Raw genomic sequence first — 72,089 nt, forward strand, 5'->3', positions numbered from 1 at the left:
TTTTGGCCCTTGTATTATGAATCTAGTAGTAGTATAGAGAGTCTTCCTTTTGGGTTTTGTATAATAGTTCAAGTAGTTTAGGTTTTCATTTAAGTCTTGTATTTGAGTCAAGTAGTGTAGGATTTTTCATAGATAACCTAGAGGAGGGGCACATTTTGTAGTTGACTACCAAGCCAGCATGCACCTATAGAGAAGGTTTGCTCTCTAGGTTGAGGGATTCTTGGTTTTTCATTTTTAAGAGAGTATTGACCATGTGTTATGCTCTTAATAAAAAGAATTTTTCTTTAGTAGTGGTCATGTGTCATGTTCCTAATGGAGAGAAATTCTCCTTAGTAATGATTATATGTCATGCTCCTATTGAAAGAATTTTACATTGGTCTTTCCCATGTAAATTCACCTTTAAATTAAGTAAAGTTATGTTACCAATTTTGTGTTATATTACTCAACTTAGGTCACCAAGAATACATCTTCTATCTTTCCTCTAGTAAGAGTTGGTTCAACCACTCTTGAGAGCACTCAAACACCCCATAACATCTCCCTTGTATTTGAGTCATATAGTTTGAAGGAGGAGTCATCATCTCATCATACCAAAACCACTATATATGTACCATATTTTCACTACCATCAAGCTTTTGCAAACCACCATCCATTTAGGAGTCTTCCTTTGGCTTGAGTCTTTATGACACTCCTTTTGGCTTGAGTCTTTATGACGCTCACTTTTTCACTTTAACTCTTTAACAACAACAACTATTATAGTAGGCATAACTTGTACCACTACCCTTCCCATCAAAAGTTAAAGAAACTTCTAAGAAAGTAGAGGATGAGAAAGAACTCATGGATATATTCAAAAGAGTAGAAAGTAGAAATCAACATTACGTTATCAGAGCAATCACTTGAATCACCAAGGTAAAAAACCTCTACTATTTAGTTAATTTTTTGTAGTGGCAGTGTTAGTGGAAAAAATAAGTGTATTAGTCGCACGTAGCAGGTAATATTGTTTTTTTTTTCATAGGGACTTGTGTAACACATGACAACTCGCAATTCACAATTCAAATAGACAACGAATGTCACAAAAACATAGGAACTCTTTTTATATTTTTATCTAACAATTGGTGTGTAATAATAAATTAACATAAATGTATTGTCCCACGTAACAAGTAATAAATATTGTTTCTTTCACATGGACTTGTGTAATACATGACAACTCGCAATTGATAACTTAAATAAACAACGAATGTCACGAAAACATAGGAACTCTTTTATATTTTTATCAAACAATTGGAGTTTAATAGTAAATTAACACAAAGTATTTACAAATGTCAATACTAAATTTCATCAACTTCATTCTCATGCATACAATCATCTCAAACAAATACGTTAGTCCAATTTTGATATAGACAAAGACTTGAGAACTGAAAACATAAACATAAAAACAGAGAAAAGAATTGAAAAATAAAAAAGAAAGAGAAAAGAAAAATGCATAACATAAACAAAGGCATACCAACAAAACAACAAATCTAATATGCAGAATGATTAAAATAGATTTCCTAAATAACCTCACTTAGATCCATCTTAGATCCCTCTTGTTCCAAGATCAATTAGTAAAGGGATGAATATTCCACTCAATTTCCTTTTGTTGTGTATATTTAGGCCTGATACATCTTACCTAATCTATTGGCTTAACCATGCATCAAGACTTGCATAAAGAACTAGAATAATGGGGCCAAACACGCAAACTCATCCCTAGTGACTTGTAGTATTTGGTTTAATTTGGTTAGTTAGGATGTTAAAATCTCATTCTTAGGACCTTTCAACAATTGGATCAAGCTATAAGACATACTTTGAGACAAGTATTAAGCACAAACAAAACAAATGGAAAGTATAAACATCTATAGGCAAACTACATATAAGAAAACCCAAGAAAAGAAAACACATAACCAAGTTTAAAAGTGTCACAAAGTTCAAATCGCCTTGTGTTGGAACACAAATCCCTAGCAACAGCGCCAAAAACTTATTAGTGAACATCGATCACACGCACCATGTAATGATTATCGTTTCTCCACAGGGACTTATGTGACACATAACAACTATCGTAATTCACAACTCAATTAGATAACAAAACTCACAAAAATATATAATTTTTTTATCAAACAGTTGGTGTGCAATAAGAAATTAACATAAAGTATTTACAAATGCGAAGATTAGATTTCATCAACTTCATTTCATGCTCACACAATCATCTCAATTTCAAATTCATGTCAAAATCAACTCACAAGATTATCAAACCTTATTCTTAATGACTTTGACCTTATGATAACTCATCAAGTTTCAATTCCTTAAATCCTAAATAAGTAGCCATGCATTAAGTTCAAAAGTCTTAAGATTACTAAGGAAACATCTTCTAACCCTAGTGATAAGCTCCATTAGGTATTCAATGTCAATTTTAGATTTAAAAGATATTTTCCAACACCTCAAGAACCACAACAAGCTATGGACGATCAAGTCACAACAAACATTAAGCACAAAATTCAAATGCTAACTTGAATTGAAAAATCATGTATATATAATCAACATAAATTATGTAACATCCCAATCGAATATTACTAATTTAAATAAAAAGAAAACAATATTAAAATTTAAACCACACTTATTATAACATCTTTCCAAAAAGCGCGGGAAAATTTAAAACATACATTGATAATATAATAATATTAATAATCATACATTGATAGTATAATAATATTAATAATCGTAGATAAAATCCAAGTTTTCACATTTCCAAAACTGATAAATTAAATTCGATTACAATACGAACAAAATCAACGATAAAATAAAATCCCTAAGCAGCCCCACTTCGACGCTTTGCCTCACCAGCACCACCTGCAACATCCTCTGCTCCCATGTAACGAATTACACAATCATCGCCAAACACAAGCAAATAGGGTGAGCTAATATATAAACATATATACAATTCAAAAATATGAGCATACACTCATCAAAGGAAACTCTATCCTTTGATTCCATACCACATGGCCAACACCATGTTATCCATGTTCTATGACTTTAGATGATGATCATAAGATATCCTTTGTTGCCACAAGCCACAACTCATGGTTCCACCATTTACGAGTCACAACTCGTAGAAACACGTGTGGGAATAACATGTTGGATAACACTAAGAAGGGAAATCTTTCAAAATCCATCTATACGACCCACGATTTCGCACACTCCACTGGACTTCCAAAACCACCAGGATACAACCTCGAGTGGTCACATATTACCTCAATACAAGTTACACTCGTAACTAGGCCCTCAGCAAAGCATCGTATCAAGACCTCCATCCAAAGTCGTGTAGAATCCTCCTCGCAGTCAAATTCAGCACTTGGAACCACTTGGCACCTCGTTCGCATTGCCTGGTGAAAACTGGTTCCAGACTGCTTGGTAGTCACCTTACATCGCTAAGCGCCACACGCCTTTCAATGCCTCTTTGCTTCACAATTTTTCACCTGGTGGGACCATCCCCATCGCTAGGCGCCGCATGATTCTAGTGGCCATTGCCACTATTTTGGGTCTCTATCGCCTGATGGCTCGTCACGCATTGGTAGCCATCTTACTAGTGTTTTTGGCATTTTTGGACAAGTTCTAATGAACATCAAACACTCATCACCCAATTAATAGCACAATTACAATTATCCAGTCATAATCATATGACTGGATCACAATTCAACACATTCATGGTTTCACAATTGAGGTCATGCCTCTATTCAATTATGAAGCAATCCACTATACACTCATTATTTTACGAAACAAACATACCACATTTAACTTAAACCAACATCATAATTTGCACATAATGACAGTCTAAAACATGCACCAAACAATATCATAGTCAAGGCAAAACCTTACTCTTACACGCATCTAATCCCAACCATCACATAATTATTTAATTATCTTACATATTCTACTTTACCAAATAAGCATGCCAATTTGCATTCATATCAATCAACATGATTCAAATCAAATATAAAGAGCAACACTCTAACAACTTAAGCCCATGATTCTATGCACCAATGCAAATTAATATAGCACTTCACACCTCTTATGCAATAATTTAATTTATATTGATACACATGCATTCATCAATAAACAAATTCTCAATATGTGACTATCCCAAAAGAACATTCGAATTCATAGAGACTTACAAAATAACCCAATCATGCTTCCAACTCATGCCACATTAGTAGTTACTTGAAATTATCAAGAGATTATTCATGCTTTTTAAAGACTTTCAAACTAGCAATCATGAGTAACATATATCTCTAGCTACAAACCTCGAATTCAAATCTCCACCGTTCAAAGTAAAGAACATGTTACGGATCACGTGTAAAAATTTCACCTAAATCGGACGATTAATGAATCAGAAAATGCAGTTTTACAAAAACTGCGCAAACTAGACAAACGGTGACGCCTAGCGCCAAAAAATCAGGGACCTAGCGCTTGGCGGTATAAAACCAGCATTCGACGGTTCCTGCTACGCGAAAACATGAAAAACAACGTTTTTTCATGAAAAATCCTTATTCCACACATCCATGCATCGCTTGGCAGCTTCATCACCGCTAGGTGGTTCAAGACAGAAACCTAGAAACTGGGATTGTTTCACATGAGTCGTCTGGCAGCTTTGAAGGCCCGCCAGGCGATTTCTGGAAATTTTTCAAAAATCCAAATATTTGCGATTTTTTCAGCATGAAAGCATATACAATTTATCATATTTCATGCAATTAGACAATTAATCATCAAAATCACGAGATTTAGCTCCCCTAACCTGGAATCCAACTTCAATTGCATGCCTAAATCTCCCTATTACACAAAAATGATTCCCTTTGGCTCCTCCCTCTTAGCATTCACTTTGCCTTCTGATTCTCTCTTAGGTGAAGAGAAATCGTAAGAGGAAGAGAATGCCCCAAAACCTCAAGGAAAACACGAATACCTAATTTTAACATGTCAGCGATGAGACCGCTCAATGCCATATCATTACCGTTTAGCACCATTGAATAACATGTGAAACAATAATTGTTTGTCAAACCACCGCTCAGTGCTAGTTTAACATCGTTCAATACCAATTTTGCAGGATCACTTGGTGTTCAACGCTAAGTTCCTCTACAACATTAGTTGCTCCTTGATTTTGTATCGCTGAACAGTGTCACCCATTGCTCCAATCATGTTCCTTGAGTTTTAGCTTATGTTCCTCCATCACAAATACTTCATATTCACTTAATTAACACACTTAAAAGAGATATCAGAGGTAAAACAAACATAAAATACAAGAAAATACAAAGGTATGTTAAACTTGAGGATAAAACAAAATAAAAGCTATGAAAAGGTTGATTTTATTAATAAAAACAAACACATAAAATAGCTAAAGTATACGTTATCAAACATCTCCAAAAGAAACAAAATGTTAGAGACATCTTAAAACAATGTTAGCTTTGTTTCAGTCCAGGATGTCCTAGAAATGTGAAGATCTAGGCGCTTTAAAATTCCCTAGACTATTAAAGAGATCACCATTGTTAATGCCCTGCTGGAGTTGGGAGCCCCAATCAATGTCATGCCATCAACTATGTACAAACTGTTACACATGTGAGACTTGAAGCTAACCATTGTGGTAATCTAGTTGGCCAACAAAAGCATTGCTCAACCCTTAGGACTGGTTGAGGACATGTTACCGTTTTTCTATTTGTATTGTTTATTTATTGTTGTATCTATACTTTTTATACAATCCTATACTATTATATAAAGAGCATTGATCCTTTTGGTGTTCACATTTTTCTTTTGAATTTTATCCTTTATAATCACTTTTTTAAATTCAAATAATTACTAATAATAAAAAAAAAATTCTAATTTTATCTTTTTAATAACAACTTTTTTAAATTTAAATAATTGTTTATTATAAAAATATTAATATAACAAAAAAAAACTTATACAAATTATTTTAGCAAAAAACTAAGTGCCTTTTATAGAAGGCAGCAAATGATCAGAACCTTTCTTGACTCAAAGTTTATGATTACCTTTAAGCCAAAATCAGTTTCGTCCATTAACTGTGAGAGTTAAAAAAGACAAAAAAATCATAACCTTTCTTGACTCAAAGTTTATGACTACCTTTAGACCAAAATCAACTTCGTCCTTTGATTGTGGGAGTTAACATTTTCTTTATATGTAAAATATTTTATTTTCCAAAAACAGAAGAACATTTAAGTTACAAGGATAATAATCCAAAGATAATAACAGAAGATAAAGATACTTTTTGCTAATGAAATTTAAATTAAATCTAGAATAAATTTAGGTCCAATTTTTGGGTCCATAAATGTTAAGTCAGATTTTGAACATTTGTTATTCATCTTTAAGTATTGAGTCGAGCCCCCAACGATTATTTATTTTATAATTGAATAGAACTTTTTTATAATAAAAATAAAGTGAACTACATACATGCATGTGTTTTCATTAGTATCCATACAATTTAAATTCGTTTAAGTTTGTACTCAAATAAGTCTAACTTCCGCCTAAATCTATATTTAGAAAGGAAAAAATCTCAGATCAAGTTTTGAATGACTTTTTCATCAACTTCGAGCAATACTTGCATGGACTATGGTTTAGATTGATGAAACAAAACAATAATCTTTAGGCGTTGACGATCATTTAGACATAAATCTTGGCCTTTAAGTTTCGTGCATCCCCGACTGCTCATCTTTCACAATGAGATGAATTGTTTTCTTAGTAAATATAGGGTTTCTTATATGACTATCAGATTCTATATTTATATGACCTCTAGTATTCCATAAATTATATGATCCTTATAATATTTCATAAAGGGGATTATGTTTTTGGTGTCTATATAGCACTCCAACTAAAACCTGGTGCTATTAGATATTATTTACTTATCTAATGTATCGTTTACTTGTGTAAGGGAAATTTATTTGTATTCATTTAACAAATACCAAACTAAAAAATACATCACTTAATGTATCGTTTGTTAAACATACATGATATTTAGGCGAATAAAATATTAATATACCCATAAGTGTATGTAATAGAAGTTTGTTTATACTTTTACAACCAACTAAAGGCATTTCTTAATTTGAAATACATGACAAACAAGTTACACTATATCTTGTAGCTTTAACAAAATTCAGAGTTATATGAAAAGTTAAGCTAGACAATCTTATTATTACATGTTAGTTTTCCATTTTGTTCATTTGAAAAAAAAATGTAAGTGTAAGTTTTTTCCTTAACTTTAAAACTTCATCATGACATTTTAAAACATGTTTATTTGAATAAACATGCAATTGGATTCACAAAATTTTAAATCTACATAATATCATCATAATATAACTAACCATGCCAAAAATAATAAAATCAAGTTAATCAATAGGATAATCATTACCGTATGTTTTGAATCTAGGATCTCAAAATCACCATTATCAATCCTTTAATAATCATGTTCACATAATTATGAGTTTCAACTCAGTTGTATATTCATCTTATATTCTTTCTTTATATACTCTAGACTCAAGCATTACCATTAGACTTTTTCAAATCATAATGGTTTTACGCCAATATGGATAGTGTTAGTAGGTTGTACGCTCCCACGAATAGAACATGTGCACTACACTAACCTTTTGGTCTCAATAGTATAGTCAAGAGGACAGTTGAAAGTGGAGTGCGAGACCTATGAATTTTTGAATACCCGGCTAATTACGTATGTCAATCCAGGGTATTTATATCACACTCTCCATTCTACTAGGTCTACATAACCTTTCTTTGGACTCTATACCTAGTGCATCTCTGTAATATGTATACACTCCTTTTTATTCTTTATTTCAGTACTTTAACTTATAATCGTCATTTCACATTATCTTTATATACAATTATTAAGACTTTTACTCACAAAATTTTGACAACATAACAATTGTGTTTCTAATTTTTCATAACTTTGAAAATAGTAAAAAACAACCAAATTACAAAAAGAGTTTAAAATCAACAACCAAACATAAATCATTATTTCAAAATAACTTTACACAAAATTAGTCAAAACAATAATCATAATTAACAATAGTCATAATTAAGACATAATTTTTGTATAATATCTTATAAATAAAATAGCAAACTTACTTTATTTATAACTTGTGTTAAACTTCAAATAAGATGATTCTTGAACCTAATCCTAGGTTATCATACCCAAGATATCCATTTTTTAACTCAAACTTTCAAAATAGTGTATGAAAATTTCAGAATCCATAAGACAAATTGTTTACTTAAAGAAAATGTGCTAAACCTTGCACAAATAGATAAGGATAAACTGATGGTAGATTTCTGAGATTTTTTAGTGTGGGTAAATTTATTTTTACCGTCTAGAAAAGCTTGGTTAAAAACCCAATAGTTCTAGGCAACTTCATAGTAGTTGCAAGGACACTTCTTGACTTTGTATAAGACTTATTCTTACTAAAAATTGTAAAATTCACATGTCTTACCACACACTTCTATTTGTAAATCACTACGGTCCAAATGAATCCTTATGTCTCTAGAACATCTAGAAAAAATATGAGCGAAATCCAACGATTAATGAAACTGGATTCAAATTCTTAATAAAGAAATTCGGAAACAAAATGTAGTGATGCGAATTCAACTTGCAAATATTATTTCTCTTACCTCAGATGTTTAATTGGAAATCCCAATGGTCAAAATAAAGATATATGTTTTATGTGTGCTTTGTTAAAATGTAATTTCGATCCAACAGTTAAGAAAGCATGAATAAAAATTTTACCAAGGAAATCCAGAACCAGAAAGTATATGCAGACCTAACTTTTTACACTAAACTGGGGAATTATTGTTCCTTCCATACACCTCCAATTTAAAATCCAACTGGTCATAGTGAAGAAATTTGTTTTAAGAATGCTATGTAAAAATTGCAGCCTAATCTAATGATTAATGAAGCCTTAATCACAATGTTTCTTAGACAACTCAAAAATAGGAAGTAGTTGACAAAATAAAATCAACTTTTACTTTGTACAAAGCCATTCCTCATAATTTATCGATTTACTTATGAAATCATAAAATTACTTTATACTACATATTTAAATAAGAAAGATAAATATAATTAACATAAAATCGAGGTTGTTACAATGCATTACGGATGACAAATAAACTCGCGCTCGTGGATATTATCCGAACTCGTCTCCGTTTTGACGGGAAATCCCCATAATGATTGGGTATGAGTATGAGAAATATTGGATTTTTTTCAATTGGGTATGGGGATGGGGATGGGGATGTACATATCCACTCCATCCCCATTTAAATTATTAAAATACTAAGTCTATTAAGTAACCTTATATATATATATATGTATATATATATATATATATATATATATATATATATGTATATATATATATATATATATATATATATATATATATATATACACACACACACACACAAGCATAAATACAGGCACTATCGTGCCTGTATGTATGATTTTTTAAATATGTGTGATATTATATTAGTAAGTGATAATATTGAAATATTATTAAGTTGTTATATAAACTAAAATGATATTTATTAAAAATAAAGTGAAATATATCATAACAGATGAAAGAATAACCATTGATAAATAAAGAAGAAAAGAAGAAGCGGAGATAGCCAAATTTATAAAAAGCTTATAAAAATAACGGTCAATTTTTAAAAATTTAATAAATTATTATATTTAAAGGGTAAAATTGGTATTTTAAAATGTGGACACAAAAAGGGGAATCCCCTTTATATATTGTTATTGTTATAGATATACACACACACATACATACTACACACTTTCTATTTTTTACTTCTTTTAATTATTTTGTTTGCCATAAAATTCATTCGCATCTTCAAAGATATATTTTGTCTTAAAATGTATTTTGTCTTTTCATAGTCTTCATGCAATTATGTTCGAATAATATATGTCAATTGCATATTTTAAATGTCTCGCATTTATATATTTGTACTATTTTTCAATCTTTTTATTTATTGTATATTTTTTTTTTCTCATGAGAGTGTTGAACACTGTTACTTTAAATCTTCTTTATCATATTATTATTAATTATGTCTAATTTGAAGAACTTTTTTTGTTCGCTAAAAAAATTTATGTTATCTCTCAATCATCGAATATGTTGATATTTGAAAAGTTTTCTTAGATCTCTAAGGTATTTTTCATTTTATCACACTCTTAATTATACATTTATTTTCCTATGTGTGATGTAATTCAATGGTCTCTCAAATTGTTTCTAAAATATATTTAATAATTTTTTTAATATTTTTATTTGTTGTTTATTTTTATCATGTAGAATACTATTTTGATATTTTTTATATAATTATTTTAATTTTCTATCTCATTATCATACATGTAATTTTATCACTATAGTTATATAAATAAATTTTATTTACTATAATACAATAATTTAATGTAATTATCATGAATCGTTTTATCAACATTCAACATATATTGAAGTTCAAAATATGAAAGGTCTATGTTAAAATTATATTATTATTAGTTTAATATTGTTCTTTGTATGTTTTAATCTGAGTGATATATTATAACTTTTATTATTGTATAAAAAAATATTTTATTAGAATTCAAAAAATTAAAATAAATAGACATTTAAAATATTTTTCACTTTGAATATGTATTTCATTTTTTTATTTTTTTATTTATATTTTATTAACATGTTTCATTAACATTTGCAAATTTAATAAATATTTTGGTTCTCATGAAATTTTATTTGGTATTTTAATTTGAAATGAATATAATTATAATTTATTTCTAAATATTTGATATTGAAGAAACAAAATTTCTTTTAATATTGAATATTTGATAATATTATGTTTTTTGTACTGCAATTTGTATTATTTTATAAAAAATAATTTTTTGATATTGAAATAGTAAGAAAACGGGTACGGGTACGAGTATATACCCGTTACCTAGAGAGAATTAAATAAGACAAAAATTTTATATCTTTTGAATTTGGGTATAAGAATGAAGATGATTTTTTTTTCTTGAGATAGCTACGGGATACGGAAGCCCATCCTGCCCCCACCTTGTTGTTGTCATACCTACAATGCACATTTGCTTTAAATTTTTACCCTTTAAATATATATTTTTTAAATTAAAAGTATAAAGAAATTCTTATTTTGATCTCCACATTTATTTTTTGTATTTTATCTTTTAAATATAATTTTAAAATTAAAATAATTATTTTATCAATATTTAAAAAGTATCAATTTATTTAAATTTGACGGTTTGTTTGATTTAAATTTAACAACTTTTATGATTAAAAATTATCTATAGAATAATAAAATGATGAAGGCTTGATCCCTAATAAGGGAGTTCCTTAATTCATTTTCATTGTTTTATTTCTTTAGTTTGAATTCCATGAGTTGGCTTGATTGACTATTTTAAGTTGACTTGTTGACCTTGACCTTAGGTTGACTAGTTGACCCAAATATTAGCTTAACCTAAAGTCAATATGTTAATCTAACTTTATTTATTTTGTAGGATAATTAAGGAGATGGCCACAAAATGGACAAGTGGTCCATGAAGACAAGTCCATATGGAGAGAAAGATGGTAAAGCTTTCTAAAAACATCTAGAAAGGATAACCACATGCCTTGGCCACCAAGAATTCTAGAAACATCTAGAAGGAACATCCATTTTGCCTTGCCTAAGACGACTTCTAGAATGTGTCCATGTGCTCCTTTGTTGACCTACTTTCTAGACACTACTTTTATTATTTGTTAAGTAACCCTTTTGAGATTATTTGTTTATGCTAAAAGGCCCATAAACACTTCTATTTAAGGGGACCTCTAACACTTGTACAAGAGGTTGAACATTTTGGAGAATTAAACACATTTGTGTATCAACCCTTTATGAGAGTTTCCTCCCTAGGGATTGAATATTTTTAAGTCTTATCTTGCATAACAAGTGGGAACATACATTCACTCATTTTCAAGGTTGCCACGATTTCTAGCCTAGCCTTGTAGTGGCGTGTTTCTCACATTTTTACCATTCCTTTTCTTTCCATTTTATGCTTTCTTCTTCCTTTATTGTTCTCTGTTTTCTATGGTTTATTCGCATTCCATTTCCTTTTTGTTTTGAATCAATCTATTACCTTCTTCTCTTGAACTTTGTGAAAGGAACCTTCATATCTAGACAATATACTGCTATATGTCCAGTGAAGATTTCACTTAACTTTCTTAATCAACTCATACCATATTCGATAATTTTAAAAAGGAATAAGATAATCCTACATCATAAAAACTACTTACAATAAAATTATAAAAATTATTTCTATTTTATTTTAATATTAAAATAATAATTTTTTATAATTTTTTTTATTATCATACAAAATATACACATACACGCGTGAATAAAAAGAGTATAAAAAACATAATTTCTCAAATTAATGAATTTGCCAAAGTTTTACGTTAGACTTATGTTTCAACATATTTTCTCCATTTTTCTTCTCAAATTTTATTGAAAAACATAAATAGAAAACTCCCACTTTTTTATAAGAATTTATTTTTTGTTTCACTGTTTCAAACAACCATTGTTTTACTTTTATTTACACCCCTTGATGCGTAACCTGTAAGCCCTTGTTTCTGCCCAAAAAGGGGTTGGGTCTGGCCTTTCGTAGGCCCAGGGTCAGCCCCTTTGTAGGACCCAATACCCCTTCCAGCTGACTCATTATTCACTTGTCACCTTTTCAGAATCAACTCCTACCCCTCCCTCTCAAATCTCCAGCAAAGTGCTCTGCTAGGGCACAATAACTTTCGTTCATCTCCGAGCTAGCAAAATCCTTCTCACCTTCAAGTAAGTTAAACGTTAAGGTTTTGGGTCTGTTTTCCTCTTCTTTACACCGTTTAAGTGTGTTAGACCGGTTAGGGTTTTGTCTCATACCCTGGTTTGTCTTCATTCCATGTTTCAGCTCACTGCTCTAGCCCTTGGAGCTGACGTACTTCTTAGTTGTGGATCTGTTGCGTTTTAGCATCTAAGCAAGGTAAGGGAAGTTAGTTTAGTTTCGTTTTTTTGGAGTATGTTGCCTGTTTCACCACTGTTTTATGTTTAAAAGGGATTTGGAAATGTTTGTGCTTGTGTGAGATCAAGAATAAAATGTTTGGCCTGTTTGTTCTGGGTTGCATGCACGGAATAATGGGGGAGAACTGGTATTCTCGCCTAGGCGAGCTCGCCAGAAGGTCGCCCAAGATTCTGCCTCGAGCGCTCGCCCAAGCGGTTAGTCACGTTTTGAGCGACACCTTGTCTCGCTCAAGCGAGAAGGGCTCGCCTGAGCGAGAACTCGTGAAATCTCCCAGGGGTCACTGTTGCATGTCTCGCCTAGGCGAGAGCCCACAATTTTGAGCGAGGCAAGCACCTCGCCTGAGCGAGGTCCCTAGCTTGGGCGAGGTCAGTGCAGTGGTGAGTGCGGGCACTATTTTCTTGACTGTTTTGATGATTTGATGCATGTATTGTCTGAATTATTCTTCCTAAATATGATGCTCGTGAATATGCTTGGGTGTTTGGACTTATGAATGAAATTGGCATGCTTGGTATGAGGTTGATCATGGATTTGTGGCTTTGTGATGTCTTAACATGAGAATGGGATGAAGGTAATAAGGGAAGTGGAATTGTATGATAAAAATGATTCTGATTGTGTGATAGGCGTAATTCCATGAGTCTCGTGGGGAGACCCCATGGTGGTGAGTAGTGTATATGTTAGGATAAGGATTTAAGTAAGGACCGCATCCCGAAACTCTAAAGAGTTAGTGAGTCTCAAGTAGAGCAAACTGACCCAAGTGGTGAGAGTAGCGGGAGGCCATAGTCTTTGGCAGGATAATGGCCTTAGACGCTTAAAGGCTAACCTTGTGTGTGGTAGGGTGAAACCCATTGGCAATGGCTCTGCAGAGCAGTAGAGGCCACCACAAGTGCAAGCGTCCAGTGAATCTGATCCTAGTATATGTATCCGGATAATTGAGTCATATAGTCTTGCTTATTTGTTATAATGTGATTCTTATGCCTACTGTGTTGTATGTTTGGACTGTTTCTAAATATTTCGCTGCAATAACATGCATAATTTAAGTCACTCTAGCTTACCTTGCTATTTCTTTTGTGTGTGGGTCCTTGTTCTGATTTCCCTTTTGCGATGATGGTGGGAGCAGATGGAAATACTTCTGGAGGTAGGCCTGATGGTGGTAGCGGTGCAACTTAGTGGGCTCATTGAAGTGGCCCTCGAAGGACGATTCTATGGCCCTAGTGCCTTTGTAATCCCTTGCTCTAGGAGTCTTTATTTTGCATAACTGTGAACTTTGTTGTTTCTCTTTTTGGCTATGGCATGGTTATATGCCTAGAACCCCTTTCAAGTGCATTCGTGGATGACTGTAACAGTTGGGATCCTTATGTATGTTGTTCCAATTCTGACTACTCTTTATTATAACTGTGTGATGTTTTATTTAGTAGATTTTATCTATTCAAATGGGATGTCACATAACCAAACTAAGCAATGTAAAAGCCATAAACTATTTGCATAAAAAATCTAAAATTAATTACAACTTTTAGAAATGATATTTCTATTTATAATCTTAATTGAAGGGTAAAAATAAGTTTGTATTTAAGTTATTCAATGTAAATGATTTATTATTATTTTTATTAATAAATTGTTACATTATAATATTTTTTTGTAATATTTACTTTAAAATGTTAATTATTTAATTGAGTAAAAAATTTGAAAGCAAATATTTATTAAATTGAAAAATAAAATTGGAGCAAAACCGTAAGGAAAATTCAAGGAGAGGCGAAACCGGTTAATTTTTTTTTGAAATGGTTGCTTTTATAACCAAGCTCAACTTGACGATAAAGGAGTTAAGAAACAAAAGACACCTCTATTATAAAGTCTCCTTGTGTCTGTAATTCTTCTTTTTTCTTTTCCCTCTCGCTAATTTTAAACCGCCTCAAAAGAAAAAGTTAAATCAATTGGAATAAACAGTAGTGTTACAATTTCTGAAAATCCAGACATAAAGGTAGCCCAGAAACGGAGGAAGAGGGAAGAAAAAAGTGTATACCCCGAGAAAGGGAGAAAGATGCTCAAGCTTTTCAACAGAGGCAGGGATAGCCCCGCCGACGCGTCCCCGCCCTCCTCCGCCGTCACCGCGCCGTCTTCCTCGTCGGCATCTCCAGTCACCGGCCCCGCCAGGCCCATACGCCTCGTCTATTGCGATGAGAAGGGGAAGTTCCGCATGGATCCGGAAGCCGTCGCTACGCTCCAACTTGTCAAGGAGCCCATCGGCGTCGTCTCCGTCTGCGGTCGCGCACGGCAGGGCAAGAGTTTCATCTTGAATCAGGTAATTATTCAATTCAAGTGAAAATTTCGTCGCTGTTGGACTTTAGGGTTTTTGGAGTGTAGTTAGGGTTTTGATGTGTTGATGTCTGTTCCTTGGGATAACCGTATGTTCAGTGGTAATTGTTTCTATGATACAGTATCGGTTTATGTAACTGTTGCATATCTGGTTTTGATTAATTTTGGGACAAATGTCGTTTTTCTAGTTGTGGTCGTGGTGGTGTTATAAGGTAACTTGAACGCTAAATTCGAAACCTACTTGGAAGGTTTGGGGACTGTCCTTGATTGGCTAGTAGTCCAGTGATTACAGTGGAAAGTGTGGTTTTGTGATTGTGAGAGTGTCTGCTCGTTTGCGTATCGTGTGCAGCAATAAGTTTGTGGATTTTGTTTCTCTTTGGTTCGAGTTGTATGTGGAAGATAAATGCGTTCGTACTTCTTTCGGTGCCATTGGATTGTTTACTTACTGGGAGTATTTCTTTTGCGTATGCGTGCTTTTTATTCAATATATATTGAACATCCTTTCTGCCTCTAAATTCCTCCGAGTAAAAGTTGAATCAGCACATGGTAAAGATGAACAACTGGTTTGCTTCAACACTCAGTTTTATTTCTGCGAGTCTCGAAATATGCATACTTTTATAACATTATTTTATTATTATAATGTGTACTTTTGATTTTGGGCTTATGCTTTTTTATTTTTTTATTTCAGCTATTAGGAAAGGGTAGTGGATTTCAAGTAGCATCAACACATCGGCCTTGTACCAAAGGGCTTTGGTTGTGGAGTACACCTTTGAAAAGGACTGCCCTTGACGGAACAGATTATAATCTCCTGCTATTAGACAGTGAAGGAATAGATGCTTATGATCAAACAGTCAGTTTTTCAGCTTTCTAATCAAATATTCTTTTTCACATGTATGTAGTCGATCTCTAAACATTGCTAACTTGTCTTACTCAACAATTTGTTTACTACGCAGGGAACATACAGTACCCAGATATTCTCACTGGCAGTTCTTTTGTCTAGCATGTTCATTTATAACCAGGTTGGCAGGGCTTATTCAAACCTATACATTCATTCTAGCATGTTCATTTGTTCCTTGGTTTTGGATGTCATGATCAATTTGATTTTGTTACAACATGAAACTTTATTCTGTTTTCCAACTTTTGTGGCTTTCTTGCTGAAATTGGAATGCTGATGCTACATTTTTTTCCAGATGGGTGGTATTGATGAGGCTGCCTTGGATCGTCTTTCCCTGGTCACCCAAATGACAAAGCATATTCGTGTTAGAGCATCTGGAGGAAAGACTTCTGCATCTGAGCTAGGCCAATTTTCCCCAATTTTTGTTTGGCTTTTAAGGGTAGGTTGTGTACATATGTTGGGCAAAAGTGTCAAAATATTGTAGCTTTGGTGGTATCTTAGTAGACTGTAACTGTATTGTACATTATCACTTTTTACTTCATTAATTTGTCAACTCTCATACTTGCAGGACTTCTATTTGGACCTTACAGAAGATAACAGAAAAATAACACCCCGTGATTATCTGGAAATTGCCTTGAGGCCAGTTGAAGGGAGTGGAAGAGATATAGCAGCTAAAAATGAGGTACCTTTCTGCTTCCCTTTTTAGTTATTCATAGACGCTACTTAATTATTATTTCACTACTATTTCTAGGATTATTATTAATTATCTTAGTAGTCTTATGTGCTGGGCCTTCAATAATAATATACACATTCTCCTTGTGTTGTCATTTCTTCTTTCAATAATTCTATTTTCAATAACATTATTGAGTAGAGAAGCTCAAAGGAATAAGACCGATTATTGAATGAAAGTACTTAAGATTAAGAAAGAGAAAAAATATTTTTGGAGGGCTTGAAAGACCCCTCTTATGGCTTCTAATTATAATGATAGAAATCTGATACAATGAGAAGATGAAAGATCAAAAAACTCCACTAGACTTCAGGTACAAAACTAGTTACAACTCATAGGAACAGTAGGAGGCTTTATGCACAGATGACGTTGACAATCAGTCTAAGTTGTTTGATCTCCTTTCCAAAAATGTGGGCGGGGGTCATGGAAAACTGACAGAGAGCATTTAGGGAACCATAGCCTGAAGATAGAAAAATCCTCTGAGGGAGGAAACAAGACATCAGTGAAAACAATGGGTGGCAACAGTAGAGGCTTGAAGAAATTATAGGGTGATGCACTTGATGAATTTCGACAATCAGTCAAGAAGGTGGGACTGCCCTTGTTCATGGGAGAGGATCCGACGGGTGGATAATTAGTGTGGAAGTTTATTTTCAAGTGGAAGAGACCAATGATCAGGTTTGGATCAACTTGGCTGAGTTATGTATGGAGTTTCCTTCCAAGTCAACTTGTCCAGAGTGAGTGGAAACGTAAATTCAGACGAGTTAATGAGTTAACTTGCGAGTTTGATAACCATGTATATGCCAATGCTAATATTTTCCTAAGTGCAAGAAACAACCTTCGTGCTGAGATTAATGTCTTTTGGCATGATACCAATATCCCACGCTAATAGTTATGCTAACATTGACTGATAAGTTGAAACTTGTACTTGCCCATAATTCGAGTTTTTTTAGACTCTTCGCTCTGAGGCTTGAGCTTGGGGCTTGTGGTTTGTCCGGGATAGCATCTCTCGTGGTTAGACTAGTCCAAGAAGTTGATAATATTTGCGGTTTAAATATTGAGCTTGGAGCTCACTTAGAACAAGAAACCTACCACTACCCCACTACTCCTAAGCAATAGAGTAGAAAATATCTGCTTTTATCCCTATAAATAAACCTCTACACTATCACTAAGGGATATACACATTGAATGTTTCTAGCCTAAGTCTCATTTCAGATTTAGCAGGAAAAATTTGTATTCTTCCATGTATGGAATGTTGTCCAACAAGATTTTGTTCTATGGTTATTTTCTGAATCTAAATTTCTTTTAGTTCCTGTCATTGTGAGTTACAAACTATAACTTTTTGTAAATAAAATTTGCAAGTTCGTTAGGTACATTGGAAAATGGCAAATATGTTTATTTTCTCTGGAATAATTATTTTTCTAACAAAATTAAACAACAGATTCGAGATTCCATTCGGGCTTTGTTCCCAGACAGGGAATGCTTCACTCTTGTGCGACCCTTGAATAACGAAAATGATCTACAGCGCCTGGATCAGATATCAGTAAGTAACTTATCAGCTGACATTCTATTTTTGTCACTTTGTTGCATGTTTTAACTTGTGATATTTTATATTATGCAGGTTGGAAAATTAAGGCCTGAATTTCGATCTGGCCTTGATGCTTTGACAAAGTTTGTTTTTGAGAGGACAAGGCCAAAACAAGTTGGCGCAACTATGATGACTGGTCCTGTCTTGGTTGGCATAACGGAATCTTATTTGGATGCGCTCAACCATGGTGCTGTGCCTACAATTTCTTCCTCTTGGCAGGTAAATACTTAATCTTCAAATTATTATTGTAACCGACTTGAGTTAGAGAGGAAAAACTTAGCTGTATCACATAAATAATGATACAGAATTCACTGGACATGTTTAAGGTTTTAGTTTGGTCAAACTGGTTATGAAATGTCATTTTAGTGGCTTGTTCCAATTGCCTAATATAATTTTTAACCATCCAAGGAAATAAGATGCTTGAGGAAATGTTGATTATTCGTTTTACGTTCTCATAAATCATAATTGACACCTCCTCACGCCGAGGTATATACATATCGTGTGTGGGACTAGAAATTAATGGGTGGTCCGTTAGCGGTCCGATAGCCGGTGGAACAGAATGGCCAAGAGATCTCGATAGGATAGGTTTTTTTTTTTAAACAAAGACTTTGATACCATGTTAAGAATAAAGAAAATAGGGTTTGAACCGGCTTGTAAGGTAAGGTTTGCACCTCACTTATGTACTATGAAATTGCCTTATCTCTAGTCGATGTGGAACTTCGAACTGACGATATCTTGAAGTTGATGTTCAACTGATAAAAATTTCTTTTTATTAATTGTTCTAAATTGTATGCTGCTTTTGTCCCCTCTCTTTTGATGTGAATGATTACTTTTTTAATACATTTGAAGTAATTTTTTAGTTTTTAACTACAAAAATGTCATTTGTTCTTTTTACCTAGTGTATTTTATCTGACAATAAAAGGAGCAACGTGACGTTATTAAGGGGTTTTGGTAAAATAGTTTGTTAGAATATGGGAAAGAAAATGTGAAAATATTATAGCATGCCATGTGTTCTTGACGTTTTTGTTTGCTAAAGTATTGCTTTTATACTTCAATTGTTGTTGCCTTGCAGAGTGTCGAAGAAGCTGAGTGCCGTCGGGCATATGATTCTGCTACCGATGTTTATATGTCTTCTTTTGAGCGGTCAACGGCCCCTGAGGAAGTGAGTAATCTATTCTATCTGCTTAAAGTAAATAATGAGTATAATTCTTGTCTTTTCTAATAGTAATGCTTGTTTGTAGGGTGCTCTGAGGGAAGCACATGAACTAGCAGTTCAAAAGTCAATGGCTGCTTTTAATGCTAGTGCTGTAGGAGTTGGTTCAGCCAGGAAGAAATATGAGGACCTTCTTTTGAGATTCTTCAAAAAGGCATTTGAGGTATTGTGTATGTCAGATCATGAGTGGAATTAACTGATAAACTTGATGTGAATAAGTTATGTGAATGTTATCTTATAATTTGTTGCGTCAGGTGTTTTGTCTCCCCCTCCCTCTTTTTGTGGTTGGGGTAATAGGCTGGTTGGTGGCAGTTTATGGTCATATTACCTGCAATGGGTTCATTTGCTTATAAATTCTTGAACGGTTTTGTATTAAAATTGTAAGATATAACTTTTACCCCTTCTGATCCCTCTGGTCTTGTTGAATGAACCATCTAGCTTATCTACTTTAGAAAGCAGAGGAAAAAATGTAAGGCTGTAAGCTACCTGGATGCATCTCATGTAATTGGCTTGCCTTTGATCTACTTCTGTTACAGGATTTAGTGGGAAAGTTTATGATAGCCTGCTATCACTATTTTGAAGGGAAAACTGCTTGGTGCTTCTTATATCCTTAGGGGTCGGCATAGTTGTGTGTTACAATTGGAATGGATTCATATTTTGTTTTGGCTGTACAGATCATTATTATTCATTTCTGACAGTATTGGAGGTTATTGAGAGGGGACAAAATTTTTTTGTGTTCCTACTTGTTTAAAATATAAGATCTTATTTGCTTAGATATTTTGTTTTCCTCTTTTGTTGAACATCGTTTAGTGCATGTTGCATTGTATGAAAGTTTTATTGAATCATTGGTGAGTGAAGATAACCTGTTATTGCATTTAGGGGAAATGTATACGATGAGTTCTTTGTTTATAAGTTACCATAACAATATTCAGTTGTGATTATTTAAATCCATTTTGGTCAAGACTTTAATTACTGTTTTAGGTCTCAAATTTTTAAGCTAATTAAGTCAGTTTTAAAATAAAGTAATTTTGGTCCTTCCCTTTGTTTATGATAGATTTGGGATCTGAAGTGCAATTAAGTTTTATGTATGTGTCTGTACGTACACCTACCATTTTGTCATGGTAAATCAGTAAGCAATTGTCTATTCATTTGAGGGTTGGGGTTGGGGTTGGTGCAGTGCGGCAGTGCTTTCTATTAGATGTTACTAATGTATTGGTTAACAGGATTATAGAAGGAATGCATTCATGGAGGCAGATCTGCAGTGCTCAAATGCCATACAGTCTATGGAAAAGAGGCTGAGGGCAGCTTGTAATGGTTCTGATGCAAAGATTGATAATGTTGCTAAGGTAATTGTTGTGCTCCTAATGGAAAATATACATCATGACTGTTGCAAAAATAAGGCAGCATTGTTGAAATGATAAGTTTCTATAATGTATTTTTGATGCAGGTTCTTGATGCTCTTTTATCTGAATATGAAAAAACTATTCAAGGTCCAGGGAAGTGGCACAAACTTGCTGTTTTCTTGCAACGAAGGTTTGTTAAAATGTCTTTCTGCCAAATTTTCTGTTTGTCTTTGGTCTTTCCAGTGACTTTTTCTAATTAATTTTCGTCTTGCTGCTGTCAACAGTTTTGAAGGCCCCATAGTTGACCTTACCAAGAGGCTAATAGCTAAAGTTGAATCAGAAAAGAGTTCTCATGCTTTACAATGTCGGTTGATTGAAGATAAGATGGCACTTTTAATGAAACGGCTGGAAGCCAGCGAAGGTGAAAAATCTGATTACATTAAGAGATATGAGGATGCCATCAAAGATAAGAAGAAATTAACTGATGAATATATGAATCGCATAACTGATCTGCAATCTAATCGTCGATTACTGGACGAAAGGTACTCTGGTTTATTGAAAACACTAGATTCTACCAAGCAGGAATCCATGGATTGGAAAAGAAAATATGAACAAGTCTTGTCGAGGCAGAAAGCTGAAGAAGATCAAGCTAGTTCTGAAATAGCAGCTCTCAAGTCCCGAAGTGGTGCTGCTGAAGCAAGGTTGGCAGCAGCAAAGGAACAAGCTCAATCTGCTCAAGAGGAGGCGAAGGAGTGGAAACGAAAGTATGATATTGCCGTTAGAGAAGCAAAGTCTGCTCTTGAGAAAGCATCTATTGTGCAAGAGCGCACAAACAAGCAGACACAGTTGAGGGAAGATGCTTTAAGAGAAGAATTTTCTGGAACTTTGGCTGAAAAAGTGCGCTCTCCCTCTTGAGATTCCTGCTCATTTCTTTTATATCTTTCACTTAGTATTGCTAATACATGAAGAGATCTGTAATGGTTTGTAAACTTGCGTTCTTATCTGTTACTCCTTTCTAACTATGCAGGAAGACGAAATAAGAGAGAAAACTGCAAAAATTGATCATGCTGAGAAGTGTTTAGCAACCCTGAATTTAGAGTTGAAGGTGAGATTCTTGGCTTCTAAGTAGGGTCCCACAGGGCCTATTATCAAGTGCTCTCAGTATGACACGATTTATGTTGTGCATGTGTATAATAAAATCTGGTTTATATTCTTGATACTTGTGTATTTCTTCTTTTATTGTGGACCTGCACCTGGAAGGCTACTTCTCAGCTTCTGTCTTTTGCTCTCATGATTTTTTATATTATGTTGCATCTCAACCACTTGACTTGGAATTGTATATGGATGTTAAGACTCTAGAATTCTACACTCAATTATATGCATGTTTACTCTTGTTGGGACTAAGTGCGTTATCTGATCTTGCAGGCTGCTGAGTCAAAGATAAGAAGTTATGATACTGAAATATCATCACTGAGGATCGAAATTAAAGAGTTGACTGAGAAGTTGAAAATTGAAAATGCTAGGGCCCAATCATATGAGAGGGAAGCTATGGTTTTTCAGCAGGAGAAGAACCATCTAGAACAGAAGTACCAGACTGAGTTTAAAAGATTTGATGAGGTCCAGGAAAGGTGTAAAATTGCCGAAAAAGAAGCTGCCAGGGCTACTGAAGTGGCTGATAAAATGCGGGCTGAAGCAGGCATGGCTCAGAAGGAGAAGAGTGAGATGCAGAGACTGGCAATGGAAAGACTAACGCAGATTGAGAGGGCTGAGAGGAGAATTGAAAGTTTGGGGAGGGAGAAAGATAATTTGGAAGCTGAATTAAAGAGAGTAAGGGATTCAGAGAAGGATGCACTTACCAGAGCTGTGAAACTAGAGGAAAAGGTGCAACAGAGAGAGAAGGATTTAGAAGCCCTTTTGGATAAAGACAAGACCCACAGGCGAAATAGTGCGCAAATTCTCGAACAACTTCTTGAAACAGAACGTGAAGCACATGCACAGGCAAATAACCGGGCTGAGGCTCTCTCTCTGCAGCTGCAATCTGCGCAAGCCAAAATTGATTCTCTCCATCAAGAGCTGACTAAATTTCGTCTCAATGAAACTGCATTTGACGGTAAGCTAAACACTGCTTCCCATGGTAAACGTATGAGGGTAGATGACGACTTTGGTGATGACATGGATGTAAGCCCAAGAATAGTAAAGGTAAACAAGAGAACTAGGAGTACATCCAGTCCTCTTAAGTACACACAACCAGAAGATGGTGGTTCCGTCTTTGAGGGTGCCGAAGAAAATATTAGTCAGCCAAGTGAGGAGGATTATAGAAAGTTTACCGTCCAGAAGCTTAAACAAGAGCTGACAAAGCACAACTATGGTGATCAGCTGCTCCGGTTGAAGAATCCCAACAAGAAAGATATCATTGCTTTGTATGAGAAATGTGTTCTTCAGAAGTCGTAGCAAAGTTTTGCCTTATCTGGGTTGGTCTGAATCACATTCATTCCGTGGTGGTTGACATTAGACTAGAAATATTGTGTGATAGTGACTTTGAGTGGTTTTACATTTTTGGGTGTGTTTGCTTGAGTTTACCAGCAATGATTATTATCATACAGGCCATACTGAATTTTGATGGCCCGATCTTTTATCTGTTGATTGTTTCAGTCAGTTGTGTTTACATCTGTATAGTTTTTTATTTCTGTATTTATATTAACATTGCATGAATATTAGATGAATTACATTTAGATTGAAACTTACTTGTGTGTGCCCAACTTTATGTACTGATTGTTTTCGAAGCAGATGAACATAATTGATGAATGATGTGCGCTTCTGGATACATTTCCATCGCACTTAGCCTTTTGGAACGCTGTCTACTGTAATGAAGGTTAAATTTTCATTTTAGTTGCGAAATATCCGGGAAATACCAATTTGGAGGACTGTATTGACGATCTTAAAGAGGTATCACTTTTTTTTTTAAATTTTTTAATCAAAAAATAATATTTATCACATGTCTATTTCATGGTGTCATATAGAGATGTCAAAATGAGTTTCAACCTGTGAGCCAATCCGGTTCACCACGGGTTCGAGCCGGGTTGGGTTGAGAAAAATTTAACTTTTTCAAAAGTGGGTTGAACTCAACCCGGCTCACTTAACCCACGGGTTAAACGGGTTCGAGCTGGGTTGAAGGTGGGTTGGCCCACTTAACTTACCAACATTTTTTTACAAATTTTTTAATTTTTAAATTTTTTTTTTAATAATTATTTACTATTCCATTATATTTGTTCACAATTTCATAATTTTAAATACTAGAATGTTGCTTAATTATATTTGAATAGTTTAAATGTTTAATTAATTTGATTGTCAAGTTATATATATGTTGATACTTTAATCTTTATAGTAAATTACTCAAGTAATCGTCTTATAAACAATTTTTTTTTAAATTAGCATGAAAAAAATATATAATTTTTTTATTTATATTTTGTTGAATAGAATGACAGAAAATTTGTAATATTAGTCATGCTTCCTTAGACTAATGGATACTTTCTTGGAAATAATTCTTCATATATTGGCGGTGAGCATGATCAAAATATTGGTTCTTGATTTTAGTATGATTGTCATTTGATGGGTTACTTAAAAATTTATTTAAATATTTGAATACTAAAAAAAATAAAAAAATAATTTTTTTAGGTGGGTTGGTGAGCCAACCCACTTAACCCACCAACCCGTGGTGGGTTGAGTCGGGTTACAGAATTTCTGGCTCACCAGAAAGTGAGTCAGGTTGGGTTCACTCATTTTCAACCCGGCTCGTGGTGAGCCAACCCGTGTGAGCCGGGTTGGCCCACTTTGACATGTCTAGTGTCATACAAGGTGTTATTTTGGTTTAAATTTAATTTTTGTATTTTTATTTTGTCTTAAAATTTAATTTATATATATATATATATATATATATATATATATATATATATATATATATATATATATATTATACAAATATTTTTATAATGTTAGAGAAAAACTAACATCACGTCAAATCATTTAAATATTTTATTCATTTTACCTATAATAAAAATAGGTTAACCTACTTATCACTGAGCATTCCTACTTGAATTATTATCTCCTCTCATGTACCACATGATCAAAGCAGATGGAAAATACAATCATAAATCAAGGTAAGCCATAACATATATAAAAAAGATAGAAGTACAACACAAGTAAATCCTCAAGCAATTCACATTCCTCATTTTAAATAATAATCGTCTAATGACATTTAATCACTAAATTTGTATAATTATATTTTTAGAAGACCTGTGGATTGAATTGGACTTAAAAGATTTTGTACCTATCATATTATAATAGTGATAGATTATGGCATCATGCCCTAGTTCTATTCAACCTTATTAAGAACTAAGTCGTCCTCATATGACATGATTATTTTTTGTAACTTGCTAAAACGATTATCTTTCATATCAAATCCATTATTATAAGAATTTTCATCCACTCTCACCACCTAATCATCTTTTTCTAGTGAGTCTGAGTGTATAGTATAGTATGAATAATCTCATCATGGAATTTCTATTCAATACACCTCATAAACCATACAAACAAAACTTTCCACCTTGGAAACACTACATTCATCACATGCATAACAATTCAATAATCGAAAGAGATTAAGGTTTCTGTCCTTGCTCTACTTAGTCTCACTAATAAACTTTCGTCGATACCATTAAATTAATACTCTTTATCAATAACAACTTCAATATTTCTAAGAAAGTAGTCAAACATATTATTATGGGTAAGTTAACCTGTACTAAATTGTGTATTTCTTCTTTTATTGCATACCTTTGAAGGATACTTCTTAGCTTCTCTATCTTTTTCTTCTTTTGATTTTTGATCTTATGTGGCATTTTCACAACCACTTGAGTAGGAATTGTATATGGATGTTAAAACTTAGAATTCTACACTCAATTATGTATGTTTACCCTATTTATGATTAAGTGCGTCATCTGATCTTGTAGGTTGGTGAATCAAAGATAAGAAATTATAATATAGAAATGTCATCATTGAGGAATGAAATTAAAGAATTGACAAAAAAGTTCAAAGTTGAAAATACTAGGGCCTAATAATATGAGAAGGAAGTTATGGTTTTTCAATAAAAGAAGAACCTTATATACATGCACACAAACACGCATACGTGCATACACGCAAACATGCAAAAACACTGCGACGACCAAATTCTTTTTGTTACTATTATTTTCTATATTATACTTACAAATAAAAAAATTAACACATAATTTTACAATAACATATAACATACTTAAAATATTCACATATACATATATTTATATATTTTACAGTATTGTATGCATCTTATATTTACATCATTTGGTACATATTATATTTTCTACACTAGAAGAGGAAGAAGTATTACTTATTTACAGTTTCTCCCTTGTAGGTTAGCCTTTAAACATGTGGAGGAAAAAATGTTATGATAAGATTCACTTGGACTATTGGGGGTAAATAAAAAGTGACTTCAATCTGTCCTTCCAAGATAATTGGTGCATTTGGAGCACTTAGGAATGTGATAGTAGAATTTCCAATACCTTGAAATGTTATCGAATTATTTACCACATTGGTTTGCCATGCGTTACCCGGAAATTCTGCTACTATATCGGAAATGAATGGGTCAGGCATGTTAGTGACAACCATCTATGATGAGATTATATTTTTTTTTTATACACAATCATAAAATAGGGAAGTGAGACAAATATCACATAAAAATATAGCATACCTCAATAAAAAAATATAAAAAAAACTCTTTCAAATTCATGAAATTGGGTTTTTATTATATTTTATAAAGATTTTGATTAATTTTGTAATAACTAGCCAAGATAAATGAGCCTCATCATGGCTAATAGGGTAACCCAAGAACATCTTATCTTGAGCAAAATTCACTCATTTAAATCTCCAAAATCATACCTTGAACTACAATAATCAAATCTTTATTTATCATAATTTTTATTTTGATATTAAACTATATAATTGTATAAATAAATAAATAAATAGGATTAATGCATAAGTAAAATTAAATTAAATAAATAAAGAGGACCAGTACGTGATTGGAGATAAATATAAATAAATAAATGAGAATAAATATAAATAAATAAGAATAAATATAAATTAAATAAATAGAACTAATGCATAACTGGAGATGAATATAAATAAATAAAGGTTAATTATGTTTTTCATCCCTCAAGTATTATGCGATTTTGTTTTTAGTCCCCCAACTACCGTTTGCTCCAATTTGGTCCCTCATGTTTTGAAACGATTGGAAATAGTCCGCATTTTTGGACGTCGTTAGTTTTGTTTGACACCTGACAAATAGACTGCCACATATGGATCCCGTTTTAAGCTGTGTAAGTCATCTATGTTTCTGCACGTGCTAATTGAAGAGGAAGACAACTAAATAAAAGAGGGGTTGGGAGAAGTTTGAAACCCTAAAATTTAAATTTCAGAATTGGGGCTTCGAGTAGTGAGGAAGTGGTGCATATCGTGACTGTGCAGGCATAGTTTGGCAAAGTTACTGTGTTCTTCATTGATGAAGAGTGGTAGCAAAGGGTTTCCATGTATGCTGCGGAATACTGGTTCCAAAATGTCGCAAAGTTGTGCGTCATCTTCAGAAATGTCATCCAAAGTCTGTGGGTGTGGGGAAAGATTGTTGCTCCTGAAGACATCTACTGTGAAAAACAAAGGCAGATTATTTTGGAGATGTTGAAATTGGGCTGTAAGTTGAAATTTTCGTGACTTTTACTGGATGTTGTTTTTGTATTTGTGGTAATGATTTCATCTTTTCTTTCGCAGACCAATTCACATTGTAATTACTTTGAATGGGTTGATGACGAGGAATCCGATTTTCAAGGGAAAGAAACTGAAAGTGAAGCCAGTGGTGGAAAAAGAGTTGATGGTGGGAAAAAAGGTGAAAAAGATGAAGTTTCTTTGTAAAGGGAGAAAATTATACTGGATTTGATGAAGAAAAATGAGAAGTTGAAGATGAAATTGTAACAAGAGAAAAAAATTGGGACATAAAATATAAATTAAAAAGAGGTTAAGCACATCTCATTTAAGGTAAATATAGAAATAAAAATAATTATGAATAGATGAAAAGATAATAAAATTATTATGGATTTTATTGTAATCATTTTAATTGTAACAACTTAATTAATTTTGATTCTCTGGATATTCATAATTTCTATATTTATATATTTACAAGTTCTTAATTTATACTAGATATAATAATATACATAAAAAGTAATGCATAAAAATGGTGTTAATATACTAAAAATATTATGATTTAAATTTTGCGATGTTACACACACACACAATGACCTAGCCTTTCATGAGCACTTTGGGTTCTAATTAGAAAATATTTTTCACTAACTGATAATACTTCTCACCCAACGACTCAAACCCTAGGATCTACATTCATTGGACTCATCCAATGTGTTTGAATCATTCACTTAGCGTATCATCTATTGCTCTCTCTTTAGAAATTACCTCTTATTGCAGTTGTTCAATGGGTAGTGCTCATCCAACGAGCATATCATTTGTTGAGTATTGTGTGCTTTTTTTTTATCAAAACTAATAAGTATATAAGTTTGGTATTATTGGCTCATACTTAATTTTCTCTCTTAAACATTTTAAAGAATATTTATTTAGTAATAAAATAAATTACCTTAGACCAATTAATTCAAAACTCACAAACTTACATACTCACTGTATTATTAGAGCCTTATCTTCATAACTGCATAATATCCTTTAACTATATAAGCTTATCTCTTTAGTCCATCTAGATGCTTTTATTCATTTCTTATACTAAACAAACATACATTTAGTTTAAAATTAACCTTCAGCAAGACATTTGGTTCAGTTCAACTGATATATTTCAAGGATCTAACCTTACCTAGTAGCTCAAACATCTCATTAAAACTAATCCTTTAAAAGAACGCTTTCAACCACTATGAATCATTTGACTTACTAAATCAACAACAAACAATAAACAGTCATCATTATCATATCTCATCACAAACAGGCAAGCTACCTAGAGTTTAGCTCTTTTCTCTAATAAGCTCCAGTAACTTGTGCTCTCAATACACATTTTATTCTATATAATAAAAACCTCAGATCAACAATTTGAACATACACCCTAGTGATCATTGACATGCAAAGATTCATCTTAAATCCAAAAGAGCTACATGCAAGCAAGTTTCACCCATATGCAAGCATGTAACCAAATTAATTCAAAAGAAAGGTAGAAAATGAACTCACTCTGACTCACTCCTTGCTCGGTTAGGATGATGGTTCTCTATACCATAACTCCTATGATGCTTTTGAATGCTCAAACAGATGCATAGATTGGTTACAAATCTAAAGCGATACTCTGGAGGAAAGGAATAAAAGTATGTTTGGAGAGATGGTAATGTTTATAAAATAAAACTCAATTATTTGGTTTTTTTTTATAGAACAAACTTGTTAACAATAAAATAATGGATTTTCTCGCATACGATGTTGAGTGCATATGTATGTCCTCATTTAACATTTAATTTTGGCTTCTTAATTGAGTTTTGTGGTTAAAAGACTAATTTAATTAATATTTGTGATAATTAGGTTTATTGAGCTTGTGTTGCATAAAATATATTTGGCTTATTAAAAGTGTGAAATAAATTATTCAAAGCTACTAAATAAGGCCAAAATCAGTTCCAATTAAAAGCTGTTAAATGATCACAAATTTGACCAACCAACACATGCCATGTGACACTATCATACAATCTCAAATTTGTCCAATTAGTAGCTGCCACGTGGCCTTGATCGTAACACACAAATATGAACCAGTGACAGGATGACACATGTCCAACATCCTAACATTAAAAATCCAACCAATTAGATGATGATGCATCATCATCTTCAACCTCCCGTATCACTAGACACAACCCATATGCAGAACGCGCCATCATCCATGCATCTCGACACTGCCACTAGGACCGTGCTGACGTTAACAATAGTAGTCATTACGAGCGCACACCCACACAAATCGAAAATAAATAGTGACGAAGCAACCATCGTGAGTGCAACACCTCATTGCCACCTGGACCACGCGTGCAGCTTTGCCCAGAGATCGTGAGACCTATATGCACATAGTTATGCTAAGAGCGACGAACTAACAAATGTTATCGTTTGATAAAACACAAGTGAGAGAAAACTATAAGAGAAATAGTTTATGAAAGTTTTAGAATGAGAGTTTGCATACCGATTTATTAGAAACTTGTGCAATAGATAGAATACAATATCCCATGATATAAGGGGTAAAATAAAACCTAATATGTATCATCATAAAACTGAATATCTGATAATAATATAAGAGAATAAAAAATTATATCTCCATCAATAAAATTAAATCTAGAAGATATATGATATTTTATCACCTCCAATCAAGGTGGGCTTGAAGAAAATGAAGGCCTAACTTGGAAGTAACAATTTAGGAATGTAGTAGGATGAAGAGAATCTTGAGATCTTGAGAAGCCTAAGAACCTTGAGAGATTCGAGAAGCTTGAGAGAGTCGAGAACCTTGAGAGAGTTGAGAACCTTGAGAAAGTCGAGAACTTTGAGAAAATCGAGAACCTTGAGAAAGTCGAGAACCTTGAATTTTTTTTTCATTGTTGATAATTGTGATCAATAAGAAAGAGATATATAAGAACAAGTGCATCATTTTCTCCAAGATGAAGAAATAAAGGATGAGGAGTAGCAAAACTCGCCATGAGTGAAACGATGAAGAGAAGGTAATAACGGAAGGTGTTTTTCATCATATACCATATTAGTGTTTGATAAAACACAAGTGAGAGAAAATTACAAGAGAAATACTTTATTCAAAGTATGAGAATGAGAATTTGTATACCGATTTATTAGAAACTTGTATAATATATAGAGTACAATATCTCATGATATAAGGGAAAAAATAAAACCTAATATGTACCATCATAAAACAGAATATCTAATAATAATAATAATAAAAGAGAATAAAATAAATGATATCTCTATCAATAAAATTAAAACTAGAAGATATATGATATCTTTATCAGCAAACGATGCAACCATTGTACATCCACCTAGCTCGCACTTGAGACGCATTTCACCATGAACTTCCGTTGAAGCAGCGCAATCTCTGCCTTGCACTACACCACACCCACCATACAACAACAACACACAAGAAGAGGCTTGATTTGAGAGAAAGATAGAGCTGCCTTATGGCAGTCTCGCATTGGCCAGTCAATAGGTTAAACAGTCAAAGTCAAAGTTTGGTCAAACAAGACAAACTAAAATACAAATATTGATATCTATTGATTTCTCTACAAATTTGGCTGCATGATTGAAATGGGTGAATTGGGAAATAAGTGCAAAATACTTTGATTAAATGAGACTTTATTTTGATGAAAGGTAATTAATTACTTTAACTAAAATTAATCAAGTTTGTACTTTGGTTAATTAGATTTTTACTTGATAAAAGAAGAGACATGATTAGACATAGTAAAATTTGATTGAGATTGTACTTTGATTGAATTTACTATGAATAATATAAAAATTTTTCACTTTTAATTGAGATTGTACTTTGGTTAATAGTGACAACGCCAACAAATTAATTAAGACTTTACATGGATTAATTTGAAAATCTAAGACAATAATTAATTGAACAATAATCTTTAGGTAATCAATGAAGAATCTTATTTTGAATAATCCTATTTTGAAAAAGATGTGGAATCAATCTATTTTATTTATCATTGTTTTTATATTCTTTTATCTTTTTGCAATTTTATTTATTTATTTATTTATTATTTTATTTTTAATCTTTTTATATTATCTTTATCTTATTCTATTAGTTCTATTTTATTTCACTAACCATTCTTGATGTATAGATTTTATAAGAAATAATTTAGTTAAAATCAATTTTGTATTTGTTCGAAGATTTATAGTTAACTTTACCCTTTTAATACTATAATTGCTTAAATTTAATAATATTTCATGTCCTTGCACGTCTCTTCAACCTTATGATCCAAGTTTAGTAGTAAAACAGAAATCATGTCCACAAACAACTCAAATTTCAAAATAAAATCAATTAAGGATACATAAAATTTAAACTCCTTAACCAGCTTGTGACAAGTGTTTAAGTTGTTGAAGTTGCATGTGTAATGGAAGTACTCGAACAACAAAATGAATTTTTTGTGTCGTCACTTTCTATCCGGGAGTCTAGCAATACTATACTGTCATCCCAAATAATCAATACATCTAATGAAATAGTCACAATCATATTAAGCTTAAAGATGGTAAATTTACTATTATAAGATAAAATGATGGTTGATTGGAGAAAAAAAGAATATAAATATGAGTTGTGATGTAAGTTAGAATATCATGTATGTAATGAAGAATGAAGAAATTTTCAGGAAATAAAAGAAAAACAAAGAAGAATTAAAATCTGTTACTTTAATATTGTTTACATGAGACCATTAAAAAATTATCACTTGAATTTTAGGATATTATAAGACAAGACTGATGAAAAAAGAATAACAATTAAGTCAGCATTGTTAAAACTTTCTCAAAAAAGAGTTTGTCAAAAAACAAAAAAATCCCAAAGACATGTTCATTTGGTACTTTTGTTTTCCTCATACATGCTTTTTGATCGAGTTTTTATTGAGTCTCCAAACCACATTTAGTCCAATTTTTTATTTTAAAATAAACGAAAAATTACAAGTAAAAAATATGATAAAAAATTATTTAAAAAGTGCAATAGAAATAAATTTTTATTTAAAATTATAATAAAAATAAGTTCTTATTCTAAAAATATAAACAAGTATTTTTTTTAAAAAAACTAAATATTAACAAAGATTATTCACATGACATTTACTATTGACATGACATTGCAATAATGATGTTGGGGACAGCATAGGAAGATGAAACTTAATGAAAATATTGTTATCTTTTAACTTAATGAAAATTTTATACAGAGAAATTAAACTGAAATTAAAATGAAATTATAAATGGAATCCTTATAGCCAGCAGAGCATAATATGCATTTCCCAGAAGGTTAAGAAATGGCAAAAGAGCAAGAGTAGGCAATATAACAGGTATAGCTACCAACTTTGAAATGCGTCCCTTGTCCTTCCTTAGGAGACCTTCAATGAGGGGATAATTGACAGTAACTATAAAAACTGCAAGGAAAAGCTGTATAAACATTTTGTCACACTCACCCACCAACAACACTCTGTACACTCCTCCCACTAAGCAATATATGTTGACACTGATGATGAAAAGCAATGGTGCTATAAAGATATTTGATGTTCGGAAATCATATTTATCCATTTCATATAGCACACTTTGTTCATCACTTTCTAATTTATTAGTGGGCAAGAACGTAGCTTCTCTTATACCAAATTTCTTTAGCAGTGCATCCAAACATCCATGTAGATGGCAGGTGACGGATTTCATCATCCAGATCCTCTGTTCATTTATCCACTTATGGACTGTACCACCAGTTAAAGAGACTTCTAGTAAATGTTTTACAAGAGCTGACACAAAGATGAACACAAAGACGATGAAAAAAGGGTCTGAAACCTGTGAAGAAGAAAAAGAAATATGAAAAAAGGGTTTTAGCATATGAAGCAAATGTATGCATGAATGGTGTTAATTACCTTAGGGTATAAAGGTATTCCATTTAGTAGACTGAGCTGAGGGACCGTAGCAAGACACCAAAGAGGCACGCAATAGAGAGGGAAATATGTGAGCCATGCAAAACATAGACACTGGAGAAATGGGATCCTTCTCGGCCAATATATAAGGGGGCAAAATCTATTTATACCATTTTCAAACAAACCACTGTACCATCTTGTGCCTTGGATTAATACATCATTCAAATTCGTTGTAGCTTTACCTAGGAACTGTGGCCTCGATGGTTCACAGAAAACTGAACTCCATCCATTACAATGCAACATAAATCCTGTAAGGTAATCTTCTACTACGCTATAATATAAGAAACCAACCTCTTCTCCCCATTTAGTGCCAATTTCGTAGTTACAAGAAGCCAAAAAGTGTGATTCTTCTAGCAATGAATGTTTCTGATGCGGTATCGAATCACTTGTGTAGTTTCGATGAAGTGATCCGATTAGTTCATTAGATGAAGGAAATTGATCCTTTTGTTGCAGCAGATCACTTCCTAGGTTTCAAAACAAAGAATAGTAAAGAGTGTTTTAGGCTCTCAGCACAAGGGCAACGGTTATCTGTTAATGTCATTGAAGTTGTGTTTTAGGAAGCAACTAAATAAAAAAAAAATGTTGTTTGATATATACCTTTGCTACCGCAGTTTCCAAACAGTGATGCCCTTTTTATGTAAAAGCCTGTACCTGACATAACAGGTCCCATAAGCCCATCCATACCTTGCCATTGAAGCTGAATTGTCCAAGAAAAAGTTAGCCAAGGATTGCATCATGTTATATATACAACATTAAAGAATTATACGAAGGTCTGAGTTAGATCTCCTTATAGTCCTTACGGTAAATAGTGATCTCAGCTGACTATCATAGATGTCATTCTTGATAATGTTGTGAAATTTCTGAGGAAATTGAACAAAAGACAAGGAGGAGGACATGTTTGGATCAAGGTGAAAACACATTGCATATCGAGCTGAAGTTGGATCATTGCAGAACATGTCACAATCTAGAACTAGAATGTATGGAGAATTACTCATCACCCGAGAGACACGAAGCTGCAAAACATTATATTTGTTGTGTCTGTAAAACAAGTTTTCTTTACAGTTTGGCAGATACACAAGAAAAAAGTATAGTCATATACCAGGACATTGAGAGCTCCAGCCTTGAAATGGTGGGGATGAGAAGCCATTTTTTCACGAGAAACATAGACAAGGAGAGGCATTTTCACATTCTCTACATCATCTATCATACTTTCTTCTATCATCTGCCAAAATCAGATTCATAAACCAATTTCCAAACATAGATATCTTAATAAACACATGCTACTTATAACCGGATGTTGGTCTCGAAAAGTTTAATGAAAATTTACTATAAAAACGAAATGTCCAAGTTAATTTTTCAGAAGTTTAAATTATTTTAGCTTCATATACTACACTTTTCTCTCATAAAGAATTCATTTAGAAGTTCAATCTAAACGAATCTTTGCTTGTCATGTTTAGTTATTGTACATGAAAAAAAGTAGAGAAACAAAAGTGTGTGTGTGTGATGAATGCTAAATGATAAAATTGTATTCACAGTAAGAAAAAAATAAAAATTATCTAAACTTTTGTATACATAATTTCAAAAATCAAAGTTAATGTCATTGTAAACAGCTTCTCTAATATAAAATCATAAAACCTTCAAAAACAACATTGGTGCATTTTTTTTTTTCTAAATCTACTCATTATAATTATGCCAAAATGGTAGAAAACACCAATATTTTGGTTCTCACCGTTGAAAATCCCACATAAATTAGAGATAAGATCAATTTACAAATCAATTTTGTAGAATTAAATTAGACTTTAAGCAGAATTCTAACTCTCTGGAAGTTTGTCCAATCCAATACTCAAGCGAAAATGTTTTCTAAATGTCTAAAATGACAAAAGCAATGCAAACGCTAGTATACCTCAATGACAGACGGGTGATCTCTGGAGAACGCAGTATCATTTCTAAATGTCTTTATCTCTTCTTCAAGAGCCTCATACTTTTCCTGCAAATATAAATATTATTTTCATGGTTACGTGTACTGAAAACAGAATCAGAGATATAGGATTTTTGTCTCTTAAAATCCAAAAAGATGAGTTAAAGCAAGTTCCGTGAAAGTGAACCTTAATCCTACGCTTATCCGCCACGTACAAACTACTCCTTGCAAAATCAGCATGAGCATGATCTTCCAAGGCCGAAAAGTAAGCCTTGGGGCACCTGTTGTTTAATCTGTACCTTCTACAAAAGGGAAGCCAGCACCTGGCAAATTTACAAGCCTCCCTCACAGCGTGCAGTGTCAAAGGCGAGGCCGCATCATCTGAAAGATACACATGAAGTTTGTTTGGAGGGTAATCCAGTGCCATGCTTGACAACACAGTGTTGATGACATCCAAAGTGGGTTCCTTAGTTGGATCTGCAGTGCATATGAAGACATCAATCGGAGAGAGTTTGTGATCCTCCGGCAATCTTTCTGGGTAGACAGAACGTGAAACTGGACGCCAGCGAAAGGCTTGATCAAGGACCCAAACAAAGGAGAGAATGGCTTCTGAAGCAGAAACAAGTAGCCATGGCAACAACTCATGGCCTTCTCTTGTTTCTGTGGGTTGGAATACAAAACTCACCCTGTAATACAACAACAAGGCTAAAGCTGTGGAGTGGAGTAACATGTGTAACCTGTTAACGATAAGTAAGAGCTTTTGGACATGGAGGGCATTCAGAGGAAGCCTCTTCTCTCTCCCCTCCATTTCTTCACTTACATACAAATAGGTTAAGTCCATCTATCTATATAACATTGGATGCTCCCCTTTTTAGTCATATTTGTCAATTTTAATGGCATATACTAGTCCATTCCTACCAAAACTCCTTTTTTCTGTATACCACCAAATTATTATTCAAATCTTGGTCCACCAAAAGAATAGTTTCCATTTTCGTATAAACAAAAACATTAATAATCATAAATTGATTTAATTTAAGAATAAGTAATTAAATTATTTGATAAAAAAAGTTTAATAACAATTTGTATGATATTTTTTTCGTTTTGAAAACTTAAGTATCATATATTGTCAGGACAAAAAGTAAGTAATGACACAGAAAAATTATTATTTCATTACAATATTTTATTATTAAAATTTAGTGTTAAATGAACAGAGAAAAAAAAGATGGTGTTAATTATCGCAAATGTTTTTATATTTGTTTTTTTCATTTGAAAAGTTGATCACTACAAAAGTTAATTTTTTTTTTTGGTGTTTGTATCGAAAGATAAAATAAAATTGTAAAATGTATACAAATGTGTTCGGTGATGATAATGTCTGCCAATTCTCTTTCTTATTTCAAATATGACGGCAATGTTTAGAAAAAAAAAAACATGAAAACGACGTTGTTCAGATAACGACAAGGTTCTATAAACATTTAAATCGGATCAATATAATTTGTTAAGAATAGAAATTTGATTGAATTTAACATTACATCATAAAATTAAAAAGTGAATTATTTGTATACTGAATAAAAAAAATTATTTTCAAAATTTACACCTTTTGAATACTGAATTTCTCAGAACAAAGAAAATTTTGAACCTGCCACATAAGTGTTCCTTTATATGTTGTACTGCTTCTGAACCTGCCACATAGCGTTCTCTTTCTGCGCTAACCGCTTTTCTGTTTTTACGGCCTTTTTCTCCTTTTTTCTCTTCTATATAAGTTTGTTCTCTATCTATGTTGTAAACATCTCACAAATCCAATACAAACCATTTTTTTTTCTTCATCCCTACTTGTTGTCTCTCTGCCCTATTTACATTGCATATTATATCATGAAGAATCATCCTCACATATCAAGCGAAATCAATTCCCTCATGTGTAATCAAGAAGGGTGTAAATTGTAAGATGGTATCAGAGCTCTTCTTCAGAAGAGTTCTGTTGCGCATCGCCACTCTGATTCGTTCTCTCTTTTCGTCTTTCATTTCTGCTTCACCTGTTTTGCTTTCTTTGCTTTCTTTCATTTTCAAGATATGGCTAAAGAAGAAGATTTTTCTATATATGTGGATAGTCACTTGTATCTGCATCCGGGAGAAAATCCAGCCACCGCTTTGGTCTCCCTAGTTTTTTATTCTACAAAGAATAAAGCCCAATTCGTGGATGGTATTGCTGCTGAAGCAGAGAAAAAGGATCTTGCATACAACGCGTGGAAACGATGCAACAATATGGTTGTATCGTGGATCGTACATTCGGTCTCCTGGATGGATAAGGCTGAAGAAATTTGGAATGATTTGAAGGCACGTTTCTTTCAAGGGGATTTGCTAAGAATTTCAGATTTGCAAATGGAGGCAGCATCGATGAAACAAGGAGAAAGCACTGTCACAGAATACTTCACCAAACTCAGAACAGTTTGGGATGAATTGGAAAACTTTAGGCTCGATCCTCCTTGTACGTGCCATGCAATTTTTAAGAGGGCTTGAATGATCAGTACGGTAATATCAGATCTCATGTCTTACTCATGGATCCTACTCCACCTATTTTAAAAATCTTTTCTTATCTTGTTCAACAAGAAAGGCAGTTAATTGGGAATAATTTTTTGTCTAACTCTGAGGTTAAAACTATTGCTGCTATAAACACTATCACTTGTTCTTTTTGTGGTAAGAATGCTCATACAGATAATAAAAATGGTTTTTCTAGCAACAAGAACAATAGCAACAAGAAAACATGTACACATTGTGGGAAATTCGAGCATACAGTGGATGTATGCTACAAGAAACATGGTTATCCTCCAGGACACTTTGTTCGATGGAAAAACAAAGACAGTTGAGAATAGAGATAAAAATACGGATCAAGAAATCAAATTTACACCACAACAATATCAGGCTCTGATGGCATTGATAAAACAACCAAATGAGGCTACTGCAAGTACTCAAGTGAATCAAGTTAGCACTATCTCCTCAAGCTTCACAGATCAAGGTAATAAGTTTCTTGATATATGGCCCACAAAATTTCAAAATAATGATGTTTGGATTCTTGATTCTGGGGCAACGAATCATGTTAGCATGAATCATGTTAGCATGAATCATGTTAGCATAAATCTGAAAAGTTTTTCATCTTATGAACCTGTTGATAGCATAATAGTGAATTTGCCAAATGCTTTAAAAACTAAAGCTACATATAAAGGAATTATCAACTCTGTGATTCTATTACTTTTGTGATTCTATTACTTTACATGATGTCCTTTTCATACCAGATTTTAACTATAACCTCATTGCTTGTTTCTCACTCTGAAATAAAATATAGTTTTCTTGTAGTGAAATTTGTCTTCAAAATTATCAAAATGGTGTAATTTTGAACTCTTGTCATCTTGGTACGACTTCAATTAATATTAAAAAAAGGTCAAATATATTTTTGGTCTTTTAATTTTTAGTGAAAATTGAAATTAGTCTTTTTTTCGAAATCTTCGTTCAATTTAGTCTCCCAACTTTAGGAATGTCTAGATTTAGTCATTTTAACCATATTTTGTTAAATTTATTTTATGTTTCAAATGCGTTTCCTGATAACATTTAAGTTGTTTATACAATTTAACACATTTTCGCATCAATGTGAATTGAGAAATGCATTTGAAACGTTAAATAAACTTAACAAAATTTGGTTAAAATGACTAAATCCATACATTTTCAAATATGTGAAACTAAATTGGTCCAAAACTTCGAAGAGAGACTAATTTCAATTTTCACTTAAAATTAAAGAACCAAAAATATATTTAATCCTACAAAAATTACAATGAACTGAAGTCATTCCAAACTAACACAATTTCAGTTTATATCATAATACACTAAAGTCGTACCAAGCTGACACAACTTCAATTTATTAATCACATGGAAGATTCATGTTTTCGTTAAAAAATCTCAATTGGGTCTTTCAATTTTAAGTTATCCTAATTGGGTTCTATTTTTTAAAATTTGTTTCAATTTGGTATTTTTCGTTAGGGTAGTATTGATGACATTAATTGTGTGTCACAGCTTGTGATTTTTTTTTTTTTTAATTTCTTATAATTTTTTTACCTTAAAAAGAACAACTGACACATGTCAAATTAAGAGATTTTGCAACGTGTTATCTTGTGGTTTTTTTATTTTTTTTAATTTCTTTTAAAATATTTTTTAATTTTTCATTAAAAAAAATGATTCTGCCAAGTGTCAATTGTTTATATTAAAAATCTGGATTTGATGCTTTATTTGTTACTTTATCTTAATTTAGTTCTAATTTTTTTTAAATATGAGTAATTTCATCTCTTCATATAACCAAGTTTAACTTGTACATAAATATTATAATTATATTGTTGTTATAATAGATACTTTTAACTAAATTAAGTTTGTTTAAATTTAATTTTTGTATTGAATTTTAAATAAAATTTGTTTCAATAATTGTAGATAACTTTATAAATTCAAATGTAAATTTTTAAAATAGTTTTATAACAATAACAAAATGTAAATTTTTAAAATAGTTTTATAACAATAACAAAATTCAAATTCAAATGTGAAATTTAAATATTTATAATTGTATAAAATTGTTCGAAAATTTTACATTTAAATTTAAAAATTATTAAAATAAATTTTAAATAAATTTCAATGAAAAATTTAAATTTAAATAAATTTAATATAGCTAAAAATATCTATTATAATAAAAATATAATTATAATATTTATATAAAAATTAAATTTGATCTCAGTTGAAATTTGAAAGAACGAAATAGTTTCAATTTAAATAAAATTATGATTAAATTAAGATAAAATTATATATATATATATATATATATATATTAAAAACTAATTGAGACTATAAAATAAATAAAAAAAATTACAAAGTAACACGTAATAAAATTTTAATTTGACACTTATCAATTATTTTTTTTAAATAAAAAAAAATTAAAAATTAAAAATGAAATAAAAGAAAAAATTACGAACCGAACCGATGACATATATTTAACATAGATGATACTTTAAAAAAAACTACCAAATTAAAATAAATTTTGAAAAATAGAACTCCATCAAAAAAATTTAAAATTGAAAAAGCCAATTGAGATTTTCTTTTTAAATAAATAAATACCTTGCGTGTGATTAAACATAAAATTAAAAAAAAATAACAACGGACTGAATTTGTAAACTTGCCAAGAATTAAAAAATTACAGTTTTGAAGTCGAAATAGCAAAATTTTTGTGCTTTGTGCCATACAAGGAAGGAATGGACGGTCCCTGTTATATTTTTGGCGATGTGATTAATTCTTGAATCTGGATAATGCAGTTCACTTGTTTAGTTATTCTGATGGCTTCCAACGCAGTTGGAGTATTATCTTTTTGCTTTGAACTGCTTTTTGTCATCCTTCAACTCCCTTTCTCATCTGTGCTACCAAGTAGCACGACCCAGGGATTCTCAATCCAAGAAGCAACTGTTTACGATCTCCAACTTGCTTTCCAGAAAAAACAATTGAGCTCTAAGCAAGTTGTGGAATTCTACCTGAAGCAAATAGAAACCCAAAACTCAGTTCTGAGAGGGGTGTTGGAGTTAAACCCAGATGCTCTCGCACAGGCTGAGAAAGCGGACAAGGAGAGAAAGAGCAAGGCACCAGGGTCTCTTTCACCACTGCATGGAATACCCATTTTGGTTAAGGACACCATTGCAACTAAGGATAGGATGAACACCACCGCAGGTTCCTTTGCTCTTCTGGGCTCTGTGGTGCCTAGAGATGCAGGTGTAGTCACTAGGTTAAGAAAAGCTGGGGCTATCATTATAGGGAAGGCTACACTCAGTGAGTGGTCACATTACAGGTCAGTTGCAGCACCCGATGGTTGGAGTGCTAGGGGAAGACATGGAAAGGTGCTTCATTTTCTTCTTCTCTTCTTTTTTATTTTCTTTTTCATTAGGTTTAATTATCTCAATATGTGTGAATTAATTAGTCGTCGTTTCTTAATTTTTTTTATCTTTCCGATAAATCATTCTGACCAAGATAAAAAATAATATTAAACTTTTTTATTGCTTGCTTAGTTTATTTTATACGTTTGTTGAGGTTCAAGAAATAATTATGAAAAATGATTGAGTTGTTAAATAGTTGTGTTGGTTGTCAAATTATATCTTTCTGAGATATTTAATTAGTTAAAAATTTAAATTCGGTTAAAGGAAAGTTCAAAATAATTTAAACAAATGCATTTTCAGTGTCTTCTATTATAGCTCTGAAATTTTAATATCTCGTGGTCCTTTACCTTAAACGTTCTTTCAATTACTATTAGCATATTTCATGTCAATTCATTTAACGAGTGTTCTTTCATTTACTATGACCATCTTTCACATCAATTAATTTAATGGGTGGTCCAACTAAAAATCCCAAGTCTCAACTTTTTCTTAAAGTGTTATAAAGTGAGTCATGATAAGGGATTAAACTTAGTTGATCTAATTATAAACTTTAATTAATTTCTAAATATAATATTTTTAGTTTGTATTAAAGATTAAATTAAGTTGTTTCGATTTAAAGATTGTCATGAGTCTATTCAGATTAACGATATAGTTGATTTAGTCTAAACAAAAGATCAAATCGTGTCGGTTTGGGTTAAAGTTCAACTCAAGTCAAGTCAAGACAAATATTAAACACAATTGGTTGTATCAAAGGTTGAAATGAGAATATTATGTTAAAGGTCGAGACAACTTGACTTGACTCAAAAGATATGATGAACTGTCCAAAACAAAGTTCAAGACAGGACTAGCCTAAGTGAAGGTAAAAACATGTTCGTCACAACTGAAGGTGGAGACACGCCAACCCATGGCGAATGTCCAAACAAATTGGCCATGACCTAATGTGGAGACATGAGGGACTAGCTTAACGGAAAGTTGAGATGGGCTAACTCGGATCAAAGGTCATGATGAGCTTACGTGGATAAAAGGTAAAGAGGTGTTAGATCTCAACCATTGACCAAAGTTGAAACTTGAGACAAGTTGGCTCAAACCAAAGGTTAAGGCAGACTTAGGTCAAAGGTTAAGAAAAGTTAGTTCGGATTGAAGGCCAAGATTGGTTGTCCTAGTCAAAAGGTAGAAAAGGCGTGACCTAGGCAAAAGGTCGAGAAAAGTTGGTTCGGGCCAAAGGTCGACACGAGCCAACTTAAGCCAAAGGTTTAGAAGGGTGAGTTTGGGGTAAAAGTTCGTAACAAGTTGACTACATTTGAAGGTTAAGATAGGTCAACTCAAGTTAAAGGTGGTTATTGGCCAACTAGGGTAAATGGTCAGGACGAGTTGACTCGGAAAAAAATTTGAGATATACTAGCCTGGACAAAAGGTCGAGACGTGTTTGTCCAGATAAATGTCAATACATGTTGACTAAAAAAAAGTTGGGATGTCTAACCCGTGCCGAAGGTTGAGAGGGGTCAACCTTGCCAAAGGTTGAGACGTGTCAAAGGTCGAATTCATGCTTATATTTGAGCTGAGCTAGCCTAGACCAAGGACAAGACGAGTTGACCATGGCCGAAGGTCAAGATGTGTTGCCTGAGCTGAAGGTCGATCCAGGGTGAAGGTCGAACCTAGTTGATCTAGGTCGAAAGGTGAGTTAAGTCAAGCTAGTCGAAGGTTGAGTTGAGCTCGCCCAGATTAAAATTCGAACACGTCAACTTGAGTTAAAGATCAAATCAAGTCATCCCGAAACGAAGGTTAACCTGAGTCGACTTGACCATATATCTCAAGTTAACCTTTGTTTGATCCAACCTTATATCTTGATCTTAAACCAACTTACAAAACTAACCCATTAGACTTTGGGACGATTTGATCTTGTGGATTTTTTTATGTAGGTTTTGGTCCTGTAGGCCTTTTTGCCTTCGTCCAGGACTAGGACCAAATCACGAGTTAGGCCAAATTGACTGCATTACTCACATGACAGTCGATAAACTTACTATACCGCTAAAAACACAGAATATTTAACTGCATACAATAACCTAAGGGTGTTATAATTGTATTACATAGTTGCTTTTTTAACCATACAAGATGAAGTAAAAAGAAAAAAGAAAGAAAATAATAGAGGTTAAGACGTTAGTATTTGGAATAGCTACCTTATAAGTTCTCTAAAAAACCAAAAAATAATGTTAACTTCTCTATATGTTAAAAATTTAAAATAAAAAGCTGTTTGAGAACATTTTCATAAATTAATTCATACATTAACTAAGTTTAATTTATACTTTTATCTTTCTTGTTTCTGAAGAAGTTTACGAGGATTAAAAAATGAGTTCAGTGATTGGCTTTATTTTGCAGAATCCATACACAATGGATAGTCCGTGTGGATCCAGCAGTGGATCTGCAATATCAGTAGCAGCCAATTTGGTAGCAGTTTCGCTTGGTACAGAAACAGATGGATCCATTTTATGCCCTTCAGATTCTAACTCAGTAGTCGGTATAAAACCAACAGTAGGACTCACTAGCAGAGCAGGGGTAGTCCCAGTCTCCCCAAGACAAGACACTGTTGGGTATGTCTCATCAATTCCGCTGTTCAAATTATTTTAATTAGATTAAATGTGTAACATTCTGTGCCTGGTGTAGACCAATTTGCAGGACTGTAGCAGATGCTGCTCTTCTTCTTCAAACCATTGCAGGAATTGACACCAATGATAAAGCAACAATCATAGCATCAAAGTATATCCCAAAAGGAGGCTATGCTCAATTTCTGAGGAAAGATGGACTACGAGGAAAGAGACTAGGAGTGCTGAGATATTTCTACGCTTTTGGAAATGACACTTTTCTGCATGAAACTTTTGAGCTACACCTGAAAACATTAAGGTAATGAATACCTAGTTATGATTATTATTACTGTATTCAGTCTCATGTGCTTCTTACAAATTCAGGGAAAGAGGAGCAGTTTTGGTTGACAATTTGGAGATAGAAAACATTGATGAAGTTTATAGCGGTCCAAGTGAAGGTATTGCTGTGGCATTTGAATTCAAATCTTCCTTGAACGCATACCTCAAAGACTTAGTTGCTTCCCCCGTGAGAAGCTTGGCCGATGTGATAGCCTTCAACAATAAACACTCAAAACTGGTTAGTGCATGGGAATGTAAAATTAATCAACAATTGTCGATACAATATAAAAAGGATACAAAAAACAAAAAAAAAAAAAACACCCACAATCTATTTTAATAATATGATAATATATAGAACTAAATACATTTTCTCCAAACTAAGAATATCGTATTTTTTCTCTCTAAACTACATTATAAATATTCAGTTCTTATACTTTATAAAATAATGTATAACATATCTTATCAATAAATTGTATGTAGAATGTGACAAACGAAATTTCACTCTAGATTATAATATAATATGTCCATGCTTTTCATTAATATTTGAGGATGTTTACATAATTCTCATACAACAATTCTTAAAATGAAAGGAATAAAATATTTTATAATTTAATTTGCAAACAAACAATTTTTTATAATAGTTTTAAAACAAGAAAAACTTATTTAACCTTAATATTTATTAATACTTTAAATTAAAAATAAAATATCAATATTTTAAGTTGTTAAGTGGATTTTTCTTATAAATATTAAAATATCACCTCTCATTTAGTATTGTTTTTGTAAAATAAAGAGTTGTTCCTTCTAAATTACTTTCAAAATATTTTATGAGAAGGGTGTCTAGATTTAAAGATAATTTAAATAAAATGTGAATGAATATTATAGAGGTGAAAGTGAAATAGAATAGAAAAGAAACAGTCTAAAGAAGTGTTTGTATAGTTTGTGTTTTGATTAACCTATGATTATACCAGGAGAAAGTTAAGGAGTATGGAGAAGATCTGATGGTAAATGCGCAGAATATAAGGGGAAGTGGGACACTGGAAGAAGCATTATCAAACTTGACACGATTGTCAAAAGATGGGTTTGAGAAAGTAATGATAGGAAATAAACTTGATGCGGTTGTTGTACCTTGTGCAAGCTTTAGTTCTGTACTGGCTATTGGAGGTTATCCTGGAGTAACTGTTCCAGCAGGATATCAAAATGGTAGGCCATTTGGAATTTGCTTTGGAGGTTTGAGAGGCTCTGAGCCAAACCTCATCCAAATTGCTTATTCCTTTGAGCAAGCAACTATGATAAGGAAGCCTCCTCCACTTCCAAAGTTATAACCAATGTAAACTAGCTTCAAACTTTTTTTTTTTAATGGGCAATAACTATCATGAATAATTTTCATTCACTACTTGGATGAATACTTGAAGTCTTCATTCTACAATAACAAGAAGATGATTTGCGTGTTATGAAGACATATAATATACTCTATTTTAATTGTTGTGTGCACAAGAAAAAGAAAAGAAAAGATTTTTTTTTCCTGAGAGACAAAATATTCCAATTAATAGGTATATCATGAACAGTGTTATTAATATTCTTTTTAACAAAACTGAATCGGTCCATTGAATTAGTAATCTGGCCGGTAGCCCGAATAAATTGGTCGGCGATTGCTAAACATTTTCGGTCGGTCATATCCGGTCCGTAACTAAAACTAAAAATAGATTGAAAGAAGATTAGCAAGATCATTAGAGAAAATTTACTGGTAAGTATGATTATGTCGTACTTAGGCTGAAATTAGCCTCTGATTATCAACAGGCCCATCAAACAATCCTATAAATACATCTAGATGCAGTAGCAAAAATGTACGTTTTTCTTTTAATATCCAACTACACATGATAAAGATATTAAGAATGACCACAACTATTGTTCACCAATGTAGTACCAAACTCATATTTATCCTTTTAAATCTTTATTTCAAAATCTCAAACCTATTTCTCCTATTTATATACAATTACCCAACCAAAACTCTGTCATTGCTAAATTCTCGGGTATCATTGTGTTGGACAATCTTATCCTTCATAACACCCTTTTTGTTCCTCAATTTTCTATTCAACTCATTTCTATTTCAAAATTGCTTAATTCTACTAATTGTTTTATGGTTTTCTCCCAAAATATTTGTCTTATTGTGCAGCCTAATACCTTCCAGACGATTGGAACAACTAGGAAACATTAAGGCCTATTTTTTCTCTTAGATAGTTCTCAATACAGACGTAACTTGAGTATATCTGACGCAAATATTTCCTTATCACATTCTGCTCTCATTAATAATGATAATCCTTGTAACTTGTGGCATATGAAACTTGGTCATTCGTTTGATAACATTTTAAAGCTTCTTGTTTCTGATCATTCTGATATTTCTTCTCCTTCTACTATTGCTTGTGATGCTTGTGCGTTTGCCAAACAAAAACTTTTGAAATATTCTTCAAGCACTAGAAAATCTCTTCAATTTTTTGAACTTATCCATGTTGATATTTGGGACCCAATTTCTATCTCTTCCATTGATGGATACAAATATTTTTTAACTATAGTTGATGACTATAGCAGATTTACTTGGATTCATTTTCTTAAACATAAAACTGAAATTAGACCTATTCTTCCAGATTTTATTACTTTGACAGAAAAACAATTTTCTTGCAAGCTTAAGAAAATACGTTCTGATAATGGCAAAGAGTTTCTTCTTAATGATTTCTATAATAGTAAGGGTATTTTTCATGAAACTTCTTGTGTCGCAACTCCTCAACAAAAAGAGATTGTTGATAGGAAGCATCAACATCTTCTCAATGTGTGTCGTGCTCTTCTTTTCCAAGAAAAAATACCAAACATTTTCTGGTCTTATTCGCTTAAATTGGTTGTTCATCTCATTAATAGGTTACCCGCTCCTTTTCTCAATAATCAATCTCCTTATGAATTGGTTTATTCTATTAAGCCCGATTTTTCTAATCCCAATGTTTTTTGCTGTCTGGCTTATGCTAGTTCTGCCACTACTAGAAGAACTAAATTGGATTCCCGAAGCTTAAAATGTGTTTTCCTTGGTTATAAATTTGGAACAAAAGGATATGTTTTGTATGATCTTCACTCCAAGTCTATTTTTGTGACTAGGAATGTTATCTTTCATGAAAATATTTTTCCTTACTCATTCTCTTTACCATATGATAATTGTATTGCTTCAATTGATGATTCTCATTACTATGATATTAACATGTATGATTTTCCCACTTTACCTGTTTCACATGCCACTGATGTAACATCCCGACAGGATATTACAGATTTAAATAATAAACAAAGAAATATAATTAACATCATTTAATAAAACATCATTTCCCAAACATAGGAAATTTAAAACTTTATTTATAAAATTAAAGTTCTCAAAAGAAAAGAAAACCATAATTATAAAACTGGAAAATTTATCAAACGGGCCATGAGCCTTTACAATTTATTCCAATCCAAGGTTATAAAACTTAAAATTAAAACATAAAACTTAAAATTAAAACATAAAACTCCCAAGCTATCCCTGCTCCGTAGCTAAGCCTCACCAAGACCACCTGCAATATCATATGCTCCCGTGTACCGTGTACACGATCATCGCCAAACACAAGCAGATAGGGTGAGCTAATATAATCAGTGTAAGACCCGTAGAATTTAATTAATTAAATAATTAATTAATTAATAAATACGGGAGGGGTAATAATTATGACATTAAATTATGGTTGGTATGACGTGGAAAAGTGTTAGCTCAGGTGGTTGAGAGCACTTCGATTGTGCGAGAGGACTTGGGTTCGAGTCCTATGTATGCTAACTTTTGATGTTATGTTTTTGTCATTTAAAATTATGAAAAACATGTTCTTGTATGTTATGATAATTAAATTAAAATTATTGGCATGAAATATGAATTGGCTTGGTGGTCTGGGATTGATTTAGCTTTGGTAGGGTGAGGGGTTCAAATCTTGGTGAACTTCAATTGAACACTTTTTATTCATTTTGGTTTTTGGCATGAAGGTGAAGGGTTAACGTAAACCCTAAAGAAATGACAGCCAAGAGGGGGGGAGAGAGGCTGGAAACGGATCATAAAGGGGGTCCATGAATGGCAATAAACATCACCATTAAGTTTTAGGTTCGTTTTGTATTATTACCTAGTTTTTAGGACACCTTTAAAAGGCCAAAGTGAGGTAAGGAGAAGGGTTTTGGCAAGCTGAAAAATATACCAGAGAGAGAGAGCACGAAAATCTGAAATTTCTGTGAGTTGGAGTGAGACTTGAGGGGGGGCTGAATAGAAAGGAATCAAGGAGGGTTGGTGATCAAGGGAGATTTTCTCAAATTATCAAGGTTGAAAGCTAAGGAACCAGGTTAGGGGAGCTGAACTCCGTAATTTTATGCATATAATTATAAGTGTCTATCTGTATGATATATTGATGGTTTGAGTACTGTTAAAGCCTTCGAAATTCTGAGTTTCTGGAAATTTTCCAGAAACCGCCTGGCGGGTGATGAATCACCGCCAGGCGACTCATGCAAAATGATGTGTTCTGGGTTCCTGGGAGAGGAACCGCCTGGCGGCACATTCCCGGCCGCCAGGCGACGCAAAGCGTCTTAGCCATTTTCTGGGTTGCTGATGAGGAGCCTGGCGGGACTGGTTGAACCGCTAGGCGGTGCGAGTCATTTTGACTCATTTTTGGCTTTTCTGGAATTCTGGGTGAAATCTGATCGGAGCAAAAGGTAGTGGTGATCAGTATAGAGGGGTAATGATGATCAACAGTAGGTATGACAACCTAATTGGAGGTTAATTGAATGGAACAGTGAATATGAGTTAGGGTTGAGCGTATGTTATCAGAAATCACGAATTGGGGATGGGTTACTATGAATTTGACTTAGGAATTAGTGATAAATAAATTAGAGTATTATGATTGTGCAAGGATTAGTTTTTGTGTGTGCTCTTGAAGATGGTAAAATGGCCGAGAAATTGGTTGCGGGAGGAGTCTGGTAAATTCCAGAACTGACGCACCGCCTGGCGGCGCGAAGCTGGCCGCCAGGCGACGTAGGTGACAGCGCAGAGGGAGTGCTCGTTGTGATGGAACGAGTGTTGAGTGCCAGTAGGAGCTTGGGCGTGAAAATGAGTGCAATTGGTTGGAGTTGGGAGTTTTAGAGATAGGAGTTGATGGAATGGAATGATATAGATGGAGGATAAGGTAAGAGAGGATGAGTATATTAGAATAATGAAGGAATATTGAAATTGAGGTTTGGTATGAGTGGTATAATTGGGTGAGGGCAATATTAGACCCGGAGAGGTATTGTTAGATAGTGGACTGTAACCTAGGTATAGTAGAAGTAAGTATAAAATATGGAGAGGTGAACTTGTGTATCTAAGTGAGTTATAAAAAGGGGAAGGAAAAGGAGGACAAGTATAGTAAGTGTAGGAGTACTGTTTGGAGAAAAGGGTGAAATATACTAGAATTATAAAAGATTAGGTGAACTCAGGCTAGGAAAGTGGTTTCAAGTAAGGTACTTCCATAGATGCGAGGGCATTGTGAATGGTCAAATCTGAGGGACTTGTTATGAGTCAGTTAGTGAGAATAGCATTAGAAGCTAGAAGCAGTGAACCGTGAAACTCGTGACAGGGAATTCAAGTGGAGTGCTGCTGTACTGATACAGCGCCTGGCGGTTGGATAGGCTCCGCCAGGCGGCGGTGACGCGAACAGTGGCCCCTGGAACAGCGTCCGCCTGGCGGTGTAGACTGTCCCGCCAGGCGGTGGTTGCAGACTTTGTGAGTTTGAGGCGCTTGGCGCCTGGCGGTACGTGTCCCCCGCCAGGCGGTCTGGAAGCTGTGGCGCCTAGCGGTACGTGTCCCCCGCTAGGCGGTTTAGGTGCTGTAAGTCCCAGTTGTTGGACTTCATAGGGTGTCCTACAAGGTTTCTGGTAATGCTTCAAAGGTGATGATGCTGGAGTTCCTTGAGTTGTGGCTCGGAACGTATCCCTTGAGTTGTGGCTCGGGATAGGGGTTAAGCACGTGGTATTCCTTGAGTTGTGCCTCGGAATAGCATCTCTTGAGTTGTGGCTCGGGATGGCGGATGGACACGAGGAACCCTGGAGTTGTGGCTCGGGTTGGCGAGTGTGGCCGGTATGAGTGTGCTGGTTGTGGCCAGTACGGATGGGTCCAGATAGATTGCCCTCCTCAGTTGTTGGCTGACGAGTTTGGTAGTCTTGGGACGATACGGACTTTGTTCGTATGTGGGAACTCTACCTGGCGTTGCGGTGTATGATCTGTGGCATGTATTCCCGCACGTGCTCTATCGGTTGTGGCCGATAGGTATGGCAGCAAGTCACCTTGAAGTAATTAGCAGACGAGGTAGAACACGAATAAACGTATTGGAGATTGAATTGAGAGAATAAAAATATAGGACAAGGTGAGAAGTTAATTTAAGTGATGATATGTGAATGATTACTGATTTATATGTATGTGTTTATAGTTTTGTATATATATGTGTTTTATCTGCTAAGCTCACCCTATCTGTGTGTGTGTGGCGATGATCGTGTACGCGGTACACGGGAGCAGATGCTGGTGATGCAGGTGGCTCAGGTGCAGCTTAGGCGCGGAGAGGGGATTTATCTGGGGAAACTTTTCTTATGTATTTACTTGTTTTTGAAAACAATTGTAAATCCTGAGGGGTGACTTGATGTTATTGAGGTTTCAGTTTTGTAATGAACACTTTTAAATTATCTGCACGAATAATAAAGTTTTGAATTTTCCCGCGTTTTGGGAAAATGAGGTATTATTAAATGCGTTGTCTTAATTATTCTATTTATTTATTTATAAATTAGTAATATCCTGGCGGGATGTTACAATCAGCACATACATATATCAATCATTTACATATAACAAAACACATCAAAAGAAACTCTTCTTCCACATGGCCACAACCATGTAATATCAATGCACATCAAGGAAACTCGTTCCCTTCCTTCCACATGGCCACAACCATGTAATATCAATGCACGTCAAGGAAACTCGTTCCCTTCCTCCTACATGGCCACAACCATGTAATATCAATGCACATCAAGGAAACTCGTTCCCTTCCTTCCACATGGCCACAACCATGCTAGCAGCGTTCTACATCTTCTAATGAGTATCTCAAGGCGTCTTGCTGCCACACCTATCGGCCACAACCAATAGAGCACATGTGGGAAACCATGCTACGGATCACACACCGTAACGCCAGGTGGAGCTCCCAAATACGAACATAGTCCGTAATGTCCCAAGACTACCAAACTCATCAGCAAATCACTAAGGAGGGCAATCCATCTGGACCCATCCGTACTCGCCACAACCAGCACACTCACGCCGGCAACACTCGTCAACCCGAGCCACAACTCAAGAGTTCCTCGTGTTCATCCGCTATCCTGAGCCACAACCCATAGAATGGCACGTGCTTAACCCCTATCCCGATCCACACCTCAAGGAACACCAGCAAACTCACCTATAAGATATCCCAGAAGCCTTATAGTACACACATCACATTTCAACCACTAATCAATCCAATACCACATAACTGTTTGCCTTTGAACACATAATCCATCCATCCTTTGCTAAGCTTCAAGCCTTTGCCTAAGTACTCCAGTCCATCTCGCTTAGGCTAGGTTACCTCGCTTAAGCGAGCACCTCGCACAGAACCAACCTCGAACTCTCGCTTAGGCGAGTTTCACTCGCCTGGGCAAGACCATATTTCGCCCAAGAATCAAATATCTCGCTTAGGCGCGAGTTAAGTCAACGTCAAAACATTCTCGCTTAGGCGAGGGACTCTCGCCTGAGCGAGACACTCTTTCGCTCAAAACTGAGGTTCACGCCTGAGCGAGATGCCCAAGCAAAATCACCCAACACTCACGAGTTCTCGCTTAGGCGAGATACACTCGCCTAAGCGAGTTAGTCTGTCGCCCAAGGCCAAAACACTCCGCTCAAGCGAGACGCTCGAGCAGAAACAAACTCGACTCTCTGCTAATCTCGCCTAGGCGAGCCTAGCTCGCTTGAGCGAGAGTTGCAGACTTCCACACTATTTACACACGTAAACACCAACAAACATGCCCAATTCACACATCAATTCATACCAATCATTTGAAAACTATGCCACAAACGTATGAACATCACTTAGATACAATATGGCATAACCTCATCAAAATCATATGCATACAACAACAATATGAAAATTTGATTTTAGCTCCCCTAACCCGAAGGTTCCTTACTTAAAACTTGAATTGTGAGTCTTTCCTGGAACACCAATTCCCTTTCCTTGCTTCTCTCCCAAACAGCTCTCAAATGCCCCAAACCTCACTATTCACTCTCAATTTTCGCACTCCTTCTAAAGCTCTCAGAAAACAACCTCCAAAACCCTATTTCCTTCTCAAATTCTGCCTTTTAAAGAGTCCCTATTGTAGGTTGATGGTAAAAACGAAAATTGGTTTAAGTGTGAGATTAATTGTTAATCAAGGCCTATTATTTTGGTTATTTTTCAGCCCACACGTCAAACAATGCACAACCATGTTCAACCATCATATATTTCGTGATGATAAATACAATTATATAATGATATCATCATTCGCATGATTCAAGCATAATAAAAATATAATAATAATTCAAGTAACACATAATGGCATATATAAGACTCAAACCCAAGTCCTCTCACACAATTAAAGTACTCTCAACCACTTGAGCTAATACTTTTCCACATCATATCAATCAATATTTAATGTCATAAAGCCTCCCACTACCCATATTTATTAATTAATTAAATATTTAATTAATTAATTTTCACGGGTCCTACAACTGACCTTACTACGAAACCTATTCCTAATCTTGTTCAGATAATGTTGAAGTTACTAATCCTGATCTTAGAACTTCTCATAGAGTGAAAAACAGGCCTCAATACTTAGATCAATATTATTGTTGTGTTGTTTTCGCTTCATGCTCTACTTTTTCCACACCTTATCCAATGTATTTATTTTGTTTCTTATGATAACTATTCTCCTTACCATATTGCCTTTTGTCATAATATTTTTGTCCAAGCTGAACCTTTCTCCTTCAAAGAAGTTGCTCAACATGACTGCTGGAAACTGGCTATGGATGCTGAGTTATATGCTCTTGATAGAAACCAAACTTGGACTTTAGTTCCTCCTTCTTCTAGCATTAAGCCAATTGGTTGTCGTTGGGTTTACAAACTCAAACATAAACCAGATGGCACAGTTGATAGGTTTAAAGCATGGTTGGTGACTAAGGGTTTTACTCAAAATGAGGGGCTTGATTATTTTGAAATTGTGTCCTCTATTGTCAAACTTACTATTATATGCATCCTTTTAGCATTAGCCACTGCTAATGATTGGTTTATTCATCAGTTGGATGTTGACAATGCTTTCCTCCATGGAGATTTGCATAAAGAGATCTATATGAAGCCTCCACCTAGTTTTTCTCTTCCTCAGCCAAATCTTGTTTGTAAGCTTAACAAGTCTCTATATGGTTTAAAATAAGCCAGTCGTAATTGGAACCAAAAATTAACTTTAGAGCTACTTCTTCTTAGCTACGCACAAAGCTCTGCTGACCATTCTCCATTTGTGAAGAAATTTGCTTCTAATATTACTATTTTATTGGTTTATGACGATGATATGGTTCTCACTGGTAATAGCATTATTGAAATTAATGATGTAAAAGCTCATCTTCATTCTAGATTTCATATTAAAGATCTTGGCCCTCTCAAATATTTTTTGGGCCTAGAAGTTACTCGTTCTCTGGATGGATTAGTTTTGAACCAAAGAAAATATTGTTTGAACCTCATTTAAATGGCAGGGATGCTTGGATGTAAACCTGCACCAATGCCATCTAATCCTTCTATCAAACTTCATTTCGAGGAGGGAGCTCTTCTACCAAATCCTTCTTCTTTTCGGCGTTTGATTGGATGATTACTTTACTTGACTAACATCAAGCCTGATATTAGTTTTGTTGTCCAACAACTCAGTCAGTTTGTTTCTTCTCCACGTGAACCACATATGCAGTAGGCATTACGTATCATTCGATACTTAAAACATGCTCCTAGCTATGGCCATTTCTATAAATCCAACACCTCTCATAAAATTCAGGCATTTTCTAATTTTGATTGGGCAACATGTGCCACTACTCGATGCTATGTTTCTGGATATTGTGTTTTCTTGATATTGTGTTTTCTTAAGCACCTCTTTGGTTGCTTGGAAGTCTAAGAAACAAACCACTATTTCACGATCTTCTTCTAAGATTGAGTGTCGCGCCTTGGCATCCCTGGCATATGAACTACAATGGATTCATACCTTCTTCAGAATTTGCATTTTTCCATTCCCACTCCTTACACTGCCTTTTGTGACAACAATTCCGCTATTCACATTGCCAAGAATCCCACTTTTCATGAGAGAACCAAGCATATAGAAATTGATTGTCATATTATTCGACAAAATCTTGTTGATGGCCTTATTCACCTTCTCCATGTTCCTTCTACACGTCAACTTACTGATATGTTTACCAAGTCATTACATCATTCTGCTTTCCAAGTTGCTACTTTCAAGTTGAGACTTTACAATCTTCTAGTCCACCTTGAGAGGGGGTGATAAAGATATTATATATCTTCTGCTATTATTTATATTGATAGAGATATAATATATTTGATTCTCTTTTATTATTATCAAATATTCTATTTTATTAGGTTTTACTTTTCCCTTTATATGATGGGACATTGTACTCTATATATTGAAAAGAGTTTTAATAAATCAGTAAGCAAACTCTCATTGAGTTGTTTTCATCAAATACCTCTTGTTAATATTTTTTCTTCTCATGGCTTATACATATCTAATTACACATTTGTCTAATACTAATAGTGAGCAAACATTAATTTAAGCATTAGAGTACTTCTGTCAGTACCTCATCTCCTATGGTCGACTGAAAGAGAAGACGAACAAATAAGACGATCCTTAGATATGTTCGATATCAGTGTTCTTATAGGACTATCCAGGTATTGTAAGAACATTTTGACGCTCATCTTGGGGCCGAGGATAACCTATAGGGCTATATGGTATGAACCAGAAACATGGCAAGATCAAAAGGGCAAGATTCATGTTGAAAAGGAGACTGTTTGGGGGAACAAATGAATATATTGTGGAAGTAAGGAAGGAGTTTGAATCGCTGAAGAGAAAACGTACGGGTCAAATAGAGGCATTGAGGGTGTTGAAAAAGAAGTTAGAAGAAAGTGGCACCATATTGATACCTAACAAAAGAGGGCCAAGAACAAACGAAGTTCATCAACCAAATTTAGCCTAAGAATTATCTATCCAAAAGTAGCCCATTCTGAGGATCCCTAAATTCATCATCAAACTATGGCACTTTCATGAGGAAACATCCTTTTGTGGAAGGAATCATGGATACGCCCCTCCCACCCAGATGGAAAACCCCAACGGTAGATAGATATGATGGATCTACCGATGGAACGAACATGTTGACATCAAGTAAGCTTGTATACCACCAAAGACACCATTTCAAGCCAAGTAAGCTTGTATACCACCAAAAACTTGCTCGAGATACTTAACGAAGACGACAATCAAGAAATAATCATGGCAAAGAAGGCTACCTAGTTTATCATCATTGGGCAAGACCTTTATAAGAGAGGATACTCAACACTTCTCCTAAAGTGTTTGTTTGAGGATCAAACATTGTACGTCATGGATGAAATACACAATGGGGTGTGAGGGCTTCATTCAAGTAAGAGAACCATGGCAACACATGTTCTTCGTGCCAGATACGATTGGTCGACCTTGAGGACGGATTGAGCCAAATTCATCAAGAAATGCAAGAGGTGCCAAGAATATGGTCATCTCAAACACCTGCCACCTTCCAACCTACAACATATTATCTCCATAACATATTATCTTCATGTGGACCTTTGCAAAATGAGAAATGGACATTCTTGGCGCATTCGCCTTTGGCACCGAAAAATGCAAATTTTGTTCGTAGCGATAGACTACTTCACCAAGTGGATTGAGGTCGAATCATTCACTACTATAACCACCATGCAGGTGTAGAGTTTTGTATAGAAAATACAGTCTAGCGGTTTGACATTCCCTACTCCATTATAATAGACAAATGGTTGCCAGTTCAACGACCAGAAGTTAGCAGAATTTTACGTCAGCCTAGGAATTAAGCACATGATCAACTCGATAGAGCATCCCTAAACCAACGGTCAGGTTGAGTTTGCCAACAAATTATCCTTAAAGATCTCAAACGTAGGTTAGGGGCAACAAAAGGGAGATGGACAGAAGAAATGTTAGAAGTATTATGTGCCTATTGGTGCACCTCCACTCATTCATATTATAACCTCACACCATGTTACTCATGGAAGTAGGAGAACCAACTCTAAGAAGATGAATGGAGAGCATGGACATCAACAAGGAGAGCATGCTTGCAGATTTGGACCTTTTAGAAGAATTCAGAAGGCCAAAGTCAGGGGAAGAAGCTTCTAAATAGAAGGCCTCAAGACGGTACAATGCACGAGTGAAACCATGATCAACTGTAAAAGGCGAATTGGTGTGGTGAATGAAGGGAGAAGCACGCTGAGCAGCTACCGAGCGGAAGTTAAGGAGCAGCTGGGAAGGGCCATTTCACATAACAGAAAACTTATCCAATGGAGCCCACCGGCTTGAACATGCCAATGAAAGGTCAATCCCAACACCTACCACTTGAAGTTTTATTATAGTTAGACTATGTTGTACCATTTCCTATCGTTGATAAACCTTTTGTCGTCTAGAGATTCAATCAAACTTGATCTCCTCACTAATACTACTTAATATAGCAAAGTGGTCAACCAAGGATCAATCCAAAGGATAAGCAAAGGAAAATGATTGAGTTACTAAACTTTTCTTGTGGAAATGAGGAAATCTAATAAATTGTATTCAAACCAAAGCTGAAACAAAATTAATATGCCATGCAAATGCAAAAATGCAAATTGTTTGACAAAATGCCTAAGTGAACTACAAAGCACCTAAGGTGTTTAAGTAAAAGTTAGAACTAACTATGTATGTGAATGTATGAATATGCAATGCAATGCTCCTAAAATTGAATTGAGCTTACAAAACACTTATACTACCTAAATGGAACCTAATTGAATCAACAAAACAAGTTGAGAATGCAAATATGCAGAAAACGAACATCTGAAAAAATCCAGAGAGCACCTCATGCACAAATGTAAATGGCAACCATCGAAATCATTCCTCAATGGATGGAATGCAATTGTAAATATGCGAATCACCATGATAGGAACAAGAATTACTAAAAAATGTTGAGTAAAACTCAAAATCCTAATTGATGAACCCTAATTAACGGTTTTAACGGACTTATAAGCGAGTATGTAATTGGATGCAATGAATAATGAATTGGATGCAGAAATGATGCAGAAACATTCCATATAATATCATGAATAATATGCACACGTGAAACGAACACAAACAACACTAAATCATGGAATTTGAAATCAAATTGTTGATGGAACAGTAACGTGAAAGTGCATATTTAAGAACAATGATTCAAGCTACTCACTTTGTGCATAATTGATCATAGATTGAAAGACATTCGATATCTAGTTAGATGACCACACATCTCTAAAATTCAAGAAGACTTCATTTGAATTTCAGTGTTGATTTAGATCAATATCGATCAACCATTGCACTCTTGAATCACAAGCTTAAATCAACCAAAGAAATTGAAAAGCATGGCACATGATTGGTGGAATTGAGTAGAAATCATGAATCTATTTAATAGAAACGTCTTAAAAACACAATGTATGGTGGAATTGAAATAAGAACTCGTGGAACAACTCCACGCATGAACAAATCAATTGTAGAAATTATGCAAAAAAATGTAGTAGATGTTGTTTTGAGGTTGTGTGAATGGAGTGCTCGAGAGAGAATGGATGATGTATGTAGTGTGTTATGGTGAATTGTGGTGTGTATGTTCATTTGAACCAGGAATTGACACCAAGTTAACTGAATACAAAACCTGGTATTATTTCTACAGGTTGCTACAACTAATTAAACTATCACATTGCCTACACTACTTTGCATTTTTCACATGGAACTTAGGTGGCAGGTTTCCCAGCTTGCTTCAAGTCATCCTCAAGCATTTGTTGATGTTTCAACATCCACATGACTTGTTGCAATGGGTGATAGAGTCCAACTGGCTCATAACAACTCCAACTCACTCATCGACCTTCCATTTGGTCACTTTGCTTGGTTCGTACTCCACTTCAATTGTTCATCTCAACGACAATTTTCTCACTCAATCCCCTTCTAGAAACTTCAATCTGCACCAGTAACTGTCTACATCCAATTTAGTATAACCAGCAACATTTGGAATCAAGAAACAGAGGTTCAAAATAGGTATACATTTTCTATCTGCAAACTTTTTTTTTAATGTGCTATGATGATCTGAGTTGGGGGCATGGTTGTTGATTATATACCAGTAAAAAATCCCAATTGAAATGAATATCACGTCACAAAAACACTACTCTGTTTTTATACAATGGCAAACCAATTAACAATGAAATAGAAAGGAGTCGATTTGCCTCTAGAAAATAGGGATTCGGCAGTGAACATTTACATTGTGGGAAACGTTGAAGGCAGTTTGAGTTGGTGTTGGAGTAACTTGGGGTCCAGTTAGAGAAGTGAAGTTCTTGCGCGAGAGAAAAGACTGTCGTAGTGACTCTGTTCAGACGTTAACGACGGTTGTGACGGCAAACAACTGTGATTTTGGTGGCCCGAATAAGATGCACGTAGAGGAAATGGTGCGGTGGTGTTTCGCACAGCTCTAAGTGGTGTAGTGGCGAGCAATGTCGGTGCCGACGTTGACAAAACTCTGAGAGTGGTCACCGTCACCGTTGGCGACTTTGCTGCGAGCATGGTTGCGTTTTGAATGGTGGCCGCATATGATGGTGTAGTGGTGTAGATGGTTGTTGGTGCCGTCGTGAACAGTGTCGCCGACGACCTCGTACGGGATGTGCAACGTTGGTGCTTTAGTAGAAGGAAGAAGATGAAGTTTGGGGGGAAATTATTAAGTGTTGGGAAGGTAATTAGATTAGGGTTTGGCAGATTCCATTTTTCTTCACGCACCCTAATAATTAACTATCACACCTTCCTCCCGTTCTTTTTGATTTGGCATATTCATTTTTCTTCACGCACCCCATAATTAACTATCACACCTTCCTCTCGTTTTTTGATTTGGCAAATTCATTTTTCTTCACAGACCTCCAAAATTTAATTTTTGCACCCCACTTTTAATTTGGGTTCTGGTTATTTATTTACTTCATGCACTTCCCAATGTAATAACCTCACACACCTTATATTAAGTTTTATTTTACCTTATGTACTTGCGTTTTCACTAAGCACACACCCCACTCCTTTAATCTCCTTTTTTTAGGCTAGGATGCGTTTACTTTATGCACCACGTGTTTCTTTTTATGCACCATATTTCCATATGTGTAGTTTTTCTCGTTGCACTCACATACTCACTTATGCACTTCCTTTTTTTCAAGTTAACTTTTCTCTAAATAAACTCACATTTCAATCACATAATTTTCTAAAAATAATAAAAGTATTTTTGAAATAAAAATTAAAATAATTTTCAAAAAAGATAAAAATAAGCATAAATAAAAATTTAAAATTATTTTCTTTTTTTTTTCTTTTAGTGTCTAATCAACTGTTTGTGTCGCATGACACTTTCTTTTCAAATAAATAAAAAATTATAAAAATTGTTTTGGTGTCTAATCGACTGTTCGCGTCGCACGACACTTCGTTTCAAAATACAAAAATTATAAAAATTGTTCTAGTGTTTTATCGACCGCTTGCGTCGCACGACACTCCTTTTCAAAATATAAAAAGATCATATAAATGATTTGGGTGTCTAATTGACTGCTCGCGTCACACGACACTCCTTTTCAAGTATACGAATATAAAAAATAATTTTCTTTGTGTTAACCAGGTCGCACGCGTCGCATGACACTCATTTCAAAAAACATCAAAAGACAACTTTTTAAAAAATTAAATAATTTAATCAAACCTTTTTTTTATAAAGAACTGTGTAGCCCTTATTTCTCATTTTTTTTAATGAGAATATATATGACCAAGGTTAATCCTCGTTGGGTCCTTTTTACTCAAAAAAAAATTTTGTGTAATATTTTCTTATTTATGGGAAAAATAAGTATTTAAAATAAACACATCTCTTTTGAAAATTTAATTAAAGGTATCGTCTTTGGACGTGTGTTGTAAGGTGCAAATACCTTCCCTATACGTAACCGACTCCCGCACCCTAGGTTTTTACGGACTTTATTTTATTTTTATGGTTTCGCATAATTTTCTAGAATAAACTATGGTGGCGACTTCAAATCTCTATTTTCAAACGAATTTATTTTTATTTCGTCGTCCCGTCGCAATTTATGTTGTGCCACTAACTATGCTACAACTAAAAAAACAGGTTAGAAACCACCAAATCAAAATATGTTATATCTATAATTCACTTAAAGGAATTAAACATGCAAAAATGAAAATTAAGATTATTATGCATCTATGGACCACTTTTCAGCAATTTTAGGATCAAAACAAGGCTATTGTAGTGCCCCCTAAAGCTTTTCCAAAAGGTGCCTTTTCATTTGGAATTGAAAATCAAAAGTCAATTTTTGGTCAAACTTTGGTCAACATATGCACCAAAAGTCAACTCTACCATTGTGAGCCACTTGGCTAGATTAGAATCATTTCATGGTTTCCTTTGGTCACTTGCAATCTTCTTGGATATTCATATCTGCATAGAACTCAAAAACCCACATGTGGATGTTAAGCACACCAAAACCTATTCAAAAACTCCTAAAACTAGAGTAACACTAGGTTAATTATATTCCTAAACCTCTCCAAACTAAGCTAAGACTAGACTAATATGCTACCACCTATTCATGAACCTATATCACGTATTAAACTAAGTCTAACTATTGGTACTCCTGATGACTATGTTAAAGAATGCACTAAAAACACCTAATTAGACTATTTTTCAAAAACTAGGCTAGAAACCTAACTAAACCAATTATAAGCTAATGACTCCTAATTATCCACTTAAATCCACCCAAAACAATGCAATTGGCTAAGAAAAAGTCATGAGATTAGGGACTTATCAACCATCGACATTCTTTCCTGACAAGGGTTTTGGTTGTGGAGGTTTTAATGAGACATCGACCTAATAATATAAGTCTTGACTGTTAAAATGACCAAACAACTTAATAAAAGTGAAATCCTACCAGCAACACCAGTTGTCGGCGTAGAAAGCTTTCATATAAAGTGAATCCCTACTGGCAACACCAATTGTTGATGCAAGAAGCTTTCACATCAAGTGAATCCATACTAGCAACACTAGTTGTCAGCGTAGGAAGCTTTAATATAAAGTGAATCCCTATTAGCAACTATAGTTGCAGACGCAGGAAGCTTTCACATCAAGTAAATCCTTGTTGGGGCAAGATGATGGACAAAAGCCCAACCAACAACACTCGTTATACAAGACCAAATAAGTCAATGAACGAATCTGTTGGCAACACGTGAACATAAGTTAATAAACAAAACTACACCAACTATACCAATTAACAACGTAGAAATAATGGCAACCGATAATGTAAACACCGGACGAATAAATAACTTACGAACGAAGAAGAAAACACCTCATTAAAAATGAAACACCATTGATCATGTAAAGTAATCATTCATTACAAGCAAAAAGTCAAGGACAATACACCCGAAAAGGTACAAAATACTATGACTTATTACCATCAAGAGGAAGACAAACAACTTTGATGTTCACCCCCTCCTCATACGGGATGCTTTCTGTCAACACTAACTCACCTTTGTAAAAATCCTTCCCGACATCGAATTTGCCTTCATCAGAGGCATTTAATAAAAATTAGCAAATTTCTGGAGCGACTTAGTAGAGTCGAGCTCATGTTGCATCATGGCAACCTCTTCAATAAATTGTAATCTATTTTATAGGTGTTCTACGTTAGTCTGCATATGCCATAGAGCAACAACTTCATCATTCAAGCTCTTAGTAAGGTTTACAACCTCTAAGTCTTTCTTGGTCACCTAATTGTGGAATGGAGTGAGGCGAGTATCTTTGTCTTCTCCTTCACGCTTGACTATAAGCCACCTCTCTGGTAGTCTTATCGACTTCCATACTCGGCCATTCAGCTCAACATTAGCATCTAATGTAGACTTTATGGAGGCAGCCAATTCCTTTAACTTGGCATTTAGCTTTTCAACATTTAGATCACACAGCCGATAAAGGCTAGAAGCCATCTTTTTTCTTAAAACAAGGGTGCGAGAGGCCAGCTCCAAGAAGACATCATGCAGTTCCTCAATGGGGATAGAGGTAAACACCTCTTGTTCGGTAGGGGAAAGACCACACTCACCTTGTCGGCTACATGAAGATGACAACTCAAAAGTTCCTTACCAGAGGATGACTTTGATGCTTTCTTAACCGATGAGGAGCTTATCGATTTCCTAATTTCTTTTCCCTTCTCCTAGTCATCATGTCAAGACCGCTTGGTAGGAGTGACATGGCTCCCAATAATTAGCACAACTGGATATGACTCACATCCTCCACCATAACACTCGGGATGGCGACAACTGCTACAAATGGACATGCTTCGCTTGCACCACCCGTTCTTGAGGTACCCACCCCGACAGTGTCAGTAACACCATGACAGGCCAATATGTCTTTAAAGAAACATTCTCCCACTCTCAGATCAGTAGCCGCCATGACATATGCATAAAAGAAGGTTAGAAAAAGAATAAGTGAAATAGACAAGAAGGAATAGGTCATACCATCAAAAGCACCGAGTCGGTCCTTGAACATGTACACCTGTAAGAAATTACAAGTGTGAAGCCTATGAGGAAGGTTGTCCAATATTGACATGGTCTCCAATTCCGCAGGAGTCATCATTAACCTCGACCAAGATTTATACTTTTGTGGATTCCTAGTCCAATAAAACAGAAAGGGGACACATCCCTATCATAGAAGCGAGACTAGCTAGAATCTTGGGCAATGACCTTAAAGAAGTTACTTTTAAAATTTTTGTATCAAGTAAACAGAAGGAACATGAAGTTCTAGGCTTACTTATTAACGACATCCACCCAATTAGATCACTAGGTTGGGTGCTATAATAACTAACAAAAATAGGGGTCGATACATGTATCCCCAAATACAAACATATAATACGAAACATTTAAAGATACCTCCAATTATTCGGATGCAGTTGGGTGGCAGCCACATTCAATAGCCAAAGAACATCCACTATGACATTAACTAAAGGAAAATGAACATGTAAGTTCATGGTAAGATTAGAATAAAAAAAAAACTCCTCCTTAGTGCCTCCTCGGTCGGAACAGATCACATAAGTAGAACATTGTCGCACAAACACAATGGTATTTGAATACCCATCATTTACCAAGGAGGTATTGGTCATGAAATAATTAAGATTAATGTTGGCCCTAAATTTGGAGAAGTGCCCCCAAACACTACCCTCTACCGAGTCATACTCATATTGGGAACATTCCCCTTATTGTTGTCACCCTCGACATCCCGTTGGTAGACAACTTCGTTGTCGCTCAACTCCCTAATCACACAACTACTTTGAGAAGCCTCATCTACAGTTGGAGACACTAGTGTATCATAACTTATTATCTCCATATTTCTGAAATCAATCCTATGTAAACTATCAAACACAAAAAAGAAGACAGAGAAGATATTTTTTACCTTAACAACAAACATGAAGCACTTCAAGTTGTTGGTATTAGAGTACCCAACCAAAATCAGGAACGAATGAATGGTTGAACCCACGACAATCACTCCTATTTATAGATAAGGGTGACACATGGCAAGTCAAGTGTTGCGACTCTCTCAATCATTAGATCACTTGACATCCAACGGTCAAAAACATGTGACGATTCACATCAACTCTAACGTGCGTGAATCCCCATACAAGTTATAAGCTCTCAGCGGCTTCTCACACTTAGAGCCTAGGGGCCAGTAGTCGACCCTGATGGAAGCTAAAGGAAATTGAATTTTTTTTCTAATCCGTACAACCTTGATGTCATCACATTGCCATTCCTGACAAGCCTAATCATATCCACTCGAGCCTAGGGTGTTAGTGAATCAACTGATTGCCTTAGTAATTATATTGATAGCTGAATAAATTGACCGACAATCACTAAACATTCTCGATTAGCCTGCCCAACCAATAACTAAAGCTAAAAATATGTCAAAAGAAGATCAACGAGGCCATTATAAAAGGTTTAGCAATAAATACGATTATGTTGTACTTGGGTCGAGATCATCCCATGATTACCAACTGACCCACCAAGCAACCCTACAAATACAAGTAGTTGTAGAAGCAAAAAGGTACGCTTTCTGAATATCCAACTACTCATTTGTCCGATATCAACAATGGATAAACACTAACTTAAGTATTGAAACACCTTTTATAGGTATACTACCTCGTGTGGCCGACTAAAAGAGAAGACAAATAAAGAAAAGAGTCCTAAAAAATGTTCGATATCAACAATGTTATAAAACTATCTGCGTCTAGTAACCTTTTTTAACTTACTTTTTTACTTGGAGTAAAAATTACCGAAAGTTATAAAATTGAAAGAAAACGTCATTATTAAATTTATTAGTTTTAACTTACAATAGAAAAAAAAATATGCTATACAAATTGTGTTTGATAAAAACTAAAATATTGTAATATTACAAAATCTCGTTTTTAATCAGAAATCAATAGGCTGCACATCATTTATTTTTATATTATCCACAATTTTAAGATTATTTTAACTACTATTAAAACGAATATTATTAGAATTAATCAAAAGTCAACTTAAACAAATAAAAGTTGACCTTAATAGAGAAATGATTGGCCCTTTTCTAAGATAGAAGGATTCCAAAAATATTGACACAAAGATGTTACCTTTGATAAATAATGATGAACATTAACAACGTTGATTAAGTCGATGTTTAATAAAACACAATGAAAATTATTTCAATATTTATAGAAGGTATTATGACATTAACAATTATTAATATAGAAAATTCAAATATTTAATAATAAGTAGTGACGACTTAAACAATACTAAGTACATAAATTATAATATTTAAATATTAGCATTAGTCACCGGTGGAAACACTAATAGCATCGATTAAACTTATGTTTAGAATAATACAAGATTTAAATATGTTTTGAATCTCGATAAATTTGGATACTTTAAGGTGAGTTCCTATTAAATTTTTATGATTTTTTGAGTCCTCAACATTTTTCAATCGAGTCTTATCATTAGATTTTTCGGTTATCTAGGTTATATAGTAGTTATCTTGCAATGTCCTTTGCCTAAATATCGTTACATAATATATTATTGCAAACTTAACACAATAATAAAGATTTCTCAAGGATTTGTGTTGTATTTACCTAAAATTATTCTTAAAGCTAATAAAAATTATAAATATATGAAAGGGTTAAATATGTTTTTAGTCCCTGAACTTTGATCCAAAATTGGAATTTGTCCATATCCGAAACTTCAATACATTTTAATCCCAAAACTTTAAAAATGAATGAATATAATTCTTTTATCCTAATTACGTCAATTTTTTTCTTGACGTGTCGAACACATTTCCAAACATATATTAAACCGGGAACGTGTCAAACAGTATAAACATCTCCTATACTAACATGAACTAATGCACTCGACATGTCAAAAGAGTTAATGTGAATTAGGTTAAAAAGACTATATTAATTCATTTTAAAAGTTTAGGGACCAAAATGTATCAAAAATTCGGACATGGACGAATTCAATTTTGGATCAAAGTTCAAGGACTAAAAACATACTTAACCCTTTATAAAATATAAAATTAAAATATTAAAAAATTAGAAATTAGAAATTTATAAAATTATGGAATAAAAAATAAAAACATATAATTTTATGATTTTATAATTTTATAATTTTATAGTTTTTAATTTTATAATTTTACAATTTATAAACTTCTAAATTTATATCATTTTATAATTTTATAATTTTATACTTTATATTTTATAAGATTATAAAATTATAATTTTTTTAAATCATAAAATTATATAATTTTATATTATATTTCATAATTTTATAAATTAAAAAAAATTACAAAATAGAAAAAAGTTATAAATTTATAAATTAAAAAATATATATAATATTACAAAATAAAAAAAATTAAATTTATAAAATTATGAAATATAATATAGTTTTATGATTTTAAAAATTTATAATCCTATAATTTTATAATCTTACAAAATATAAAATATAAAATTAGAAAATTATAGATTTATAAAATATAAAATTATATAAATTTAGAAGTTTATAAATCGTAAAATTATAAAATTATAAAATTATAAAATCATAAAATTATAAATTTATAAAATTATAAAATTTGTATTTATATTTTATATTTTATATTTTAAAATTATAAAATATAAAATTATATAAATTTAGAAGTTTATAAATCGTAAAATTATAAAATTATAAAATCATAAAATTATAAATTTATAAAATTATAAAATTTGTATTTATATTTTATATTTTATATTTCATAATTTTATGAATTTATATACTTTGTATGTTTTTAATTTTATATTTTATAAATTTATAATATTTTTAAGTAAATATAACAGCAAATTCCTCGTGTTAGTTTGCAACTATGTATTATATAATAATATTTAAACGAAATAACCGTTCAAGATAACTTACACCATATGAGTTTTGGGACTTTAACACCATATGAGTAACAGAAAAATTTATTTGGGACTTAGTTTAAAGATTTGAAATCTTAAAACTTCAATAAACCATCCAAATTTAATACGAACTCAACTGAAAATTCTCAAATTTATTAAAGATCCAAAATATAACTAAGCCAACACAATAATAAAATTAATTTAATATTTATAATATTTATAGAAAATATTATAAGCTTAACAAATCTTAAATTTATAAGATTTAAATATATCTTATTTTATTGTTTTATCTTTTATAATCATGTCTTAAACTCAATTAACTATTTATACTAAAATTATACATTTTATTTATCTTATTTATATATATATATATATAAATATAAATATATATATATATTAAATCTAATAATAGTTTTTATTTATTTTAGTCGGTGAATTTACTCTTTCTTATCATAATAAAAAAATAAAAAAAGTTTGTATCATTATAGTTATTAAAATAAGAAAAGTATAGTTAAAATTATAAAAATAATTATAAAATAAATAATTTCTATAATTTTATCATGTGCAATTTTTTATTATTGGTAATTAATTGAACTAAAAAACAATTAAACTTTATAGGGTTTAAGTAATAAAATAAATTATATTGATAAAAATAAGATTGATAATAAATTGTGTATTATAAAGATAAGAATTGGCATAATAAATCTTTTTATGAATAATTACAGATAACTATAATGATAATTTTTTTTTTTTGATAATAGAAAGGTACAAAGCAAATTAAGATAAGAATTTCTTTATTGATAATTATAAATAATTATAATGGTGATTAATTTTTTTTTAAAATTTTTTTATAATCGGTAATCTAAAATATTTCAAAACTATTTCTTATGTTGTCCCTCTTCCGCGTCCATATATACTGGACTCGCATGTGTGTCCTTCACGCCTCGCTTCTCAGTTCCCTACTCTATATATATTCAAATCCGCTCGGTCACTTTCTTCTTTCCTTTCTCTTCAGGTTACTGAACGTGAATTGATCATGGTGAGTTTCAGCAAACCCTAATAATATCTTCAATTTCATAACTGTTTTATCTCTCTTTCTTCTTTTAGGGTTCCCCCATCTCTGTAATTCTTTTAATGTGTTGGTTCGAATACTCATTTTGCTTTGCCATTCATCTCTCTTTCTTTACTTTCATGTTGTTTTAAAATTTGAACAGTCGGGCAGAAAAGAAACCGTTCTAGACCTTGCGAAGTTCGTAGACAAAGGTGTTCAAGTTAAGCTTACTGGTGGCAGACAAGGTTAGGTTACTCAATTCCCTTCTGTCAAATATTATTATTATTATTTTTAAACTATGACTTGGGTGATTTATTTATTTATTTTTAAATGTTAGTGATTCATTCAATGGTTGTTTAAAATGAGCGAGATTTCGTTCGGTTTTAAATTTCGAGTTTTCAATTTCGAGTTTTTTCATGACTAAGATATAAGACAACTCTTTTACATGTATACTTTTTGTTTACATTTTATTTTGTTGGATTGCAGTTACAGGGACTCTAAAAGGGTATGATCAGTTACTTAACCTTGTCCTAGATGAAGCTGTGGAGTTTTTAAGAGGTAACTAAATACCGGCAGGTTCTTGTTTTTCTTTTCTATTACCTATTTAGCGACATAGTTTCCGCACTAGCTATATCCATCCGTTATTCTGTTATGTTATTGATTTCATACATGCACTGAATTTCCAGTTATTTCAGCGGATATTGGTGCAGCCTGTTAGTTATTGTTGATTTATTGTGGAGTTTCTTGATTATTATTTCTTTACTAAATGACTAGTTTGGTTTTTAGAAAATCATTGAGAACTATATACCGAGACTTTTGATGAAAGATTGAGTTAGCAATGACCAAGGTTTTTAATTAGGTGGGATATTTTTTTTTCATTCGATTTTTATTGTTGTGAGAAATCGAGGATAAATGCAGTTGGTACGGTTGCAGTTGTGGTCATTATGTGGTTGCGGTGCCAGTGACTGCAGAAAACTTGACGTTGCAGCTAAAATCTCATTCACAGACTGTTTTAAAACCTTCGAATTTGGTTGAGTAAAGAACTATATAGTCGCAGATTAACGGTGTAGTGAAGCCAACCTTCCCAGGCCTTGTCAAATCTTTACTGTGTTTGGTCGTATCAATAATAAAAAAACTATGATTTAAGGCTGAAGTTTTAGTATCGAACAACATAAGCATCAGAATGTAATATCTGAAGATATTTGAAATTCTTCTGACTTTAATTAAGCCCCGAATTTTCTCATTTTCTTAGTTTTATGATTGAATTTAGCATCATTTTATTTATTATTGTTTCAGCTTTAATGAGTCCAAAATTCAAAATGGAACTTCCATACAGATTTTGTTTGCAAAGCGGAATGCTTATAGTCTTACATGGACATCACATGTCAATGCAACTATACTTATAATTATATGATTATGTGTCCAAGAAGCTGATTTAGTTTTCTCAGTTTATATGCTTGTGTGACTCTACTATGAGCATTATGATTTAGTTTTCTTAAAAATTATTTGTCTCTTCTCTTCTGGGTTCTAAAAGAAGATTGTATTTGTTCCTTGTGCTTCAGATCCTGATGATCCTCTCAAAACTACCGATCAGACCAGACAACTTGGCCTAATTGTAAGTTTTCTTTTGCAACATCAAATGAGTGTCTAAATTGGATCCTCTGGCTCACCAAATATTGCTAATAAACCATGCTGAAAATTTAAACAACATGCATTGAATGTGTGAACAAAATTATGAGACCTGGTGATTTTTCTTCAACTGAAAGCTTTAGACGAAATAGAGAAACTATATCAACTTAAAGTAATTCGAGCTTATAAAAAGTTACCAAATGAGCACGTGAAAATGATAAATCATTATTTGTGCGTATCACATATAAACTTTTTTTTAGGCTATGTTTGATATTTTGGAGAAAAACTAAAATGGCAAACCAATGCTTTGGCTATACATTATCGTAATGAAATGTGGGTTGGGTATCTCCAGCTTTTCTTTTCCCCTGCTGCATTGTGCTGATGCCATTGTGTTAACTGAACTCGTGGTTCATAAGATACTTAGGGCCAAACTATTCTGTTATGCTTAATTGAAATTTTGCATCTGTGAGTTTGTAGGGCAGTTTAAAAATAAAGTTAACGTGATATTTATTTTTTATTTGTATGAAACACATTTAATTAATTGATTAGACTTACAGTCCAAGTGCATGGGAGAGATCAATTATATCCTTGCAAAACATAAGCAACAGTTTTCATTTTCTAACATCTGTATATTTGCCGTTGTCTCCTCCCTTGATCCCTTAGTGGGTTCTAATTGGAACCTAAACAATATGGTGAAGTTTTAGAGCATCTCATCTAACTGCATTAACATAGTTTTAGGAAAAGAAATTAAAATCCTTTCTAACTGTAATTTTCTATTAAGATAGTAGGTGTTTTATAGTAAAGCAGTTGACATATTTCTTGCCATGTTAAATGTTTATTGAGAGTGAAAGCTGTATTTTACTCTATAATCAGTTTTAAGATGTATATGCTCATTATTTAAATTCTATAAATTTGGAGTGTGCAATGTCTCTTGTAGAATTTCTTGTCATAGGTCCTTAACACATGTTCAGGAGAACAGGGAAATATGATGGCCATAGACAGAGAGTAAATAAAGCACATTTGGTTAAACGAAGAGAGAATAAAAAGTCTTAACTGAATGCGTGGGATGGGAACTTAGGGAGGGGAGGACAAAAATATTGATGGCGTGGGATGGTTGCACCAGTGACAGTCATATTTTCTTTTTATTTCTTGAGTATTGTGTTATCAGAGAGAGGAGTCTCGCTCACTGATTTCTCAGTTGCTAGTATTCATTACATTTTAATTTCGGTCAACTTATCACAACTTGAAAGCATTTTCTGCAAGGAAAAAAAAATTGAAAATTCACATGTCTATTAGAACTTGTATTGCTCCACCAACTTTTTGAAATTTTCTGCCTATTTTTGTAAACAGAGTTTCAATTATTCTGGCTTAGCAATACAGGTTGTCATGCTTCATTTAAATGCAGGTTTGTAGAGGAACTGCTGTCATGCTTGTGTCCCCAACTGATGGTACAGATGAAATCGCCAACCCCTTTATACAGCCAGATGGGGCTTAAGTTTCAAATATTTATTCTCTAAGTTTGTGCTCTCTGATCAATACGCCATTGCTTTGCTATTGAACCATTAATGTGGAGATTCTGGCTAACATTTTGTCTAATTTGTAAGCTTGGATAGTTTTTGTATGCTTTGAATTAATAGAATACCATACATTGCTTGAGGAGTTGATATTTATCATTGCTCACAAGTTGCGATTGCACTTAATTTATAAGCTTATGCAAACTTGGGCACATTAGAATTTCTTCTTCATGGAACTTTTCATAACACTTACCTTCATCTTCATTCTTGTTAATCAATCTTACCA

General features: G+C 33.5%; 4 protein-coding genes and 3 long non-coding RNA genes across 9 annotated transcripts; 4 read left to right on the forward strand and 3 right to left on the reverse strand.

Annotated features, from left to right (window-relative positions):
- Positions 1–12,800: 12,800 nt before the first annotated feature.
- Positions 12,801–14,454, forward strand: LOC114176680 (uncharacterized). Its single transcript, XR_003603037.2, has 3 exons — positions 12,801–12,894; positions 13,010–13,081; positions 14,238–14,454. It is a non-coding gene; the product is annotated as an uncharacterized LOC114176680 (long non-coding RNA).
- Positions 14,455–14,961: 507 nt separating this feature from the next.
- Positions 14,962–23,937, forward strand: LOC114177337 (uncharacterized). Its single transcript, XM_028062634.2, has 14 exons — positions 14,962–15,416; positions 16,119–16,280; positions 16,384–16,449; positions 16,621–16,764; positions 16,894–17,007; positions 18,491–18,592; positions 18,671–18,856; positions 19,710–19,799; positions 19,879–20,013; positions 21,074–21,196; positions 21,298–21,383; positions 21,478–22,090; positions 22,221–22,298; positions 22,619–23,937. The coding sequence occupies exons 1-14, from the start codon at positions 15,156–15,158 to the stop codon at positions 23,642–23,644; spliced, it is 3,186 nt and encodes a 1,061-aa protein (XP_027918435.1). The 5' UTR covers positions 14,962–15,155; the 3' UTR covers positions 23,645–23,937.
- Positions 23,938–33,175: 9,238 nt separating this feature from the next.
- LOC114175591 (quillaic acid 3-O-glycosyltransferase CSL1-like) lies at positions 33,176–36,719 on the reverse strand. 2 transcript variants are annotated; one of them, XM_085670686.1, is made up of 7 exons: positions 36,075–36,718; positions 35,873–35,956; positions 35,069–35,191; positions 34,770–34,982; positions 34,567–34,666; positions 33,913–34,433; positions 33,176–33,835 (listed from the first exon to the last, which is right to left on the reverse strand). In XM_085670686.1, the coding sequence occupies exons 1-7, from the start codon at positions 36,693–36,695 to the stop codon at positions 33,245–33,247; spliced, it is 2,253 nt and encodes a 750-aa protein (XP_085526812.1). In that variant the 5' UTR covers positions 36,696–36,718; the 3' UTR covers positions 33,176–33,244. The 2 variants fall into 2 exon arrangements, with proteins under 2 accessions (XP_085526812.1, XP_085526813.1); XM_085670687.1 differs by having other exon boundaries at positions 33,593–33,789; positions 36,075–36,719.
- Positions 36,720–41,037: 4,318 nt separating this feature from the next.
- LOC114176335 (Amidase family protein) lies at positions 41,038–46,198 on the forward strand. The gene is made up of 5 exons (XM_028061345.2): positions 41,038–41,796; positions 44,206–44,417; positions 44,491–44,727; positions 44,793–44,985; positions 45,716–46,198. The coding sequence occupies exons 1-5, from the start codon at positions 41,218–41,220 to the stop codon at positions 46,067–46,069; spliced, it is 1,575 nt and encodes a 524-aa protein (XP_027917146.1). The 5' UTR covers positions 41,038–41,217; the 3' UTR covers positions 46,070–46,198.
- Positions 46,199–58,616: 12,418 nt separating this feature from the next.
- Positions 58,617–59,896, reverse strand: LOC146887554 (uncharacterized). The gene is made up of 2 exons (XR_014993577.1): positions 59,431–59,896; positions 58,617–59,146 (listed from the first exon to the last, which is right to left on the reverse strand). It is a non-coding gene; the product is annotated as an uncharacterized LOC146887554 (long non-coding RNA).
- Positions 59,897–62,510: 2,614 nt separating this feature from the next.
- On the reverse strand, positions 62,511–65,153 carry LOC114177346 (uncharacterized). Of its 2 annotated transcripts, none has more exons than XR_003603126.2 (2): positions 64,615–65,153; positions 62,511–63,835 (listed from the first exon to the last, which is right to left on the reverse strand). It is a non-coding gene; the product is annotated as an uncharacterized LOC114177346 (long non-coding RNA). The 2 variants fall into 2 exon arrangements; XR_014993568.1 differs by having other exon boundaries at positions 64,095–65,153.
- A 3,356-nt stretch (positions 65,154–68,509) lies between these two features.
- Positions 68,510–71,955, forward strand: EMB2816 (Small nuclear ribonucleoprotein family protein). The gene is made up of 5 exons (XM_028061616.2): positions 68,510–68,648; positions 68,824–68,905; positions 69,147–69,218; positions 70,223–70,275; positions 71,695–71,955. Exons 1-5 carry the CDS (start codon positions 68,646–68,648, stop codon positions 71,782–71,784), a joined length of 300 nt encoding a protein of 99 aa, XP_027917417.1. The 5' UTR covers positions 68,510–68,645; the 3' UTR covers positions 71,785–71,955.
- The last annotated feature ends 134 nt before the right edge of the window (positions 71,956–72,089 follow it).

This window comes from Vigna unguiculata, chromosome 3 (assembly GCF_037176805.1).
Source record: "Vigna unguiculata cultivar grain cowpea cultivar isolate G323 ecotype 2 chromosome 3, ASM3717680v1, whole genome shotgun sequence".
In the NCBI taxonomy this organism is placed as follows: Eukaryota; Viridiplantae; Streptophyta; class Magnoliopsida; order Fabales; family Fabaceae; genus Vigna; species Vigna unguiculata.

What these genes read in the sequence shown, in the direction of transcription:
- LOC114177337 (XM_028062634.2), top strand. Translation starts at nt 15,156, where the DNA reads ATGCTCAAGCTTTTCAACAGAGGCAGGGATAGCCCCGCCGACGCGTCC. An exon ending in CAATTTCTTCCTCTTGGCAG is followed by an intron (nt 18,857 to 19,709) that starts GTAAATACTTAA and finishes GTTGCCTTGCAG; the next exon opens with AGTGTCGAAGAAGCTGAGTG. An exon ending in TCTTCAAAAAGGCATTTGAG is followed by an intron (nt 20,014 to 21,073) that starts GTATTGTGTATG and finishes ATTGGTTAACAG; the next exon opens with GATTATAGAAGGAATGCATT.
- LOC114175591 (XM_085670686.1), bottom strand. Translation starts at nt 36,695, where the DNA reads ATGGAGGGGAGAGAGAAGAGGCTTCCTCTGAATGCCCTCCATGTCCAA. An exon ending in CGGATAAGCGTAGGATTAAG is followed by an intron (nt 35,957 to 36,074) that starts GTTCACTTTCAC and finishes TTATATTTGCAG; the next exon opens with GAAAAGTATGAGGCTCTTGA. An exon ending in CTGGAGCTCTCAATGTCCTG is followed by an intron (nt 34,983 to 35,068) that starts GTATATGACTAT and finishes AATGTTTTGCAG; the next exon opens with CTTCGTGTCTCTCGGGTGAT.
- LOC114176335 (XM_028061345.2), top strand. Translation starts at nt 41,218, where the DNA reads ATGCAGTTCACTTGTTTAGTTATTCTGATGGCTTCCAACGCAGTTGGA. An exon ending in CTAGGGGAAGACATGGAAAG is followed by an intron (nt 41,797 to 44,205) that starts GTGCTTCATTTT and finishes TTTATTTTGCAG; the next exon opens with AATCCATACACAATGGATAG. An exon ending in CTACACCTGAAAACATTAAG is followed by an intron (nt 44,728 to 44,792) that starts GTAATGAATACC and finishes TTACAAATTCAG; the next exon opens with GGAAAGAGGAGCAGTTTTGG.
- EMB2816 (XM_028061616.2), top strand. An exon ending in GCTTACTGGTGGCAGACAAG is followed by an intron (nt 68,906 to 69,146) that starts GTTAGGTTACTC and finishes GTTGGATTGCAG; the next exon opens with TTACAGGGACTCTAAAAGGG. An exon ending in AGCTGTGGAGTTTTTAAGAG is followed by an intron (nt 69,219 to 70,222) that starts GTAACTAAATAC and finishes CTTGTGCTTCAG; the next exon opens with ATCCTGATGATCCTCTCAAA.